Source organism: Rattus norvegicus, chromosome 2 (genome assembly GCF_021556685.1).
Source record: "Rattus norvegicus strain SHRSP/BbbUtx chromosome 2, alternate assembly SHRSP_T2T, whole genome shotgun sequence".
Lineage (NCBI taxonomy): Eukaryota > Metazoa > Chordata > Mammalia > Rodentia > Muridae > Rattus > Rattus norvegicus.
The window spans coordinates 225,002,921-225,075,009 of NC_141535.1; the positions used below are offsets into that span (position 1 = coordinate 225,002,921).

General features: G+C 38.8%; 1 long non-coding RNA gene across 1 annotated transcript; it reads left to right on the forward strand.

Moving 5' to 3' along the window:
• The first annotated feature begins 4,701 nt into the window (after positions 1 to 4,701).
• LOC147996563 (uncharacterized) lies at positions 4,702 to 57,926 on the forward strand. Its single transcript, XR_015676975.1, has 5 exons — positions 4,702 to 4,794; positions 6,986 to 7,079; positions 18,973 to 19,017; positions 37,601 to 37,725; positions 57,621 to 57,926. It is a non-coding gene; the product is annotated as an uncharacterized LOC147996563 (long non-coding RNA).
• The last annotated feature ends 14,163 nt before the right edge of the window (positions 57,927 to 72,089 follow it).

Here is a 72,089-nt window from a genome sequence, read left to right on the forward strand (position 1 = left end):
CAGAACACCTGGAATGGGGGCTGTCCCCCAAACTATTGCCTGTACATGGGATGTTCTTTGGGCTGCCTTGTCTGCTTCAGTGGGAGGGGAAGCACTACAGTCGCAGACTTGAAGTGCTAGGGTGGGGCGGGGATACACAGGGGAACCCTCACCAGTTCAAAGGAGAAGCGAAGGAGTAAGGGAAAAGAGTTGTGGGAGGGGATGAGGAGGAGGGGGGGACAGTAAGTGGAATGTAAATTGAATAAATAAAAAATTAAAGTTAAAAAGAAAGAAAAACAAGCAAAGGAAGAAGACTGAATAGTAATAAAACTGCAAGTCCCGGGCTCCTGAATACTCAGTGTCCTGTGTTTTGGGATCTTTAAATTAGCGTTCAAAGTGGATCCGGCCCAGCTGGCATGGTTCCACAGTCACGTGATCTGCCTTTGTGTGATGCCGGTCCATCCTTCCTCCCAGGCTGCACCTGAGCAGTGATTTATCGACTCCTCTGTACAGATCCCAGGTCTCCAGGGTTTCGGTTTCACTCGGTATCATCATTCTATAATTGTAAATTCTTCCTTCAAGTGCTGCAGCTTCTGTCCTTTGGAGAGTACCACATTCCCCATCCGCCAATTCTGTCTCTGGTAAATACATAAAAATCAAGCAAAAATGTTTCTAAGTTTGTTTAGTCAATGACTAAATAACTAAATAACTTTCACTTTATTTTTTATAAAATGTTTTACTGTCTACTAAAAGTGCCTTGAGTCTCTTTGCTCTCAATATTGTCAAAATCCCGTTGTCTGTCAAAACAGGGCTCTTTCATAGACTGACCTTGTTGCTTATGCAATGGTCTCTCCTCATTCATTCGTGAGTAGCCCTTTCTCCAGTTCTAAGCATTTGTAACCTGCACATGGGTTTCAGTCAACTTTACTCATCTTGGTAATCATCTAGCAATCTGCTAAATAAAATACAGTACTTGATTTTATTGGTGAGTATTGACTTTACCTCATCCCACTTATAAAAACAAAAAGCCACCACCGCAAGTGCGCGTTCACACACACACACACACACACACACACACACACACACACACACAAGTTGAAGGTAAAGAAGTTTCTCCAAGTATTTCTTGTTGTTTTTAATTGCAATTTTAATTTTTTTCCATTTATCCTAAATTGCATACCTTTAAAGCAGGAATTGTAGAATTGTGTGTGTGTGTGTACGTGTGTGTGTGTGTACGTGTGTGTGTGTGTGTGTGTGTGTGCCACAGCATGCGCATGGAAATTAAAGTATAACTTTATGGAGTAGTAATTATTCTTCCACCTTGACTTGTGTGGTGGTTTGAATAAAAATGGCCTCCATGGGTCCATAGGGAGTGGCACTAATAGGAAGTGTCACTTTGGGGTGAGTGTGGCTTTATTGGAGAACTGGTAGATGGGCGTTGAGGTCTCAGAAGCTCAATCCAGTTCACTTCCTGCTACCTGGCAATCCAAATATGGAACTCTCAGCTCCTTCTCTAGAACTATGTCTGCCTGCACACTGCTGTGCTTCCTGACATGATGAAAATGGACTAAACCTCTGAAAATGTAAGCCAGCCTCTTATAAATGTTTCCCTTATAAGAGTTGCCTTGGTCATGGTGTCTCTTCACAGCAAGAGAAATCCTAAGATAACTTGAGTCCAAGGACTTGGTTTCCGGTCCTTAGGCTTTACTCACTGACAGATCTCAATCCTGAAGGCAGGCACCTCTAGTTGCTGAAGCATTGCATGGCCCCCTCTTACCCCATCTGGAAACCTCAGCTTCTTTCCTTATCTAGTACCTCCCTTTCCAGTTTCATGTCCTTGTTTCTGTGTTGTCCATATGAAGGAGAACATGTAACACTTCTCATTGTTTGACTGCTCTCTTTTTCCATGTTGTTTCCTCCTAACAATGAAATTTGTTTTTCTTTCATAACAGAGTCAATAAATCCACATTATGCATTTATACTACATTTTCTCGATATGTTCATCTACTGATGAACCTACCAAGCCTGATGGATTAATTTGCTATAGTGAATATAGTGTCATGATAATCAAGCATATGCAAGTATCCCTATGGTGAATTGACTTTGATTCCTTGTGGTATGTACTAAGAAGGAAGGCTGGACCACATGAAGGTGATAGTTTCGATTTTTCTAAAGGCTTCCACAGATACACTTTTACCAGAGTACATAAGCCCAAGCCTCCATGCAGAGAGCATCATTGTCTGTCTCCTTTCTTGTTATCTTATCCTGTGCTCCTTTCTTATTCATCTTCGTTCAGTAATTACTGGTGATTTCTACAACACTTGATGTTGTGGGTCTAAAGTTGCCAGGCTCTCCTCACTTTTTAATTCTGTGCACCTAGACAAATAAGTGAGCTTATACCCATGACAATAAAATAGTATACAAAATGCACAGTCTTCAACAACATTTAGATTAGAGATACTGCATATATTGAGAAGTTGAAAGTGTATTAGGGAATCTCCTATGTAGAATAGATGCTTAAGTTTAAATGCTAAGATCATAGAAGATATTACAAAGAATTCGTCACTCAGGATGGGTTGTGCTCTATTGAAGTGATGAATTTTAGGGATGAATACGATAAAGTTATGTTATTTCATGGTGAGTCTCCCCTTCAGAATGTGGTTCTTTCAGTCACATGGCTTACTGAAGCAAGGAGTTAATTTCTCCCAGTATACACTTCAAAAATAGAATCCTGGGGAGACGGAATGAAGCTATGGGTAACCAGGGAGTAGCCAGAGTTAAACAATGTCATGTGACCAATATACTCGTTTGCTGGCTGCTCATAACTGGGCTAGTGTATGAAAATAAAGAATATAGAAAAGCATGTCACTTTAGTTATGGGAACCAAATTTTAATAGTTGTGAGTGTTGTCATGGTTTAGCTAAAATGGAAGGTTTTCTAGAATATAGAGTTGTCATTGCTAACAAAGAGGAGTTGAGTTGAATTCCTAGATTCCTCATGGTGATGAGAGAGAAAAGACTCCTGAGACTTGCCCTCTTACCCTCACGTGTGAACCTTGTGTTCCTTGCTTGCCTACTTTGCACACATACACACACATATCCAGGAACACACTTAATAAAATAGAAATTTAAATGTCAAGCATGTGGTGGAATAAATGCTTGCCTCAGAGCAGCCACGTTACGTGAGGCTGATTTGCATTCTGTGACGCGATGCTGAACCAATTCATTCTGTCTCCTCACGTTTCTTCTCCTTTGAAATGATTTCTTTCATGTGGACTTTACCACGTAGGAGACTCTTAAGTTATAATAGACTAAACAATATTTATGATCCCTTAATACTCTAAGTTATTCTGAACCTCACCACAGCACTGGCACATTGCTTCTGTGGTCTTCTGTAGGGCGTTCTTCTCCGTGCACTGCTTAGCCATCCTTTACCAAGAGGGCAGCCAATGCTGCTGTGGTCACACCCAGGTTCAAGCATGGAAAATGAAACAAGTATTGGATGTGGAGATGTAGCCAGCATCCCCGGGAGATTTCTTGGGAGTTTCACATCACACACCCACTCCTACTTCAGTCGACAGACTCACGCTGTGATCATACTTTGTTAGAAACAGGTCATTCCTTGGAGTTTCGAGCAATACATTTCGAGTACTATTGAAATTATTGTTAGAAAATTAAGAAAGCCGTATTTGACAGGCAGCTTAAAATCTCTGTCACCAGCTTTAAAAGTGACTGTCAACACAATTTTAAGTTTATTTCACTGGTGGTCCAAATCACAGCATTCCTTTCAGAAGATTGCAGTCATTAGTTTGCTAGGACACACTTGATTTTAATAAAGAGATAGTTCTTCTGGCCTCTTGCTTCTCTGTCCCCAGCTCACAATGTTTTACATGACTTGTCATTCCAAATTCCTATTCTTTGGTAAGGGATGAATTGTTGATTAATTATTGACAAGCGTATGCTATCCTTTGCCCATGTTTGTGCTTTTGGATAGAATTAATATAGATCTATGTTAAAATTGACATTCTAGAGATGAACTCTTTCCATCTCTCTTCTCTAGATGAGATCTGTGTAAGGTAAAGATTCGTTGGCCATCTATTCTTTAAACCTTAACATTTTTCAAATTGTGTAAATGACACCGGGAATGCCTATAAACACATCTGGGAAGATTTAAATCCATGTTCTTTAATTGTCTTTATTCAAATCAAGCTGAAGAAAGGGAATAGGCAATTTATTAGCTATTCAATTCCCCCATCCACGTGGAGGTTCTGTCTGAGGATTCTACAAGCAGAGGAAATGACTGGGTAAAGATGCTAGGAACCGAGCATCCACACCTCATTGGTCAGTCCCTGGCTAGGAACCGAGCATCCACACCTCATTGGTCAGTCCCTGGCTAGGAACCGAGCATCCACACCTCACTGGTCAGTCCCTGGCTAGGAACCGAGCATCCACACCTCACTGGTCAGTCCCTGGCTAGGAACCGAGCATCCACACCTCACTGGTCAGTTCCTGGCTAGGAACCGAGCATCCACACCTCACTGGTCAGTTCCTGGCTAGGAACCGAGCATCCACACCTCATTGGTCAGTCCCTGGCTAGGAACCGAGCATCCACACCTCACTGGTCAGTCCCTGGCTAGGAACCGAGCATCCACACCTCATTGGTCAGTCCCTGGCTAGGAACCAAGCATCCACACCTCACTGGTCAGTTCCTGGCCGGACTTCCTCAGGACCCACCAACTAGGTTCCTGTCAGCAAGAACCTCTTGACCACCGCAACAGTGTTGGGTTTGGTGTCTGCAAACACGTTGAATCCCCAGGTAGGACAGTCCCTGGTTGGCACTTCCTTCAGTCTCTGCTCCATTTTTGTCCCTGTTCTTCCTTTCGATGGGAGCATATCTGAGTTTAAAACTTTGAGATGGGTGAGTGACCCATTCCTCGACTGGGGGCCATGCCTATCTGCTGGACGAGGTCTCTACAGGTTCTCTCTCCCCTTTCTCTGTGCATTTCAGCTAAACTCTTCCCCCCATTGGGTCCTGGGATCCTCACTTTTCCCTGGTGTCTGGGACACTTCAGTGGCTATCCCCAGTTTCTCATCCCACTGCTACATATTTTTTGATCGATTTCCTGACCCTCTGTACCTCTCTCATAATCACTTCCAGATCCTGATGTTGCCACCCTTATTTCCTCCCCCTCCTTTCTTCCTCCCCGGTCCCCCTTTCCCTCCATCTCCCACAATTGGCCTGTTCTCCCCTAAATGCTGGACTGAAGCATCCACACCCTGGTCTTCCTTCTTTCTATGCTTCATATGGTCTGTGGGTTGTATCATGGGCATTGTGAGCTTTTGGGCTAATATCCACTTATTAGTGAGTACATAGCATGTGTGTTCTTTTGTATGGGTTACCTCGCTCGGGATGATATTTTCTAATTCCATCCATTTGCCTGTGAATTTCATGAAGTCATTGTTTACAATAGCTGAGTAATACTCCATTGTGTAAATGTACTACATTTTCTGTATTCATTCCTCTGTTGAAGAGCATCTGGGTTCTTTCCAGCTTCTGGCTATTGTAAATAAGGCTGCTATGAACATAGTAGAGCATGTGTCTTTGTTATATGTTGGAGCACCTTTTGGGTGTATGGCCAGGCGTGGTATAGCTGGGTTTTCAAGTAGAACTATTTCCAGTTTTCTCAGGAACCACCAGACTGATTTCCAAAGTGGATTTACCAACTTGCAGTCCCACCAGCAATGGAGGAGTGTTCCTCTTTCTCCACATCCTTGCCAATGTCTGCGTTTTAGATCTTAGCCATTCTGACTGGTATGAGTTGGAATCTCGGGGTCATTTGGTTTGCATTTTTTTCTGATGACTAAGGATGTTGATCACTTCTTTAAGTGCTTTTCAGACATTTGAGATTCTTCGGTTGAGAATTCTTTGTTTAGCTCTGTACCCCACTTTTTAATGGGGTTATTTGGTTTTCTGGAGTTTACCTTCTTGAGTTATTCGTGTATTTTGGATATCAGCTCTCTATCAGATGTAGGGTTGGTAAATATCTTTTCCCAATCTGTGGGTTACCATTTTGTCCTATTGACAATGTCCTTTGCTTTACAGAGACTTTTCAATTTTATGAGGTCCCATTTGTCGACTGTTGATCTTTAAGCATAAGCCATTGGTTTTCTGCTCAGGAAGTTTTTCCCAGTGCCCAAGTATTTGAGTCTCTTCCCCACTTTCTCTTCTATTAGATTCAGCATATCTGGAATTACAACATAGTTTCATTCTCCCTATGTTTAGTTGTGCCTGCAGTCTACAGGATTCACTTAAAATCACAGACAAAATTGTTATCGATCCAAGAAATCTCAGTATATTTTCCATACACTTAAATTTTGTTTTAATTAGTGTTAAAAATGTACTCACTGATAAGTGGATATTTACCCAAAAGTTCACAATGCCCGTGATACAACCCACAGACCATATGGAGCTTAGGAGAAAGGGAGACCTGGGTGTGGATGCTTTAGTCTTGCATTGAGGGAGGGAACAGGATAGTTGTGGGAGGTGGAGGGAGGGGGGGACCTGGGAAAGAAAGAGGAGGGGGAAGGAATAAGGGGTGAAGTTTCAGGTACTGGAGGGGACAGGAGAGATGTACAGAGGGTTAGGAAATCAAATGAAAATATCGAGCAGGGAAGGATGAGGAACTGGGATAGCCACTGGACGGTCCCAGAGACCAGGGAAACGAGAGGCTTATAGAACCCAAAGGGGATGATTTTAGCAAAGAAGGGGAGATAGAACCTGTAGATAGACATGGCCCCCAGTGGTGGGATGGGGCTACCTACCCACCTCAAAGTTTTTAACCCAGGAATGTTCTTATGCAAAGGAAGAACAGGGACAAAAATGGGGCAAAAACTGAAGGAAGGGCCATCCGAGGACTGCCCTACCTGGGGATCTATAGACACCAAACCTGACATTTGCCTTTGCCAACAAGCACTTGCTGATTGGAACCTGGTGTTGCTGCTCCTAGGGAGATTCAGCAAGCCAATCCAGTTGGCCAATACGGATGTGGATGCTTGGAGCCAACCATCAGACTGAGCTCAGGGACCCTGGTGCAGGAACAGGCAAATAGACTGGAGGAACTGAGGGGGGATTGTAACCCCATAGGAAGAACAAGATCAGCTAGCAGGACCACCCAGTGCTCCCAGGGACTAGACCACCAATCAAGGAGTGTACAGGGAGGGATCCATGGGTCCAGATACATAGGTAGGAGAGAATGGACTTGTCTGACATCAATGGGAGGGGAGGCTCTGTATCCTGTGGAGGTTAGATGACCCAGGGTAGGCAGAGGTGTGGGATGGGAAAGTGTCAGTGGTTGGGATAGCATACTCACAGAGACAAAGGGGAAGGAGAAGAGAGACAGGTTGTGGGATGGGGGACTTGTAGAGAAGTAATGGGGAAGTGGGATATCATTTGAGATGTAAATGAATGGAATGATTAATAATAATAAATTTTATGCTAAAAAAAAGATGCTGGGAATCAAGCTGCCGATGAAAGCAGATCTTCAGAAAACCCCTGCTTAGAAAGGAATAGAGACAATGTTCAGTTTCAATTGATGACTTTCGGGAAGAAATTGGTTTATTGGTCTGAGATTTTAAGTTTGTGTAAGAAACTAGAAATGTACATTTTCACATTAAGTCATGTTCTAAAAAGTTCCTTGCTTATATTTAGCACATAGTATGTAAATGAATAAGATCTATGTAGTCCTGAGGTATCAGTTCATTCTAAAACCTGTCATTGTATTTTTAAAAATCCTAGAGCATTTGAGAAAATTATGATTTTTTTCTTCTATCAATGGGCTAAATTCAAATAGATATTAAAACATGATTTTAAAAATTGCCCAACAAGGCTCAGATATTCACAGCTACCTGTTAGGGCTACTCAGTTTAAACTGACACCATAAAGTGACTGAAAAATTATTTGCCTTGGAAGATTTTCTTTTCCTTTCAATGGTTACCTCCTTCTCCACCATATTTGGAAGGACTAATTGATTTTATTCCATGATCATTGAAAAATGTTATTTTTTATAAACATCATTAAAACTTTTGCTTCCCACAGTGATTGAGGGAGTAGAGAAAAAGCAGTAAGAATATTCGTACAGCGAAAAGCATCTAGCCAAGTTTCAGAGGCATGGTAGAGCTTTAAAAATAGAAAGCAGCTAAGGTAATGTCATAGAGAACACTGCTGAGACTCAGCTATGGCACTGACATCTCATAGAAGAAAAAGAATAAAAGAGGAAGGGATGGCTGTCTCTCCCTCTTCTTTGCCTCTCATTTCTTCTTCCTAACAGAAAGAGTATATTTCCCAAGAGCCATTGCATATTATTTAAATATCTCCACATTCATGCATCACTGTCTTATGTTTCTCGACTTCGGGATACGCGGCTAAGTTCATCTTTTTCAATAATAGGGGTCATGGCTAAGCTGTAGAGGTTGCAGTCTAACTCTGGGAGGGAAGCTCCTATTTCGCTCCCAGGTGATTCCTGTTAGAAAAGCAACTACTCCAAGATTTAACAGCAAATCCGCAATGGCAATTTTATCGATCTCCCCATTTCTATCTATTTGTGTTACAAACACAATTTTGCAACACAGAACTTTTTAATAGTATTTCAGTGTCAGTGTATGGAGTGCCCATTTAAAAAGAAGCTTAATTATTTTAGTTTGGAGCTTGTTAAAATGCTTGGTATTTTTCATATTGAAATACATGCTATTGTTCATTAAATTAAATGCATTATATCATTACTGACATTTATTAACCTTTCAGTTTTCTAACTCTACAGTTGATTTCTCACCAAACAGAGATGGGACCATCAACAAATACATACCATTGCCTTTTGTCCCTGTCTAACTAATGAGCGCTCTTCTTTGTATTGCTACCTTTCTTACATCTCATGAAAGGGCTAGGAACAATGATGTTTTCTGTCATTTGAAGACCATTCTGTAGTCTCGCTCTGTGTGACACATGACAGCTGAAGAATTATAAGACTTTCAGTACTGAAAAAAATATGTTTATGTTGGAGAAAAGTTAAAGATTTCATTCTTGTCTTGGGCAGACGTTTCTGTACGCACCCCCTGAAGTGTGTCATATTGAGATCCAGATTCTCTCTTCTTTATTCAGCACAGACCGGAGGGCCAATTTCCCTGTGATGCCTAGCTCATAGCTATTGCAGTCTGTGGCCCATTTACTAAGCAGGGAGTTATTCCCACACCTGGCCTCTGTCAATGCCTATCAAGCAAGACTGCTTCGTTGAGAACTCCAGGAGTGCTATAGTAGGTGACCTTTATAAACGTATGGTATTACCTTTATAGTATAAGCTATCTATGCTTCACCGGAAGAAAGCTTCAGGTTCTGTACTGTGCAGTTCCTGAGAACTTGCACACTCTGCCAGCAGTGTGGACCGTTGGCTAGACAATTCACTAGGTTCTCTCTCCACTTCTTCAGAGTAAGCATCTGTCCGGTGGTTGTTTTTGTTACCCCACGTTTGTTACCCCACTTCTCAGTCTACCCCTCTTTTCTCAGGCCCTCACTCAGTTTCCTCATCTTTCTCAGGTCACCATTTCTCTGCTTCCCAACAATTATGGGGAGTCTGGGTGGTGGTTTGAAGATGCTTACCCCAGGGAATGGCACTAGTAGGAGGCGTGGCCTTTTTAGAGTAGATGTGACCTGGTTGGAGGAAGTATGTCATTGTCAAGGTAGGCTTTGAGATTCTTCTCCTAGTTGCCCGTGAGACAGCCTCGCTCCTGACTACAGTCAGATCAAGGTGCAGAACATACAACTCCTTCTACAGCACTCTATCTGCCTGGCCACTGCCAGGCTTGCTGTCACGATGTCAATGGACTGAATCTCTGAAACTAGAAGCCAGGCCCAATTAAATGTTGTTCCTTATACAAGTTGCCTCGGTCATGGTATCTCTTCGTAGGCATGGAAACCATAACTAATGCAGCCATGTTTAGGTATTGACATACAAGGTATAGACATAGAAGGCACATACACTGAGCAGAAAGTTATGGAAATAGGTTGAGCATGGCCTTCTTTAGTGGTATCCTTATAACCTCACACTGCAATGTTCCGTGTGTCTTTCCTACTTTCTTCTTTCCTCTGGAAACCATGAGAAAGCCTATATAGAGCACAGTTTTATCCCCAGGATTTATGAGAGTCCTGTTTGGCAGAATTGGAATGTAGGTCACATATATAATTCGAATTTTTTATTAGCTGCACTCAAAAAGCAAAAAGAAAACAGGTAACCTTATCCTCCCATCCTCAACCTCGATGCTCAGGCTGGGATATACATCCTTTAGTACGACAGTTAGCACCCACTGTCTTCCTGACTTAATCCTGAACCATATGTAACATTAGGCCCATTCAACCTGTGCTCAATCCCAGGCTGCTCTAACCACACCAGTCCCAGAACCAGTGAGAGAGGTCAAGGTGCCAGATCTCTTCACAAAACTACAAACTACTGTGAAAGATCAAGATAACAGTCTCTCTGCCCCCCGCCCCCATGAGAAACAAACTACTAGTCCTATATAAATGTTCTCCAATGTAACTCACCCGAATGAAATTCAGGACACAGAACTTAAAACAACAACAACAACAACAGCAACAACAACAGCAACAACAACAGCAACAACAACAGCAACAACAACAGCAACAACAACAACAGCATACATTTCATCAAAGCATTAAAGGTGTTCAAAAAGGCACAAACAAACAAGAGAAAAAAGAGACTAAAAATGTAAGTGATTCTTAAACATCCCCCCTCCCCCGCACACTGAGAAGAGACCCGTGATGAAAGCCCACGTTTGTAAAAGAAAGCAGTTAATTGAGAACTGGCTTACACCTCTTACAGTTTTAGAGGCTTAGTCCATTGTTATTATCATGGAGAACATGGTGAAGAAGTAGGTGAGAGCCCTATTATGCTCTACAAGCAAGAGAGAGAGAGAGAGAGAGAGAGAGAGAGAGAGAGAGAGGAAAGAGGGGGAGGGAGGGAAGGGGGAAGGTGGTAGGGGAGGGAGGGAAACAGAAAGAGACAGAGAGAGAGAGACAGAGAGAGAGAGAGACAGAGAGAGAGAGAGAGAGATCTAAGGAGATAATCAATTGAGTAAAGAGAAAACCCCTAGTAGAAAGAATCTTTTCTAGCTATAAATCTGGCAGAGGATTAATATCTAAAAAGCTCAAATAACAAAGTGTCAAGAAAACAAATGACCCATTTAAAAATGTCTGTAGACCTCAATAGTGAGTTCTCCAAGGAGGAAATAAAAATGGCTAGGTAATACCTCAAAAGATTCTCATCATCCTTAGCAATTAGAAACATGGAAATCAAAACAACTCTGAGGTCTCATGATATCCCGTTCAGAATGTACAAGAAGATCAAGACAGTGGACAATAAATGTTCAAGAAGACATTTGAAAGCGAACTCATGCTGACTGTTTGTGAAACTGCAAACTAGTCCAGCTCCTCTTGAATCAATGTGGAGGAGTCTCAAAAAGCAAATACTTTATTACCCAGCCATATCGCTCCTTAGCGTATGCCTAAAGGACTTGACATCCTACTTCTCAGGAACTAGGTTAGCAATGTTCGTTGCTGCTCTATTCACAATAATTAGGGAATAGAAACATCATAAATGTCCTTCCACTGATGAACAGATAATGAATTGTGTTAAATATAAACAATGAAACAAAATTCATCTGGAAAGATAAGAAAATCATAAAATTTACAAGTAAATGGTTTCAACTAGAAAATATTATATTGAGGGATGTATCCCAGACCTGGAAACACAAATGCTTTATCTTCTGTCATCTGTCATTTCCAGCTCCAGATCTTCAGATATGAATGTATAATCTGAAGTAACTATGAAATAGGGAAATTAAAAATGAATCACGGGGGTGAAGCACTAGAGAGGAGAATAGCATATAATAGGATATAGGTTATTTGAGGGGGGAATGGAAAAACATGGAGAATTTAATTTGGGAGCAGAGAGAAATCAAAGAGAAGGGGGCATGGCATAGGGATAAATAGCACTAAGGCTGCTTGAAAAAGCCATAGAAGTCATGGTTACATATAGTATACACATACACATATCTTATATATGCATATGGTTTTAATGAAATTATGCCATTTGGACTGATAATGGTCCCTCCCTTTTGTGACCCATTGAGTATCTCACAAAAGCTTCAGTACCAGGCTTGAGAAATCACCTTTTGAGTTTTGGTCCCAGAAATCCCCAATGTAGACTATTACACTTGTCCTGCCTGTCTCCGATGAGGAGCTTCTGCTGCGGAAGACAACATGTACTTTGGACACAGGTCCTAGACAAATTGGACTGGATCTCACCCTCCCTGACTTTCTTATTACTAGAAGGTGCTTTACAAGTTACCAAGGAAAGAAAACAATAGCCCCACCCAGTTGTGACACCTGAAAGCCACAGCAAAAGACAGCACAAAAGAGTATCCACAAATGTGCAGTACTGGGTCTCATCCCATAACCAACGCTGTGGTGACTCAGTAGATGTAAGGCTAACTCAACAGGAGGGAAATCAGTGTTGGTCAGGAAACCTAGGGAGACCACAACTGTTAGATGAGAGTCTACTACTGACACTTTCCTAAACTAGTACAATTTCTTATTGCATTCAAAATACTTTTCTTCATGCCCGAAGGCATGGTCTCTCTGTAGCAGAGACCTTTTCAGGAAGCTACAACAATACAAAATGGGGAGAAGAGCTGATGGCGGGGTACTGAGAACTGATTGACACATCGATAAACAGCCTCACACTCAAGTCTCAGGGAAAGTAGAACATGAGATGAGAAGATTTTAAGAGCCAGAGGAAGAAATGGACTCAGCAGGCTGTCTTTACAGATCGTGTGTGTGTGTGTGTGTGCCTGTTTGTGTGTTTATATATAAAATGATGCATATTGTTAAATATAACATAAACAATTATATATAACAATGTATACACAATAATTAAATATATATGTTTTATATAAAGCAATAATAAAGAAAAAGGACGCATTTTAGGAGGGAAAGAGCATGGGAAGAGGTGGAGGAAAAGGGATGGGGAAATAATGATATATTTTCATTAAACAAATTACAAAAGCATAATGAAATTAAAATTTTAAACTAGTCTGAATACTTACCATGCCGTTTTATAGGCATAGTTTTTAGTGATTAAGAACAGATTGCATAAGAGACTGCTGCTTAATTAAAAAAAAAAACTGTAAAAATTATTCTTAATACAGCCGAATCATGCTACATTTTTACCAAAATGTTTGAAAATTGAATCTTGTGTCATTTTTGGAAAATACTTCTTATGCTAAGTATTCATTTACATTTTTAATTTTAATCACTCTAATAGGTTGAAATTACTCTTTTTTTTTTAGCACCCAGGCCTTCATGCTTACCATGCAGGCACTTGCACCGCAGACACAGAAGTATCGTTCATTTATTGAAAATCACTAATGATTTTGACTTTCTTTTGCTTATTTGCTTATGCCAGCATTTTCCCCTTTATGTATGAATTATCTGTCTATAGCCAATATATTTTCTCATGTTGCTATTTAGCTATCAAATCTATTTTTAAGTCAAAACTTTGTTTGAATATTTTATAAAATTTCAGCAATTTGCTATATATCTATATAAAATCTTAAAGATTTATTATAAGATGATATAATTACAATTTAATTTATTTCTGTGCTATCTTACAAAGAGAAGTGTTTAATTTGACGAGATTAACTTATTAACATCTTTTATAGATGTTTCTTTTGTATCATGTCTAAGTTATATTTCTCTACTTTAAGATTATTTAGATTTTCTTCCATGGGTTTCATAGTTTTAGATTTCACTTAAGCTTTTGAGTAATCTTATTTATTTTCAGTAGATGGTCACATATAGGTTTTACATTGAAATAGATTTTTTTAATTGAAAATCACTTGGCCATATATATGTGACCATAGTTCCAGATTCATCTCTAGGTCTGTTGGCCTGTTTCTCTGTCAATGCCATAATGACTTGATTGTGGTAGCTATGTAATAAAGACCTCTGATGTCTAACATTCAGAGCTCTTTACATGTTTACATTAACTTTAAATGTTCCTTATCTGTACATGAAAAAACGTTCATTCACTAAGATTGTGATGGTTATGACTGACTTTGTAATACAGAGCAGTTTTCACAAAAATTGAATCCTCCAATATTATATCTTCTTTATTTCAGGTGCCTCTTAACTTACCTCACTACTTTGTGTGTTAAAATTCGAATTTGCACACGTTTTACAGCAATTTTATTCCTAATAAAATTGTTCGTCATATGCTTGTCCTCCCCCACCCCCACAAACCCTGTCATGTTCTTAAAGAATCAAGATCTTTGTACAAAAAAAAAAAATGTCACAGTGGCAAGGATTTCTGTCTGTGGCCAGAAGACACTGAGTGTGTGAGTGGACTAAGAATTGTGTATTGTCCCCAGCCAGGAATACAGATGAGGACAACCGTCGTGAACACCTCAGTGGCAGACTTCTGAATGTTTCAGAGTCACAGACACTCAGCTAAGTCACATAGATCATACCCATGTAAACCGTGAGATAAGGAATAGCTTTGTGAATTCTCTGAGCTTGGTGGGCTTATAATAGAGCAGACTTTGCACTAGCTGCTTAACCTATTTGACTTTATGAGAATGTGTACAAATATTGAGCCAATGAGTATGGTCTCATTTTAATTGAATCTACAAGCTATTGTCAATTATCTGGGTACTGATGCATTTGTGATTAAACAAAATATCTGGTCATATGAAAGAGTAGAAGTAACATGGATTCAACATGCACAAAAATACAGTAGTAATATTTTATGATATATAGTGGCATATGTATAATTTAATCCCAAATTAAAGTCATGATTAATAATAAAATATTTCACCTTGATTCTATTTTAAAATTTAAGAATAAAGTGATTAAGACTAAAGGAAGGTAATTATTCAGTTGAAAAACTAATAATTTGGTCTCAAATTATATTTGAATTGGCCAGTCACTACATGGTTAGATGTAAGCACGGCATTAAACAAAGTAAACCATCAGACTCTCAGGAGGATCGTTATGTGGATCTGATTTTTCTAAACATCACATAGCAGGACAAAGATTCAGAAACACTTAACGTCACATCCATTCCTTGATCTGTATCACTGTACATTAATTCAGGAGACTGGAAACTGTTACTCTGATTGCTCTGCTGTATATATTTTTGTGATAATATACCCAAATATCTGCTTCAAATAAAGAAGAATTTGAAATTTTTGTCACCTACAACAAGGCAAAGTGGCCAAGTCTAAGAATTATCAAAGGCAATGATGGACAGATGCATTTTTCAAGAATGCTCGTCTTTCGAAAGAACACAGTCCGATGTTCAGGGCTCACAAAGGCTAATGTGGCAAGAGGACGATTTGTCTTATTTCTCATGTTCTTCTTGGCTCTTCCCCAGCAAATATTTCTTGCACAGGTTACACATCTCATTGTTCAGGTCAGACTGCAGAGTCCTTGCAGCATTAATTTAAGAGTGAGGGAACACGCTGAAATTCCCAAATACTGTCCACCTGGAAGGCAGAGACAGTGCATCGCAACTTTGTGCCTTCATGGAACTTGCTTATTTGGTGAGTAGGCATTGCTTAAATAATACACTGACACTTTCTGGTGTGAATCTGTAGAGGCAGTTTATTGGATCATATACACACAGAAAGCATAAGGTTAAAAGTGATAAAACTTTGCCAATTTTAATAGATTTTTTTCATTCTTCCATTATCAAAATTATAGTCAAAAAACCATTTTCAATTCTTTTTTCAATTTCAGACACGTAGACACAGGTAAGATTTTTGTGTTGGGGAGCAAGTCATCAAGGAATTGAATACATGGTGTTATATGGAGGTCCAGAAATATGAAGTTATTTTATTAAGTTGAAATTATCTCTCATTTGAAAACCCAAGATGGGGGGGGTAGGTGGAAATATTATCTGACGGAGGTGTCATTGTCAGCCATCATCAAAAGCCACTGTGCTCTTTACAAAGAGAAGGGGAACTATGGTGAGGTGAAGGTCCCTTTAGTAGAGACAGTTTTGTATAAGTATATATGGAAACCTTTCTCAGAAGGGAAGTGAGTGGTATAGCCAGAGTTCACAGTGAATCCCAGAACTGCCAAGGTATGACCCTTGAACCAACACAAGGCAGAAGATTGGCATATTTGATCTCAGTACCAGATTTTCCTTTTTCAGAAAGTTGAGCCATTTTCTTCCTTCTGGGATCAGAATCCTTCTATTCACCATGACAATGTGAAAAGAAACTGACTGCTATTTCTGAATTTAATTAAAGTGGAAAAATAAAGACATGGAATAAAAAAAACAAAAAAAAGGAAAGAAAGTGATTGCTAGCTCTGGTCCAATGGAGAAAGCAAGGTAGCCATGGAGGGAAGGGAGAGTGGCATAACTCCTGAACCCCTCCCAGATGTGCAGTGAGCAGGGAGGTGCAGCCGACACTTGAACACAGTGAGGCAGACCAGGAGTTCTGGACCTAGATAACTAAGAAAAATAGCATCAAGTCTGAATGAGTCTTACAGGGAATTCCTATAGCAAATTATCAATTGAATATGCTTAAATCTACCACTTGTTTGCAAAATTTAGCGTTAATTTCCTTGCATACCTTTCTAATAGAGAAATATAGAAATTATATAAGCTAGAAATTTGGCCACTTGTTTTACTCCTCTTTTCTTAATGTCTGACTATAAGAGAAATATATACAATTAACCTTTAATTCTAATTTGTTCTATTAAGATTAAGTAATTATTACTAAGTGTTATTAAGAGAGAAGTGAGAAGAGACAAGATGAGGCCCATTCACAAAATGAACTATTTTCCTTCTGCTCTGTTCTTTTATGGCTATTCAGCTTTAAACTAGTCCTTCATACATAAGCACACACACACACACACACAAACACACACACACACACACAAACACACATACACATATATACACACACATACACACACATACAGACTCACACACACATACACACACATACAGACTCACACACACATGCACACACACATACACACACAGACACACACATATACACACATATGCACACATACAGACACATACATGCACACATGCATACACACACAAACACACATATACACACATATGCACACATACAGACACATACGCACATGCACACACACAGACACACACATATACACACATATGCACACATACAGACACATAGGCACATACACACATGTATACACACACAGACACACATATACACACATACCAACACACGTATACACATACATACATACATACACACACGCATACACACACAGACACACACATACCTACACACATACACACACATACATACACAAGCACATACACACTCATATACACACACACACAAATATTCCAAGTTCAACGATGTATTCGATTTAATCTTTTGGCAGAAATTTGGAGAAAAAAATGAGGAGATTGTTATGGACTTCACCCTTAATTTCTGAAAAATTGCTTTCTTCCTTGTGAGCCACAGTGGGGATGGGAAATGCTCTCTCTAGGAAAACCTGGTTTTGTGTGACTGACACATACTGCATTTTTAATAACAGAATGAAATGCATTATTCAGAACTCAGTGCTGTCCAGCCGATTCAGCTCAGCCCTGGATCTGCCTCCTCCATGTGCGTCTGTTGTCTGAAAACGTTCAAGTTCTTCTTGTGATCAATACTAGTGGCCACGCTATTACTTGTTTGCCTGGGTATTTGTATGCTAGCAGACTGGCTTGTGATATTATAGTATTTTATAGTATATTTTAATGAAGTGGACTAGTATGACTAGTATGCATTTTTTGAGCCATCTCAAAGAATAGTTAAACACATCCACTGGTTTTTTTCTTTCATTTTCCCCCTTCAATTGGTGAGAATAACATCACACTTATACAAGTAAAGCACTCGATATGGAATAGTGTAAGGTAAAGATTGACCCCTTAACAGCATGTCAGGTCCCTTATTATCTCAGAAATCCTTGATGCCCAGGGACGATATATCCAAAGATAATATTCTGCTGGTATACTTCTAAAACAACTGTTCTCGGCTTTCAGGAACAGACACATAATATAGAGTAAGCTGTGAGAGTCTACTGTTAAGAGCTTAAAGGCTAGACCCAGTTACATAGCCCTAATCCTCCCCAGAGACATTTTTAAACATAGACACAATTTAAAAAAAAAAAGACAAGCATGAATATGGTGTCAGAAAATTCTTCTCCAGGGACCAACAATGAGGCTCAGTAGGTAAAGGCCCTTGATGACAATTCTGGCAACCTGAATTTGATGCCCAGGACTCCTGGCGTACAGAGTGAACTGGCTCCCTTTAAGTCTCCCTCTGATTTCTGCAGTCACGCCCCATAATGAGTGTACCCCCAATACAATGAGTAAATAAAATGTAATTTTTCACATTGGAACTTTCTACCCCAGATCTAAATTAGCTACTAGATTCTATCTGAATCATTTTGTCAGTATCTTATCTGACCGTTATTTTCTTCCTTTGTGAAAGAGGACTTACGTTAATCCCCACTGCAAAGATTCATGGGAGACTCAGATGAATTAACGGGTCTTAGCTTTCTGAGTGTATTACGAGGCCCCGTGTGAGGACAAATTTTATAATTATTGTTATAGCCTGTGTGGTTTTTATCTCGCAACTTTGAGGATGTTTTCAAGATCTAGGTTGAAAGTAACGAGCCGCTCCTGGTGTAGACTTACACCATATTTATACTTAATAACGTTCTAAATCTAAATCATCTAGCAACACTGTGTTATAAGCCATTACACAATCGAGTTAACTTCAAAACATTTATTTTATATAGACACAATGCTTCTACTAAAGTAATATGATCTATCTGCAACCTCTCTCAGTGTTCACATCTAATATGTCTGTTTATTCCTCTCAGGGTGAAGATCCCCGTGTGTTCATGATCTGCACCATTGGCAACCAGGTCAGTAATACCTAACCCATAAGGTTTCAAGGGAAAAAGAAATAAGCAAAAAATGCTTGAGGAATCTTTGAATGACGTTTAAAAATGTGTATGTAGTCTGTGGGCAATGATACTAGGAAGTAAATAATCACAGGCTAGCACCATGCAACTGCTCTCAAAAACTGCTAGAAAAAAATTAAAAAAAAAAAAGAAAGAAAGAAGTTCATAGGGAATGTATTTAAATTGATTAACAGACTGTATGTGGTTTTTTTTTTAATTTCACACCCTACAGCAAATTTTTTTTCACAAAAATAACTCTGTGCAATGAGTAGAACTCTCTTCTAACTGCCTGCTTTACCCCTATTGAGAAACTACTACAAATGCGTGTTTCTCCTGCTTCTCCTTTGGCATTTTTCTTGTATCTGTTTTGTCCTATTCCAATTTCTTTGTTTTGTTTTATTTTATATTTTACTATTATTCTTAAGATACGCATTTTTCTTTTTTCATATTTAGTGTTTATTCATAAACTTAAATCTGCTATCTAGCTAGACTTGGACGGGATGAGGGAAATATGGAACCCAAAAAACTTCGATTAGAGCAGAGATCAAAGAGCACATGGGGAGGGGTCATGGGTGCTCTCCCACTTTACTGCAGAGAGAGCAGCTGAGGGAATGGTCTGGTGGGTAAGATGCCCGCCCACAAGTCAAAAGAATCAGAGATGTCCACCCACACTCGGAAATGGTGATCCTCTTGCTGGTTTTGCCATCCTGCATCCCAAATGCTCCATGGCTTTCACGATGCTCATGCCTGCTTTCACCATCCTTCCCACACACCACATGGGGCCATCCGGTCGCTCAGTCTTGGCAGCGCAGATAAAAACAAAAGCAAAAACAAACAAATAACAAAACTGGAAACCGTTTGCGTTTGGTTCCCCATTTACCATGGACAAGATGCCACAAACTGTATGCTTCAAAATGAAGTTCTCATCCTCCAGTTCCTCTCTGTACATGGACCGCTACCAGTGGCATCATGGCGTGTGACGTTGCCAGCCTGTCACATGCATAACTCTGTGAAAGGAGGAACCGTTTTATCCGAGTCCTCCCCCCCAGTGCTCATAGCATGGAAGTTTTCTTCTGTCTGGAATTTTGTCTGCAAACAGCTCGAAGGATATGCTGCCCAAGGGCTCACCACTGGCCAACTTGTCAAGTGACACGGTGGGGTTGACCGTGGCTGCAGGGGACAGCGGCATCTGCAAAGCCCCTGCTTGTTTTTTTTTTACTTTAAAAAAAATTGGATATTTTTATTTATATTTCAAATGTTATTCCCTTTCTCGGTTTCTGGTCCATAACCCCCTATGCCACCCGCCTCTCCCTTTTTCTATACGGATGTTCCCCCACCCGTCCACCCACCCCTTCCCGCCTCCCCGCCCTGACATTTCCCTACACTGGGGCGTCAAGGCTTGGCAGGGCCAAGGGCTTCTCCTCCCATTGGTGCCCATCAAGGCCATCCTCTGCCACATATGCAGCTGGAGCTATGAGTCTGACCATGTGTAGTCTTTGGGTGGTGGTTTAGTCCCTGGGAGCTCTGGTTGGTTTGTATTATTGTTCTTATGGAGTTGCAAGTCCCTTCAGCCCTTGTTTTCTAATGATAGAAAAGTTGCAGATTTAGGTAAGAGGGAGGTGGGGAGGATGTTGGAGGATTTGGGAAGGGGAAGCTGTAATGAGAATATGTTGTATGAAAAAGATCTATTTTCGATAAAAGAAAAATAGAAAAAAATTTAAAAAATGAAAGTGAAGTAAGTAGCTGTCAACACAGCCAAGAGCAGAGAAAAAATAGAACAAGGAAGCCAAGATAGGAAGCACATAGTGAGGTGAGAAGAGAGATCAGCATTGTTTAACTTTGGAGGCTGAATATGACCCTTTCTCCAGCACCTTCTATCCACACATTTGATTCTTAAGAATGCAAATGCCACCAAATTATAATCTAGTTTTTCCTCATCCTCTGTTATTATTTTTTCATTCTATTTTCCAGCCAATACTGCATACATGCACATGCACACACATAGATACATAGGCACACAGACACACTACAGACACACAGACATACAGTCACACAGACACATATGTACAAACACATAGACACACACACAGACACACAAACACTCATACAGACACACACACACAGACATAGACACACACACAGAGATATAGACACACACACAGACACATACACACACAGACCCACACAGACACATAGACACACACAGAGACTCACACACACAGACACATACACACACAGACACACAGATATGCACACATGTACAGACACATATACACACACACAGACACACATACAGACACACACACACAGAGACACACAGACACACATATATCCCCCCACAGACACACACAGAGACACAGACACACACACATATACACACACACACACATACACATACACACACACATACATCCCCCACCACACTACATTCTCATCTGTTACTCCAAATCTACTCATATTAAAACATTTATAGATAAATCGGAGTTTTCTGTCATTGATGTGTTTCTATGTTTAGGATATATTAACTAGATATATGAATAAACTATAGATATGAATTTAGATACACATGAATATAGCCATGTGTTCTGAAATGACTGTATTCATAAAGTGACAGTTTTATTTTTCCAGGTGACTTGATGTAAATAACGCACCTGAACATACTGAAGAAATGCCGCCATTACACACACTCATGGGAACAGACACTCTTCCGGAACAAGGGAGGGCGTTTGGTTACTCCTTAGGGAAGAACAGGAGCTTTCCAGTCTATAAGGGGTAAATGGCTTCCTGACCACTCAGCAGAGGTGAATCCCCAGACTTGCATCACTGCATCTAGTTGAGTTTTTCACAATATCTGGATGAGTAATATTAAAAATTATTAGTTATTTATGTGAAGAAATGGACTAGCATATAAAATACTGTTTAAAAGCCCATCAAAAAGTAAAACGTACAGAAATGACTCCAGCAAAATATATTTAAGAACTCTTTCCCAAAGACTCCAGATTCTTACTAATGGCATTATTAGAAATGATTGTAAAATAGTTCTCCAAACAGATTCTTCCATGAAAGTAACAAAATTGTCTATCGTTAGGACTGTGAAAATTAATCAAAGGCTTTCAGCTGCCTGGCATCAAGCTCCATAACCCCCGATGCCATTGTAAAGAAAGAGCTGAGACCTGGAGTCTATCCTGGAGGCCTCTGTGGCACCCAGAGTCCAGCCTGGAGCCTGCTGCCAAGAGTGGTGCTAGTTTTCCTTAAAAGGCTAAAGCTTCCTTCTCCATGATGTCCTAGTTACTGATCTAACAGAAAACAGTAAGACCTCAATTACAAAATTAGCATTTGACTAAGTTGTCATATTTAAGGCGAAAAAAGTTCCTGCCCCAGGAGCGTTTATTTAAAATGAGTACATTTTCTCAAACGTGTGTTTTAACTTGTCAGGTAGTTGATTGAGCAGATAGAAGTTGAGGCAAACCTGCTCTTGGGACCCTTTCCCTCCTACTGCATAGTCCAGCCCTCATGTCCAGCCCTGTGTGTGCCTTGTCTTATTGCTATGCCACTTTTGATTGATATGCCCAGAAGGCCTGTTCTTTACATAAGGGAAAGGGAAAAGCAATGGACACAGGGAGGGAGGCACAGGGCGGAACTGGGAAGAGTGAAGGACCTGGCATTCCAATCAAATTGGGAGCTGAAAAGCCTAATTAACTAAGCACCACTCAGCAGAAATGACAGAGTGACTTGGCTGATAGAATCAATCCCTCTCTCCCCACTCTCCCTCTCTCCCTCTCCCCCTCCTTCCTTTGTCTATTCCTTTTGCTTTTCTGCAGCGCTATGGTAGGTGAACCCACAGTGAGTGCATGCTAGGGAAGCACTCCACCACTGAACCACACTTCCAGCTTCAGCACAGATAACCATTAGTGTAGTGTTCAGTAGCTCACCATACCAAGATGTCCCCTTTGTCCCACGGCTATTTAATACAAAACGTGCCCTTAGCAAAATTTTAGTATGTACACTATATACTAAATACATTATATACTAAATATATCACATACTTTATGTAGTATATAATATGTACTATGTATATTTAGAATATAGTATATATATTATTAGTTTTATATATATGTGTGTGTGTATGTGTGTGTGTGTGTGTTGCTATTAATTATAGCACATTTGATAGATTCCCCAGGGTTTATTAGATCTGTATAATTTAAATTGTGTAGTCTAACAGGTCTGTTTCTTTAGGTTTTTCACATTACTTCCTTTAGTTACACTTCTGTTACTGGGGTTTATGTTCTCTAGGGTACAGAAAACAATCTATGACTGCTTCCCTGTCTGTTTTGAATGAGTTAATTAAGTACATATCAAGCAAAAATAAAAATATAATCAGTGAGCATCAGAAAGAAGCATCAAGTAGATAATAAGACACCATCAGAGTGGGCATTCGCAGCACCCAGTAGAAATAGCTGTGGAAATTCTATTGAGGAAGCCAGCCAGAGTCCCAGCTCTACAGTCCAGGATGGAGCAAGGTCCCCTTCCGTGAGACTCCCAAGGAAAAGAACGCAAAGCAGTACAAGATAGGTAACAGCATCAAGCAGGCGTTGCACTCATCCCCTAAATGACCTGGAAAAGTCCAAGCACGGTACAGCACCCTCCATGCAAGATCCTCTGGCTCACCCCTGCCCCACGCCCACCTCACCCCTGAACGCATCTTTTATATCATGGGATGAACTAATAGCGACTTCTCTTGGAAATGATTTATTTCCTAGCTGTTCTCTTGGACACAATGTTTAAAACTCTCTGCTGCTTGCTGCTTTTCATGCTACAGATTTAAGAGGGAAGCCTGCCCAAGACAGGGGATTTTTGAGGGTCCTTCGAAGCAAGCATTTGTGTCTGAAATGGGGGAAGGCAACCCCACTTTCAGAATCAGTTTCTCCATTAGCTGAAACAGCAAAGGACAATTTAGCAATATAAAGCACATTGCATCTTGCTATATTCCTCTCTGCTTGTGTGCACAATAGATGCTTTGGTGTTCTATATTGCTGATACATTTCAAGGCCGAGATATTCACTCTCCCAGCTTTATTGTTGGCAACTTGGCAACTTGCGGCCGTGTGTCCCTCCCTGTCTGAGAATTGCTCTCAGCTGCAGGAAACTGCCTTACCTCTTCCCCAGGGCATCACACATCCAGTAACTGTTTGATGTAGGAGTACAAAGGCCTGGCCCATTGACTTCAATTGGGAGTAATTCTGCAGGGGCATCCACACTTGAAAACTCCCCGGGGATTTCCTTCACTGGTTGTTGGAATTCACTTTCACCTTCTGCCCATTGGCACGTCACAGTCTAGACATAGCACCCTCTAAAATATCAGATGCATACAAATGTCAGGTAGGTTAAGAAAAACGACCTGACCCATATGACTGTCTTTATGATTAGTCCATGTGTTATCAGACAGAAAAGACAATTCCCGTGTATTAGCTCATTTCTAACTAACATTCAGTGGGTGTTTCCTTCGGCTTAGTTTTCATGATAGATTATCTTTCAGGATGACTTTTGAGATAGGTAGCACCATTTTTCAGTGATGTTAGGATCTGTTAATTATAGAATGCTTCGTCAATTTGTACCAGCTATTAGGGATGAAAAGAAAAATAATCATATAAGCATTACTTACAACATTCTTATTGCGACATTTTTAACCTGTAATTTTTTATTTAGATCCAACCCTTCTCAATTGACTTTTTTTAAAAAAAAAATATCTTCTAAATGTTTACCCCCTGGCATTCATAACTATCCACTTCCATTCAAAATTCAGTCTCAGGGCTTCGACGAGTTTAGCATCTTTCTGATTATTACTCAAATTCAGTTTTTAATCCGTTTTAATGTTGTTATCTGTAAAATTGAAGCAATGATTTCTTTGTTTCTAGATTTGACAAACACTATGTGTAAATTATTTGTTACATTTTTATGTACAAATCTGAACGATGTATTTAAACTCTAATGGGGTTTTTGTATCTTGCTACATTGATACAATGTGTTCATTAATTGAAGCCATATTTTTCTGAAATTTGGTCGCTTTGGAAAAGTCAGTAGGCAGTTGAACAAACTGATACTAATGACGGTGATGGTTCTTCACAATGTTTAATTCAGTCACAAAACCCACCTCATCCATGTCCTAACAATCACACGGGGTTCCTTAAGATTTCCTCCCGTTTGTATTTACCATAGTTACCTTGCCTGGCACGCCTTAGTCACACTATCCCACCCCCACTGGCAAGCTTTGTTTTAGGGTGTGATTATTGGGTTACTATTCGGAAGATGTTAAAATTAAGAATTAGTAATTCAAACTTCGGTTAGATCATTTTTCAGACTTGTGATATAACGTAAATGACTCAGGGGAAGTAACCCTTGAGTGACTGGGTTCAATGTGTGTATATTTGTTTCCACATGTCTGAGCGATATAAGATATGTCAAAACGTCAACACCACCGACATGTCGGTGTCAAGATTCAACGTCATCACCGTTTGCTGCATCTTGATTTCCAAAAGTTATAATGCGAAAGCCTTATGTTGGATGAAATGAAATGGGGTATTGTTAGTGGGAGACGAAGATTAGAATGACGAAGACTTACTGGCCCTGTCATTGATAGGGCTGGTGTCAGAACCAAGCTGGTTGGGCTCCTACTTCATAGCTAAAATACCTGCTGTCAATAAATAGAATCAGATGAATGGCTCCATCAGTCAGTAACTATGGACTTGCGATTGTTATGCTTGATTTCGAATCCCTATTCTGCCGAAGGACAAATGGACGCCTGAGAAGTAGAAACTGGACTTAATGCTGATAAGGAGGAGAGCAGAGGGAGATGAGTTAAATACAGCATTTGAAACATTAAGAAAGGTAGGTTAGATCAGGAACAACTGGGCAAGCTAAATCTGGTTTTGTAGAAAAAGGAACACTGAGAGTTATTTGCAACCCTGTGTATTTTATTTGAAGCCATGGAGATCATCATAGTCACCCAGACATTTTGTAGGGCAGCGGACTTCTGTAGGTATTTTTAAGGAAACATTGGTCATTTCTGGCAGAAGGGGAAATTATCAGAAGGGACTCATGTGAATTCACCCTCGAGAATTTAAAAGTGAGCTATGGCAGCAAGAGACGCATGGACAGGAGTCCTCAGGCAATGGCTGGTTTCAAGCTGTGGCAGATTATATTACTGGCATTAATCAGGCGTGTGCACCATGATGCCTTGCGCACTGCTTAAGGCCATGAAGCCTATTTAGAAAACGTAGATTTGCATTTAGTTGATAGATTTATTTATTTATTATTCATTTCAAATACTTAGCACTACAAGGATGTGATCTCTTAGCATAGAACTGATATTACTATTTTAGTGTGTACATTTTAGTAATGATGATATGTATATATGCATATACATCTTAATGGTGAATATACATCTACAAACATGGACAGTGGGGGCTGACATTTGATCCCAGAGCAGCCCAAATATGAAATCAATTTTATAATATCCTATTAATACTGACTTCAATAAATACATAAATTGTTAATCAATTACTGCACACATACATATATGAAATTTTATGATTCTCAAAGTTTTAATAAAAATAGCTTTTTAATATTTCCAAACTTTATTCATAGTTTTGACTTAAAAATAAATTTAGACAATTACCTGATAAAATGTTTTAATAATATTTATCAGGAGGGGACCTATGCAACCTCCCAAGTACTGTGCAAAACAATGTATACGGAGGGTCTGTGTGACCATATAGTAAGAAGTGATGCTGAAGGTTTTATAGTGTGAAAATCTGTGTTTGAAGAGTACGTCAGTCACTATCATCTACACATTCAGAAAGACTAGAATATAGATTAATAGAAAACAGAATGATCCTTACATGCCTGCGTAAAAATCAATTTAAATATAAATTAGTTATCCGATAAATTAAAATTATTTCCTTCAACTTGTGGCAGGGTACACTCAGTCTGGATTCTGGATTCTGGACACTGTTTAGATCTGTTAGAGTTCAGCAGGCAGCTTAGTGAACGGACTGCATAGGCTACTGATTAACTTGAAGCAAAATGGTGTTCAGTTTCATCTGTACTTAAATAAAGAGGATAACACAGCAGCAGTAATTGCCTTAGGGTTCGGTATCTGTCCGTGGGATGAATCCCAAGTTGGGCTCATCACCTGATGGCCTTTCTTTGCTCTATTTTTGTCCCTGAGAGCCCTCAAGTCCCAGACCCCTCAGAGCTTCTAGAGACTAAGCCACCAACCAAAGAGCATGCATAGCTGGTCTGTGGCCTGTCTGGAACATACGTAACAGAGGATTGCCTTGTCTGGCCTTAGTGGGAGAGGATGCACCTAATCCTATAGAGACGTGATACCCCAGGGAAGGGGGATGCTGGGCGGAGGGTGATGGGTGATGTAGGGTTAGGTAGTTTGGAAAGGGGGAATGGATGGGTGGGTGAGGGAACACATTTTCAGAGGCAAATGGGAGGGGGACTGGGAAGAGGGCAACATTTATAATATAAATAAATAAATAACAATTAATAAAAAGAAAAACTTTGATGTAATTTTATAATTCTGAAAGACTTAAAATTCATTGTTTTGCCTCAAATTTTCAAGAATATAAGCTCAGTGCTTGCTTAGCTTCCTTGGGTGTGTGGAGTGTAACACGGTACCTGTATGTTTTGGTTAATATCCATTTATAAGTGAGCACATACCACACATATCCTTTTGGGACAGAGTTACCTCATTCAGTATGATATTCTCAAGTCCCACCCATTTGCCTGCAAACATCCATGCTGTATTTATTTTTAGTAGTGGAATAGGGTTCCATTTTATAGATGTACCACAGTTTCTTTATCCATTTTCCATTTGAGGCATATCTAGATTGTTTCTAGTTTCTGGCTATAAACAAACTCAAATACAAACTTGAATAAAGTCAATCTCTAAAATGTAATGTGATTATGGTTCCCTGAAAATTACATACTGATTCTGCCCTCTCTGTACAGTAACCTGCCGAGGAAAATTCCACTTCCACCCATTGGTAGTTATGTCCTACAAGTGAGAAAAATGTTATCACTAACGAATTAGCAATCAATAATTCCTCCAAAATACTTTAGCAATGCACTTCACTCATGCTTAGTATCAAAGAAACATTTTCAGAAGTTCCACAAACATCTCTGTTTTTCAATTTTATCCTCGCATTAAGCTCAATTATAAATATGGGGAGGGAGAGGCTTCTTCAACAGTTCAGCCTATTATTGTGAAGAAGATCAAGGTATAGTAGGACATACATGCAAGACAGTGTGTAAGAAAGTCCCACCTTCCTGGCAGCTAGAAACAAGATGGCAACTGAATCCCTTCTATAGAATCTGTTGCCAAGGAAAACTCAGAGCCCACGAGCCTATTTACTTAGCTTGTTGGGGGTGGCATTGATAAAACATTGTATAGATTTAAGGTGTTTTAACATCCATTTTTGACTAAAACATCTACATTAGAGGAATCACTTGGTATTCCATAAATACAGTGAGTGTTGGTCACAACCATCCAGGCGTCTCTCATTTCTTGTCCTAACCTCTTGTGAGCATCCTTTACATTCCTGCATAATTATTATTCTGTGCTGGGTTTACTTTCTTTTTTTCCCATTCATTTTGGGTTTATGTCTACATACGAAAGCATGTGATACTTGTTTTTCTTTTATTTATTGTGCATAGCATGATTCCTCTACTATTTATTTTGTAGAAAATGGCATGATTTCATTAAATGAAACTCTGTTATATCTGTATATATTTACATGTGTATACATGCGCTTTCTTCTTTTCCTGTGTATCTCTTGAGAGCAGCAAGTCTGGTCCCATATCTTAGCTATTGGGAATAGTGCTGTAACAAACATGGGTGCATGGCATATCCTTCGATGACATCTTTAACTCTTCTGCATGTATGCTCCCTACACATGCCTATCTCTGAGAATCCACAGACATCTGCTGAACTGATTCAGTAGAAAGTTAGTGCAAGAGTCAAATCTGGTTCATTGGCACGTCAGACACAAGCGCACAGAGTACCACAAGTACTGTAGAGTGGATGGTGTGACGTAGAGGGGATTTGGGGTACGCCGACCTCAAAAGCTAAGCTCTCAGAGGGATTGCTTCCTGAGCCACAAGGTAGGGTTGATCTCAGATGGATTCCTAGCATTGAAAGCTGTCACCCATCAGGTTCCCACCATCCTCAGCTCAACACCAGACACAAGCACCTGTGAGGACCAGAGCAAAGAACTCTATGGTTCCTTGTCCCCAGTGCACGCTGAGACAGGCTTGAGAAACAGCATGGGTCCAGCTACAGCCTCTTTCCCGGGGCCTAGAAAAGGACTAGACCCCATTGCATTCACATGCTCTGTCATCTGAAAGGATTTTCCCAGCCTCCAATACTGACTCACTTGTGTTCAGTCTCTGATCGACAGACTTGGTGCTGAATTTGTGGAGAGAAACTGTAGAACCCCATCCATCATTGAGTCTAGACGTCTAGGGTACAATTCATGTTCTCCTCATGGGCAAGCATAACTACAGTAGACAAGGGAGGGCCTGGGAAGTATTAATAATATCACCACCTATTTACACAGCCCCCATGATTCAGCACCTTTGCATGTCTGGTTTAAAGAAAATAAATACACTAACTCAAGAATCTATTAAAGATCTAAGCACTATTTAAGATGAGAGTGAGCTTTAAATCCTTCATGATATCTGCTCAGGTGACCATTGATGGCTCTTTTGGTAGCTGCTTGCTTAGCAGTTTAAAGAACCTGCAAAAAATTTTTATATACTTGCATACAGTACTATATATATATATATATATATATATGTATATATATATATAATTTTTACCAAAAATGTATTTGGTAGCATCACTTTATTTTATTCATTTAATGGTGAGTGGCAATTGGCATTGCACTTGGAACTTGCACTACTTATGGCAAAAATGCTCAGAACTCCTCGTGTACCTACTGGATATTCCTCTTATTGAGCTGTCTCTTGATGGCTTCTACTTGTCACTAATTTTCTCATTTATTCTTTTTCTTTCCAGATTTGTGTGTTATTTACCCATTCTCCTGTTGGGTCATGGTTTGTAAATATGCCCTCCCTCACACTTTTATTTTATTATCCTTTAGGAGTTCTCAGTATTTCACAGTGAAAGGTTTTAATCTAATGAGGTTGCCAATCATTTCCCCCCATGTATTCTATATACTGGGTGCTATTGACTTTATGGTGAACAAAATTAGACACTTGCCAGGGTCAGCATCAGTACTGGTGAATTGCATTGGCAGTATAAACCCCTTAATATCATGTGAAAAGTTAATCAATTTTTATTGTTTTCTCTGTGACAATATGCATACTGCCCCTCTTGTCATGAGAAAAATGCCAGATGGAATCTCATCTGAAGGACAGTGTATTAGATAGGTCATCTAAACATAAAGTTTAAGAAACTCTAACATAAGAGAATCCCCAAAGACGTGCAGCTTGGTATTTTTTGTGGAACAGAAAAAACACAAAGGTAAAGCAAGAGAAAACTCTAAACTTTAGTCAAAAATATTAACTAAATATAATAAAACAAAATAGCAATTTATTCATATTGACTCACTGGCTATGGTGGGTGTATACACCAATGTAGCATTCATAACTGAAAATACCAAGGGTAAAGTTATGAAGACCCTTTGTAATGTCTTCACAATGTATCTGTATCTAAGTCCCTTCTAATAGGAAGTTTATTTTAAAATCGTACCGGCTTTAAACTCAGAAAATACTCCAGAACAGTAAATAGTAACCCAGCACCAAGGATTGCCTTATCACCAGTGGGCAATGACTTAGAGATTGAAAATAGTACTTCTGTGTTGTAATTGTTTCTTGTTTGCACATTTAAACATTCAGAATTAAATAAGATGAGAAGCAATGATGTCATTTACTGTGTGCTGCCGTCTATGACCTGAGCTTGACTATGAGTGTGCCAGGATTTTCCTCCCCTTAGCAGTATATCCACTAACCCATAAGGAATAATCCACTTCTCAAAGAAGAAGGAGACACTAACCAATATCTCTCAAGATCAGTGACTTAAAAATCAGTTTTGCTATGATCTATTGTCACAATAACATGCAAGAATCTTTATAGGTAGAGAAGCATTGAGGCCTCTCTATTCTGTTGGACGTTTATGTTGATTAACCATTTTTAGAAAAGTGATTTCAAAAGTAAAATTTTCCTTTTATTCTTCAGGCATAATTCTGAAAGCATTATTAGTTTATTTCTGTAGGTAAAATAGCAAAACAGAATAAACTGATTTGTCAAAGTAAATGGAAATAGCACCAAACAAAATGTAGAGGTACTGTATTTTGCTTTTCTGCTGTTTAATACACACACACACACACACACACACACACACACACACACACATATACACATATACACATATATACATATGCATATCCAAACACACACACACACACACACACACACACACACACACACATATTGATGTGCATCATGGCCTGGGCCATGTTTGCTGAGAGCCAAACTCAGTAGTTGCTCATCATCCTTGGTAAATTTTTATCACCACTCCTGACCAACTTCTTCACCTAGGTAGTAGCATCCTTTCTGCTCATTACTGCTTGGTATTTCTTTTAAGGACTTTTAAACATATGTAAAAGCAGACATGTTATGTTGATTCCTCAAATTCACCTATTGTCAACGGCAATTAACGATTGCTACTTCTAATGGCTCCTACAATGGACATAACATACTCCTACTAGCAGATCTATCTCTCAGTTCTTTTGAGTCTTTAAAGTGGGGAATTTTCTTCAGTTTTAAGGAGTCAGCGGAATACTTCAACTCATCAGGGCAGAGAAATCACTTGAGATACCTGCCAGTGGGTTGAGTATGGAGAAGGTTGAATGGAAAAAGAAGCTCACGTTCCACATTATTAACTAGAACAAGGAAGCATCTCGTGTTTGTTCATTTCCACTTAAGGCCCCATCCTGCTTCTTTAGCTTTCTACAGAGTATTTTTTCGCCTCACATTTGTAGTCAAATTACAATCCATCTTTAAACAAGAATGGCAACAAATCTGCCTGCTGCACCCAGCATGTGCTTTCAATTTCAGACATGCCTCTTGCATGCAGTTTCATGTGTAGATGACCTCTGAGGTCAGACCTGTCAGGTTTCCCATTTCTTACATCACTGAAGTAACAGTAGTTTTACAGCCGCTCGCTTAGCCTGCTGGTACTTCCTGCTCTGCTTTTTTAATAAGCACATGGTGTTGTCCTTTCGTTTCTGTACCAAACCATTACCCTGTATCAAACACACACACACACACACACACACACACACACACACACACACACACACACAAATATACACACACATACATCCTGGTACAGTGTGATTATTTTCTATTACAATGTAGCCTTACAGCTGATGACTGTGTGAACTAAACTAAACAAGAATAAGTTTGTATAACAAGAGTGGTTTGATAAGTATATAAATGTTGACATAATTTATGGTTTACACGTAGAATGATTTAACATTCTAAATTCCTCGACTAAGCAGTTTTATACTTTTAAAATGTTAACCTATCAGTTGAAATCTCACTCTGAGATTGGAGACCTTCAGTTATGCCTAGCCCTTTATTTTCCTGCATGTTTAATGATGTACACTCTAGACAAACAAACAAACAAAAGTTCATCAACAACAAAATGACCCCCAGAGACTTTACAACTAATTGTCCTGTTGAATTGAAAGTTGGAATTAATGTCTGGGCATTGGGAGTCCCATCAAACCATGGTCAGATGACAAGCACACTGGCTATGAGCAGTGGGAGGTCTAATTGCTGTCTCCTGAAGGTGTAAAACAATCAGTCCAGAGTCCAGGAGCTTCTTCAGAGAGGTTTTCAGATTTTTTAGGATATAATAAAAAATAATTAATAATTGGTGACCAATGGAGTACATTTTGGAATTTCCTAATAGTGGAAATTGTCAACCAGTCTGGACTTGGTTAAAGGTGAATGGAATATGGAATTAATTGTGGGTAAAGGATTTTTAGATTTGTTTTTATGTGATGAATGCTTTGTCTACATATATGTATGTGCAGTGTGTATGTGTGTGTGTGTGCGTGTGCGTGTGTGTGTGTGTGTGTGTGTGTGTGTGTGTGTGTGTCCTCTTTGGAGGTCAGAGGAACGCTTCAGATCTTCTGAGGCAGGAATTGTTGATGTGTGTGAGCCAACCATGTCAGTGCTGGGAACTGAACCTGTGTCTTCCATAAGAGCAACAAATGCTAAGAACTAAGCTAACTGTCTGCTCTCTGGCCCAGATCAGAGGTTTTAAAACACCAAGATGGTCTCAAAACTAGCTCTAAGAATGATTAGCAATAATGAATATTTTCTTCTGTTTTATCATGTATACCTACATTATTAACCATTATTAAGTAGCCTTTCGCCCTCTATTTTCATAATAAATTTTAAAGTCAATATTTTACATTATATTATGTGAATGGTAAGATTGATTAAACTAAAAGCAGATAAATATCTTCGTACATGTGAAGATCAATTCCAATCTATCAGACAAATTAAAAGAATTATTTTTTTGTGCGTTTAAAAATGGTAGTAATTTTATTAGTGTTAAGCTGAGATGTGAATGAACATTTTGGCCATGAGACAGAGCTACCCGTGTCTAGCCAACAGCTTTGTGGTACTCTGCTTCAAAGGCTTACATGCAGGAACATTATTGTTCACCCCATTGCTAAATATTCTGTCTGAAATGGATTTGGAAAATTCTCTGCCCTCAACTATGAAGGGATATTGATAAAATCATAAATGATATTTCCCCAGAATTCCTCAAGCAAATGTGTTTAAACAAATACTTGCCTTTGTGTACCTAGTTCTGCTGGAGTTACACAGTAGTTTAGAATCAACCTTAAGATGACTTACTGAATTATAAAAGATTACTTCTTTTGTGACAGTTGTATTTTAAGCAGAATTTAGGTTTCCGTTGTCCAGGGGTACAGCTCAGTAGAACACTTGCCAAACATTCTCGTTTCTGTACCCTACCTCCCCAAAATAATAATGGTAATAAAATTTATGTTACTCGTTCAGTGACCCGCCTTATTTCCTATCCTGATTCCAAATGTTTGCTATGGTCTTCTTTTCCAAAACGGGATGTCTAAAGTGTAAAAAAAGATAACATTTTATAATGTATCTTTACTGAATTGCCATTTCAAACAAAACAACACATATGTGTATTCTTTCTAGAGATGATTTTTGGCTCAACTTGAGTAAGGGAGAGCATTGGAACATTATTTTTTAAAGTCCAGGAAAGTAGCACTGGACGTTTAATTAATGATCCTTAATTTCATAACTTGTGATGTTTTCAGTCAGTAGAGCTGGATGACCCATGAGGTGCAAAGTGTCGTTTGGTCTTTTATTTTATGCCACATTACAACAATTTCAATGAGAGTTTGGCTCTAAACATGAAAGGATCAAAGAGCAGAGAGGTAGAGTGTATTGCAGATGAACTCTTCTTGGATTTGTTATAGGTACTTTGTCTTGAAACATCAGCTATAAAGTGATGAATGCATGCTATTTTATTGAAAGTGGGGACTTTTACCTAATGAAACTAAAGGCTCAAGTCACAGTGTTTGAGAAAGTATTAGAAATGCCTAGGTCATAAGATCAAAGTATTTGGAACAGGTAAATAATTTTACAACAAGTGTTAAATAAACAAAATCAATATAAATCATTAATTTGTCAGTATAGAGCAGTGGTTCTCACCCTTCCTAATGCTGTGACCCTTTAATACTGTTCCTCATGTTGTGGTGACCCCTGAACTGACAATAATAACATTATTATTGTTGCTATTTCATAACTTTAATGTTGCTACTGTTATGAATCATAAAGTAAATATCTGACATGCAAGATATATTTTATGTGACCACTGTGAAAACTTCATTAGACCCTCCTAGCAGGCGTAAACCACAGGTTGAGAATTGCTGCTATAGAATCTTTCTAAAGAGTGGAAGGGTAATTTGCGACCATCCTAAAGGCTCTATTTTTTTTCTCTCTTTCTGAATTCTGAGTTAGACAGAAAAGAAGAAAGCACTTTGTCGGTGAGGCAGGTTAGAACACACAAAAGCAGCTTCTGGATAATAAGGTCTGCCTCCCTGCTTCTAGTGTTTAATGCCAGGGCCTTGTCTTGGGAGCAGTGGCTACACAATTCAGGATAGCAAGCACCAGAGAGGTGGAGGACCAGGACAAAGGGTACTGCCACAGATCTGTTCTGATGAGTGTAGATAAGTTGTCTTTTAAAAAATTATGACTCACTTGCAACAAATTTAGATGTTTACCAGAATCTGAAAATGTTGATTCTTAAAGGTTCTATTTGAGTTTTCTATTTTTAGACTGTGGACTCTGCTGCTTTTGCAACATCTCATTTATGTGTTTTATAGATGTATGATAAAGAGCTAGGGGCAGCCAAGGAAACCTGAGACTTAGAGAAATAATCTTTCTCAGAAAAGAAAAAAACTGACTGATCATCCAATGTCAAATTGTCAGCACATACATGCACATACAAGTAACATTGTATGAACTTTATATGAGGAATATTCTCTTCCCCGCTGCATCTCAGTCTCTGTCTCTTCTCTCCCTCTCTCTCTTTCTCTTTGTCTCTGTCTGTCCCCCCTCTTTTACACACACACACACATACACACACACACGCTTACACACACACATTTCCATATCACATATAACAATAATTAAAAAACTAGAATTCATAAATTTGAAAAAAAAGGGGGGAAGACATTATCTGGAGTGGTTTGGAGGGAGGAATGAGAAATGACATAACTATGTTATAATCTTAACAAATCAACAGGTTATTTTTAAAAAGATATATATAAATAAACTTTTAAAAATTATGTGGCATTGTGGTGTTTGTGTGTGTGTGTGTGTGTGTGTGTGTGTGTGTGCAAGAGAGAGAGAGAGAGAGAGAGAGAGAGAGAGAGAGAGAGAGAGAGAGAAAGGTTCTTATATAAATGTTCCAACTTGACTTGTATTTTCCATTATCAAAAGTGCCGACTGTAGATGGGTCATAGATAAAGCCCTTCTCTGAAAATTCATTTGGTTGAAAGGACAAGTTTCTTCCAGAATTAGACCTCATTAGACATTTGTTCAGCCATTGGTTTGTAAGGAAAACTAGAGGCCAGAAGGTCCTGCCAAGATACTAGCTTTCTAATACGAACCCAAAAGCATCACACCTTTAAATTCTCATGAAACTGCTAAATATTTCCCAGATCTACATGGTTACTGTTGAATTCTCAAAATAGATTGCCCCAGACATAATATTTTGCCAATGTTTTCAGCATCCCGATAGTAAAACAGCAATGAGCTTTCATTAGAAATCACACTTCAAAATTTAAAGTATCCACTCCTCTTGGGAAGTCCTACAAAGTAGGAGCTCCCTCGGGTTGTTGGTCAGTGTTGTATCTCCCAGGCAGTCACACTGTCACAAGGGTGACCAGGGAGGTTGCTGCAGGATACTGTGCAGCTATGGCATGGTGTCTGGCTAGCTGCGAAGTCTGCCAAGAAGATTGCTGCCTCTTTCAACTTTTGGTAATTTCAATTTGTAATGAGTTTATCATGACTGTAACCTTGTGCATCACACAAATGATGACATTTTCACCTTTTTCTGCTGAGAATCGGAGTCTTGGATTCTCTTCCACTGGGGAATGCAATACTGGCTGTTCCTCGATGAAATGTGTTCCGTTCGTGTTATTTTGCACTTCTTATATTCCTCCTGGTTCTGCTCACTATTAGTTATTTTCCTAGCTTTGAACTGATAATATTTAAAGTTCTAGTTAAATTTTCTTTGTGGTATTATTAAATTCTATAGTTGCTGTTATTTAAAACCTTTCCATTTTGAAAACCAGGATGCCCTTCTACATGCATCCCGGGTTCCTTCAATAAGTATTGACACAAGCTATTTTATAGATTCTACGCCCTCATCCCTCTGCAGTGTGTTCTCTGCATGAGATATAGCCCTCCTGGAGTTCCAGATGTCAAAAGTAACAACGAAACCTTCCTCTTTGTCCATAAGATACTTTGTCAAATTTCATTATATGAAATAACAGGACTTTCATTGGCATACTTTGGTTTTTGAAGTTCCTGTTTATATAATGATCACGTCCTTTAAAAAAAAGTTGCTTTAAAAGCTGTTTTGATTGATGTAAGCATCTAAAACAAAAACCAAGCAGATGACAGTAGTGAGCGGGCTTCTTGGTCAGCATCAAGTTCACATCTGTACTTTATTTCTTTTATGCCTTATTGAAGGAGCGGCTATGAATGAGGTGTTTACCTGGGCTTTCAAAACATCTTTTCTATGTAATGCTTTGTTGAAGCTGTGGACTATGAGACTCTCGATTAAAGACAGTATAATATATTCATGCAGTAGGCTAAATAAGTCGGTCAATGTAGGGAGTCTTGATGACCACATTCTACCTTTAAATACAATGCAGAATGGAATGCAGCGTAGCTGAGCTTCTGAAATGCTAGAAGGAAACTGAAGATGCACTTAAGGTTTCTGAACCGAACAATAGACGCCCTTAGCATGGCTATGTAAGACGGAGAAGCTTCAATACAGGTAGGTGAGAGATTGAATGCCAGCTCCTCATTTATTGAGGGAAATTAAAATTCTGTGCTACATTCAGTGAATCTGAATCTTTCACCTATTCTCACAAACATTTTCTCTTTAGTGACTGTAAAATGATTTTCAGAATTCAGTACTAAAAAGTTAATATTTTCAATGCTTGAAATAGAATTATATCATTCCCTAAACCTTGCTCCCTGCGCAAACACACACATACAATATATATGCGTACCAGCTACCCTGGTCAGTTTTATGTCAACTTGACACAAGTTGGAACCACCTGAAAGGAGGGAACCTCAACTGAGAAAATGCCTCCATAAATCCAGCTGTAGGTTCCAGCCCAGTTGAGTTCTTGTTCTGACTTCCTTCAATGATGGATAGTGATGGAAAAGTATATGTCAAATAACCCTTTTTGTTTTCAAGTTGGTTTTGGTCGTTGTGTTTCATTATAGAAATAGTAATCCTAATTAGGACACTAGCTATGAGCCTACGAACCACAACAATGACCAGCATTATATGAGAATTCTAATTGTGCAGTAGTCGCATGCATACCTTGGTGGTAAATAACAGCCTTCTAATTGTTCTTAAGACCCACTCAACAAGAGGGAAAGCATGCTGACTTATAGTGCTCCAGTTTTTCAGTCAAGAAACCACATTATATTTTAGTCTGACAGTTTCTCAGTTTCCCTTAATTCTGATGACCTTAACAGGCCTCTTTAAACGATTTCTTTTATTTTTGAGATTATAATAAAATCACATCATTTCCCCTTTCCTTTTCTCTCTCCAAACCCTCTCACATAGACCTCCTTGCTCTTGTTGGAACCCACCTTTTTATGAATTATTGCCACATAAATATTGGATCATTGCAGAAGTAAGCATGGAAAATTGTCAGAGCCAGAGTATCAGGGAATTGTGGCGCGATTGTGTCTTCTCATAACACCAGAACTTTGGCAGGTTTGAGATTTATTAGACAGGAATGTTATAGACTGTCACTTCCTTGAATTTATTTAAAGGTTTTGAGGAGGGAAAGAAAAACCACAAAGTTAAAATGTTTTTTTTTCATTTTATTAAGAGTAATTAGTATGAATGTGACTTATCACTCTTCAGGGTACCTTGAATTGCCTTGTATCTTAGGGTTATTATTGCTATGATGAAACCCCATGACCAAAAGAAACGAGTTTATTTGGCTTATACGTCCACATCGTAGTCCATTATTGAAGGAAGACAAGACAGTAACTAAAACAGGGTAGAAGCATGTAGGCAGGAGCTGATGCAGAAGTCAAGGAGGTGTACTGTTTAGTGGTGGTCTCTGTTGGTATTCTGTCTAAGCTCTGCCCCCTTAGCTACTGGCAACAGCCAGGTATGCTCCACCCCACAGTTGCCTGGCAACAGCCAGCTGTGCCTGACACCATATAAGGGGCTGCTTGCCCCCTCCCCATTCTCTATGCTCTTCTCTTCTCTTGTGACCTCTTCCCCTTTGTCCCTTCTCTCCCCATTCCCCGCCCTCATTCCCTCCATGTGCTCATGGCCAGCTTCCTTTGTTCCTCTCCTCTTCTACTCTTCTCTCATTAAACCTCTCCAAGTAGAACCATGTTGGCTTGGTGTGTTCTGTTCAGAATCGAGACTAGATTTAAACACCAAATTGGTGACCCACACTCAGTGATTGATTTCCCTGACTACATGGCTTGGCGCCTTATGCAGAGAATAGGCCCTTCCCACCACAGCAGTCGAGGTCACTTGGCATGGGATGTGAGCACGCATGGGGCTGTGGCAAGGAGCAATGCAAATGAGTGCCACTCCCGCCCCATGCTACCTGATCACTGCTGCACATCCCACCATTGCATCCACCATGTTCGCTGCACCATTGGATACTGCCACATGCTCTCTGCTTTGGGACTCAGGACTTCCACCACGTGAGTTGCTGCTGCAGCTGGCAAACATGCAGACTTCTGTGTGAGCTGCTGCCCTTCATGGTTCACCACATGGTGCCAGCTCTTGCCACATGGGTCACTTAGGCAGGCCCCCATCAACCACACAGTGCCTCTTCTCCTGCTACCAGACTGCAACTACAATTTCTGCGCAAACACTGGTAAATTAGTAGGTCTATTCCAGTTGGCAAGGAGAACCCTGGATTTCCCAGATAGGGCTTGGCCAGCCTTCGTGGGAAAAAGGGAACGCCCCTAGCTAACATACAAGATAGGACTTCAATCACTGGGCAGAGATTCCCTTGAAAGCAGTTCCTCGCTCCCCTTCCCCTCCAGGCTCTTGCAACCGATCACGAATCCCAGGCCTAGGTAGGAACACTTTCTGGCAGGTCTGGGATCTGTCATTTATATCTTCCAGGAGTCTAAGTGATGACTCAGACACCTGAACTGGCAGAGTGCTACTGTTACCATTAATTCCTCCTGGGACTCTGGTGAGAATTACTTGGTGACTTCCCCCAATGAGTTATTGATTGTCTTTGAAAGTATCTCCAGATTATGTTTTCTGGAGTATTTCAAAACTCTAAAACTAATGCTTCACCTGAGGACATCAAACTGATACACCCTTACAATAATGTTTGGACCCAGTATTCATTAGAAAATAATTCAAAATGGCCACATAACGGCACATTAAATTCCTCAATTTTATGGGATCTTCACAATTATTGCCAGCAGTCTGGTAAATGGAAGGAGGTTCTTTACGCCCAAATATCCATATACCTTTCTGTGTTTCTGCTTCCTGTGGCATCCTGCTGAGGTAACCTGTGTCCTGGGTACTGACTGGTCAGTCCAGCAGGCCTCTCCATTGCCTTGATACACTGCTTGAGCTGCCTGCCAAGGAGAGTGCCCTCTTTAATCACGTGAGCGGTACCTACTCGACCTCTGTGTGCTTCTTTACCTCAGAATTTGACTTTCCATGATGTACATATGGTCTCAGGGGAACATTCTTGAGGTTGGAGCTACCCTTGCGCTGCCCCTGGGAACGGATCCTTTCACTGACCCTCGTTCTAGGACCTTTTCCCTTGGGTGAGATTTTTTTCTCCCTCTTTTTGAGACAGTTTAAAATGCCAGGCCGGGCCTGGATAAACTGCCCTCTGGCTCAGGAGCATTGGTTCTGAGTGTAGCCCCAGCACTGATAGGGGCAACTAATAATCCCTATTCTCACCCATGGGTCTATCAGTCTTCGCCGCTCGCAAAAAGCAGATATAGCCCCATTCCTTGCATCTGTCAGGGACTCTGTGAGACCTGCTTTCCCACATGCATGCAACCCCTACACTTGGCACACTCCCTTCTGTGCTCTGACTGTCGCTGCGGCTCATGGTTTGCAGCAGCAGGAAAAGCGAGTCTGGCCAAGTCCCTTGAGTCCTGCCAGGTATTCTGCTTGCTAAGACCTGTGTGCAAGCGAGCTCTCTCTTTCTGTCTGGGACTTTGCTTCTGTGCTCAGCCTGCCACAGCCTCGAGAAAAACAGCTTTCACACTGTCTTTTCCAATGTATTCACATCAACACCTGTGTGCCAGTGTCCCAGCTGTGCATCTGCACGCACACACTTCCTTGTCTCCCTTGCTCTGTAGATTTTTCATTCCTACCCTGTCCTGACATATGATCCTTACTAATAATTTACTTCCTGAGGAATGCTGGTGAGTTTGGGAGCAGGCGAGAATACATGCAGACGAACATACCCAATTGGATCTGAGGCAGTACCTGACCAAGATCCCCAGTAGAATTATAATTCCATGGGTGATTTTTAGCCAGAGATAGATTCATGACCTGTCTCCTAGCCAGTCTTTACAGGACAGTCTTAAAACCAGTGAATTTTGAAAATACAAGAAGTCATCCAGGAAAAAAAAACAAACAAGAAAATCCATCCCAATTTTTAGAATGCCTTTCCAAGGCTTTATTACAATTCACTAATCTAGATCCTGAAAACTCAGAAGGTAAGCAACTTCTGATGACCTATTTCTTTTCTCAGAGCTACCCCAACCTAAAAGACAACTTAAAAAAAAAACTAGAAAGGGGGCCCCTAACTCCACAGGCAGAAATTTTGGTGCTAGCCTTTAAAGTGTACCATGGGAGAGATGAGAAGGCTAACAGACTAAAACCAGCCTCAGCCCCTGCCAGGAACTCCTGGTCTTCTAAGGCTAAGAGTCCACTAGGCTCCTGTTACAAATCAACAAGGTCAACAACATCATTGAGCAAATGCTTGCCCTAACTTCTGCAAGCCAAGGGAACTAAGTTCTAGGTGCCATCAAGAGGGACACTGGGCTGTCTATTGCGCTTGAGTAGCACAGGACAGGTCAACAGCACATCCAGATAACCCTCTAGCCAATCTCCTAGGCTTGGCTATGGACAACTGAAGGGGCCTGAGTTCCCTTGACCTGATCATTGCCATCACCAGCAGGGAGCCCTAGGTAACTGTCATGGTTTGTGGGCAGTCCAAGTCTCCTTCCTCTTGGACAGTGGGGCCACTTACTCAGTCCTAATGGAGTTTTGGGGATGCACTTCTCTCTTCTGTTTCCCCATTGTTGGGTAGGGGGCAACATTATCTTCAAACCCCACCACTTAGTTGCATTTTTAGGGGTGTACCTCTCACCACTTCCTTTTTGGTGGTACCAACATGCCCTATCCCCTTATTGGGAAGGGATCTTCTAGCTAAGTTGGGAGCCTCTGTTTTGCTCCACCCATTTGCCTAAATTCAAGCTCGCCTGCAGCCCTTCTCCTTTTCCTAGCCAGTCAACCTACTAACACGGACATGTTGCTTCCTTTACCAGCTTCTCAGGCAGACGCCCCCCCCCCCAAATCTGGGAGGCCCAGAACCCATCTGTTGCTAAACAGTCTTTCAAAATAGGATCTGGAAACTGCTTTCTCTATCTGTCTTTTTGTCATGGCAAACTGTTTTAAGACATCTAGGACACGTTCTGTAGAACAAATTGTTCTTTCTGCTCCACAAAAAAGCTTATCTTAAAGAATGTTCATGCAGTTAATCTTATTCTCTCTCTCTCTCTCTCTCTCTCTCTCTCTCTATATATATATATATATATATATATATATATATATATATATATATATATATATATATATTCCAGGTGCTTACTACACGTGGAATAGTTCCAGTGACCTCCAGATGTCCAATCTCCTCTCACAAACACAGACACTTCTATTGGACCTGTTCTTTCTGATCTATCCTCAGATGGTTCCACAGACCCTGGACAACAAGGAATCAGCCAAGTCTTATGACTGGACAAACATCCCATACCCATTTTTCTAGGTTCCCTAGAGACACATCACTCCAGAGCAAGCAGGAAGTAGTCAGAGAACATGATGACCCTATTCTTGCTGCTCCATCACCTCTAATTTTTCTTTTGCATTAAACCAAAATGGGGGAATGTTGGTATTCTGTCTAAGCTCTACAACCCACAGATACCTGGCAACAGCCCCCTGTGCCTGATACTATATAAGGGGCTGCTTGCCCCCTCCTCACTCTCTTTGTTCTTCTCTTCTCTGCTCTCTTGCCCTCTTCCCCTTCTTTCCTTCTCTCCCATTTCCCAAACCCTTCCCTCCATGTGCTCATGGCTGGTTTCCTTTGTTCCTCCCCTCTTCTACTCTTCTCTCATTAAACCTCTCCATGTGGAATCATGTTGGCTTGGTGTGTTCTGTCCAGACATGAGCTGAGATTTAAACCTCAACAGTCTCACTCTGTCTTGTCCAAACTTCCCTATAGCACCCAGGACCACCAGTCCAGGGATGGCATCCTCTGCAATGGGCCAGGCCCTTCCACACCAGTCACTAATTAAGAAGATGTCTTATAGGCATGTCAGATCTTATGGAGACATTTTCTTAATTGAGATTCTCTCCTTCCCCATGACTTTTGTTTCTGTCAAGATGACATGAAACTATCCAGGACTCCAACTTAGAATATTTTATCGGGTATTTCACTATGAAGTTCTTTTTTATTTCCCCTCTGTGTAGGGGAATCACTCTGTACAGAAGTGGCCTAAGAAGAGGGAGGATAACTATGTTCCAAGGATGGAATATAGCTATGATTTTTTTGAGTTTTATATTAAACATTCATAAAGCCCCAACTCCCTTATTAATGCCTTCACTTCCATATTACTACAGACCCAATAAAATCTATCAACTGAGTATGACTTAAAACAAATTTCTTTTATGGTTAAAATTCTTCTGGGGGTGTTTTTTCTTATTCACTTGATTCTTTTCCTTGCAAGGTGAAGGACAAATCCCAGATCCACATGAGTCTGCAGCACTGAGGTACATCCCCATGTCAATATGTTGTTTCATTTTCTCTTTCCTCTTTCCATTTCCATCCGAGAGTTACTATGCACTCAAACCCTTATGCACATTAAATTCTTGATTCAAACTCAGTGATTACTCAACTAAAGGACTTATTTTCTATTATGGTGTGTGTTCTTCCCACCATATTTCCCTTTGTCTCTCTTAGACTTTTTATGTCTGCTTAAACTTTACATCTATTCTTGTATATTTCCCATTTAGCATACATACCATACATATTAGGTGATTTAAAATTGTCTTTAGTAATTCCAACATTTGTGTCATGGCTGAGCTCTGTGCTGTGACTGACTCCAATGTCCCTCTGTGCTTGCTACATTGGGGTCCCAGGCACTACTCCATTGCCCTCTGCTTCAGGAAGGCAAATTTCTTCAATGATTTTATGCATGTATTTGTTTGTACATGTTTTGAGGTGGCAGTTTTGCTACAACTTTAGTTCTTTGATGGATCCCAGAGAAGTCATTTTCATTTTCCTGCTTCCTTTTCTCTGGTAAGATGAAATTGATATCCTTTACTTTATTCACATGTTGACTTAGAGGATGACAACCATTTATTCCTACCAGTTTTTCTCACTTTGACTTCTACTCGTGCTTGCTTTTCCTCTTGTACACTTTCAGTTCCTCGGGCAAACAGCCATTTTGATCATATTCAAGTATATTTTGTGAATATCTGATATTTATATATTTTGAGCAATATCAATTCTACTTATTTCCAACTTATTACCTACTCTCTACAACACTTACCATAGATGGAGAAACCAAGATATTCCATGACAAAACCAAATTTACACAATATCTTTCTACAAATCCAGCACTACAAAGGATAATAAATGGTAAAGCCCAACATAAGCAGGCAAGGTATACCCTAGAAGAAGCAAGAAACTAATTGTCTTGGCAACAAAACAAAGAGAAGAAAAGCACACAAACATAACCTCACATCCAAATATGAATATAAAAGGAAGCAATAATCACTATTCCTTAATATCTCTCAACATCAATGGCCTCAACTCCCCAATAAAAAGACATAGATTAACAAACTGGATACGCAACGAGGACCCTGCATTCTGCTGCCTACAGGAAACACACCTCAGAGACAAAGACAGATACTACCTCAGAGTGAAAGGCTGGAAAACAACTTTCCAAGCAAATGGTCTGAAGAAGCAAGCTGGAGTAGCCATTCTAATATCAAATAAAATCAATTTTCAACTAAAAGTCATCAAAAAAGATAAGGAAGGACACTTCATATTCATCAAAGGAAAAATCCACCAAGATGAACTCTCAATCCTAAATATCTATGCCCCAAATACAAGGGCACCTACATACGTAAAAGAAACCTTACTAAAGCTCAAAACACACATTGCACCTCACACAATAATAGTAGGAGATTTCAACACTTCACTCTCATCAATGGACAGATCATGGAAACAGAAATTAAACAGAGACGTAGACAGACTAAGAGAAGTCATGAGCCAAATGGACTTAACAGATATTTATAGAACATTCTATCCTAAAGCAAAAGGATATACCTTCTTCTCAGCTCCTCATGGTACTTTCTCCAAAATTGACCATATAATTGGTCAAAAAACTGGCCTCAACAGGTACAGAAAGATAGAAATAATCCCATGCGTGCTATCAGACCACCACGCCCTAAAGCTGGTCTTCAATAACAATAAGGGAAGAATGCCCACATATACGTGGAAATTGAACAATGCTCTACTCAATGATAACCTGGTCAAGGAAGAAATAAAGAAAGAAATTAAAGACTTTTTAGAATTTAATGAAAATGAAGGTACAACATACCCAAACTTATGGGACACAATGAAAACTGTGCTAAGAGGAAAACTCATAGCGCTGAGTGCCTGCAGAAAGAAACAGGAAAGAGCATATGTCAGCAGCTTGACAGCACACCTAAAACCTCTAGAACAAAAAGAAGCAAATACACCCAGGAGGAGTAGAAGGCAGGAAATAATCAAACTCAGAGCTGAAATCAACCTAGTAGAAACAAAAAGGACCATAGAAAGAATCAACAGAACCAAAAGTTGGTTCTTTGAGAAAATCAACAAGATAGATAAACCCTTAGCCAGACTAACGAGAGGACACAGAGAGTGTGCCCAAATTAACAAAATCAGAAATGAAAAGGGAGACATAACTACAGATTCTGAGGAAATTCAAAAAATCATAAGATCTTAATATAAAAGCCTATATTCAACAAAACTTGAAAATCTGCAGGAAATGGACAATTTCCTAGACAGATACCAGGTACCGAAGTTAAATCAGGAACAGATAAACCAGTTAAACAACCCCATAACTCCTAAGGAAATAGAAGCAGTCATTAAAGGTCTCCCAACCAAAAAAAGCCCAGGTCCAGACGGGTTTAGTGCAGAATTCTATCAGACCTTCATAGAAGACCTCATACCAATATTATCCAAACTATTCCACAAAATTGAAACAGATGGAGCACTACCGAATTCCTTCTATGAAGCCACAATTACTCTTATACCTAAACCACACAAAGACCCAACAAAGAAAGAGAACTTCAGACCAATTTCCCTTATGAATATCGACGCAAAAATACTCAGTAAAATTCTGGCAAACCGAATCCAAGAGCACATCAAAACAATCCTCCACCATGATCAAGTAGGCTTCATCCCAGGCATGCAGGGATGGTTCAATATACGGAAAACCATCAACATGATCCATTATATAAACAAACTGAAAGAACAAAACCACGTGGACTCTGACCCCATATGTAGCAATGAATATCCTAGTAAGAGCACCAGTGGAAGGGGAAGCCCTGGGTCCTGCTAAGACTGAACCCCCAGTGAACTAGTCTATGGGGGGAGGGTGGCAATGGGGGGAGGGTTGGGAGGGGAACACCCATAAGGAAGGGGAGGGGGATGTTTGCCCGGAAACCGGGAAAGGGAATAACACTCAAAATGTATATAAGAAATACTCAAGTTAATAAAAAAAAAAAAACCACATGATCATTTCATTAGATGCTGAGAAAGCATTTGACAAAATTCAACACCCCTTCATGATATAAGTCCTGGAAAGAAAAGGAATTCAAGGCCCATACCTAAACATAGTCAAAGCCATATACAGCAAACCAGTTGCTAACATTAAACTAAATGGAGAGAAACTTGAAGCAATCCCACTAAAATCAGGGACTAGACAAGGCTGCCCACTCTCTCCCTACTTATTCAATATACTTCTTGAAGTTTTAGCCAGAGCAATCAGACAACAAAAGGAGGTCAAGTGAATACAGATCGGAAAAGAAGAAGTCAAAATATCACTATTTGCAGATGATATGATAGTATATTTAAGTGATCCCAAAAGTTCCACCAGAGAACTACTAAAGCTGATAACTTCAGCAAAGTGGCTGGGTATAAAATTAACTCAAATAAATCAGTAGCCTTCCTCTACACAAAAGAGAAACAAGCCGAGAAAGAAATTAGAGAAACGACACCCTTCATAATAGACCCAAATAATATAAAGTACCTCGGTGTGACTTTAACCAAGCAAGTAAAAGATTTGTACAATAAGAACTTCAAGACACTGAAGAAAGAAATTGAAGAAGACCTCAGAAGATGGAAAGATCTCCCATGCTCATGGATTGGCAGGATTAATATAGTAAAAATGGCCATTTTACCAAAAGCAATCTACAAATTCAATGCAATCCCCATCAAAATATCAATCCAATTCTTCAAAGAGTTAGACAGAACAATTTGCAAATTCATCTGAAATAACAAAAACCCAGGATAGCTAAAACTCTCCTCAACAATAAAAGGACTTCAGGGGGAATCACTATCCCTGAACTCAAGCAGTATTACAGAGCAATAGTGATAAAAACTGCATGGTATTGGTACAGAGACAGACAGATAGACCAATGGAATAGAATTGAAGACCCAGAAATGAACCCACACACCTATGGTCACTTGATTTTTGACAAAGGAGCCAAAACCATCCAATGGAAAAAAGATAGCATTTTCAGCAAATGGTGCTGGTTCAACTGGAGGGCAACATGTAGAAGAATGCAGATCGATCCATGCTTATCACCCTGTACAAAGCTTAAGTCCAAGTGGATCAAGGACCTCCACATCAAACTAGATACACTCAAACTAATAGAAGAAAAACTAGGGAAGCATCTGGAACACATGGGCACTGGAAAAAATTTCCTAAACAAAACATCAATGGCTTACGCTCTAAGATCAAGAATCGACAAATGGGATCTCATAAAACTGCAAAGCTTCTGTAAGGCAAAGGACACTGTAGTTAGGACAAAACGGCAACCAACAGATTGGGAAAAGATCTTTACCAATCCTACAACAGATAGAGGCCTTATATCCAAAATATACAAAGAACTCAAGAAGTTAGACCGCAGGGAAACAAATAACCCTATTAAAAAATGGGGTTCAGAGCTAAACAAAGAATTCACAGCTGAGGAATGCTGAATGGCTGAGAAACACCTAAAGAAATGTTCAACATCTTTAGTCATAAGGGAAATGCAAATCAAAACAACCCTGAGATTTCACCTCACACCAGTGAGAATGGCTAAGATCAAAAACTCAGGTGACAGCAGATGCTGGCGAGGATGTGGAGAAAGAGGAACACTCCTCCATTGTTGGTGGGATTGCAAACTGGTACAACCATTCTGGAAATCAGTCTGGAGGATCCTCAGAAAATTGGACATTGAACTGCCTGAGGATCCAGCTATACCTCTCTTGGGCATATACCCAAAAGATGCCCCAACATATAAAAAAGACACGTGCTCAACTATGTTCATCACAGCCTTATTTATAATAGCCAGAAGCTGGAAAGAACCCAGATGCCCTTCAACAGAGGAATGGATACAGAAAATGTGGTACATCTACACAATGCAATATTACTCAGCTATCAAAAACAATGACTTTATGAAATTCGTGGGCAAATGGTTGGAACTGGAAAATATCATCCTGAGTGAGCTAACCCAATCACAGAAAGACATACATTGTATGCACTCATTGATAAGTGGCTATTAGCCCAAATGCTTGAATTACCCTAGATGCCTAGAACAAATGAAAATCAAGACAGATGATCAAAATGAATGCTTCACTCCTTCTTTAAAAGGGGAACAAGAATACCCTTGGCAGGAAAGAGAGAGGCAAAGATTAAAACAGAGACTGAAGGAACACCCATTCAGAGCCTGCCCCACATGTGGCCCATACATATACAGCCACCCAATTAGACAAGATGGATGAAGCAAAGAAGTGCAGACCGACAGGAGCCGGTTGTAGATTGCTCCTGAGAGACACAGTCAGAATACAGCAAATACAGAGGCGAATCCCAGCAGCAAACTACTGAACTGAGAATAGGACCCCCGTTGAAGGAATCAGAGAAAAAACTGGAAGAGCTTGAAGGGGCTCGAGACCCCATATGTACAACAATGCCAAGCAACCAGAGCTTCCAGGGACTAAGCCACTACCTAAAGACTATACATGGACTGACCCTGGACTCTGACCTCATTGGTAGCAATGAATATCCTAGTAAGAGCACCAGTGGAAGGGGAAGCCCTGGGTCCTGCTAAGACTGAATCCCCAGTGAACTAGACTGTTGGGGGGAGGGCGGCAATGGGGGGAGGGTTGGGAGGGGAACACTCGTAAGGAAGGGGAGGGGGGAGGGGGATGTTTGCCCGGAAACCGGGAAAGGGAATAACACTCAAAATGTATATAAGAAATACTCAAGTCAATAAAAAAAAAAAGAACACACACCACAATAATTTTTGACCCAATTGATAAGATATAATTGCCCACCTGAATATACAAAGCCCAGTCCTATCAATCCATTAAGAACACTAATAACAACCTGTAAAACACAGAACAGAATCTTATCATCACCTGCCATGGCTTCTCTCTCTCTCCTTCCTGTCTCTTCCTCCTTCCAGTTTCAGTGTCCTTCTCTTCCTTCAAACTGCTTTCCCACCCATCCTTCCTTCTCCTCCAATGACAGGCCTCCTTTCATCAAGTACCTGCCCCTCACCTGTATTTTACAAATTCAATGGGGCAGAAGGTTCTGGTGCAGTCACCTGAGTTCTGAGTACAGGACATGACTAGGCAGCTGTCCTTGGAGCAGTGGAATTAGCATCAAAATACAGATAACCCCAGGGCAAACCACAACATTACCCCTACAATCTAGAGTCTTTGGTGCAGTAGGGTACTCTTAATGCCAACAAAAAAGTAGCATACACTAATCCAGCCTCAACCACTGCCTGTAAGACATGCTAGGGTAATGGTGTCAGAAGTTTGTGGGAGTAACCAACCAACAAATAATTGTGATAAAATCCATACCTGACACTGCTTGATTGAATAAGAACCATAGACCAGATAACCCAGAAATCTAGGATAATATTAAATACGACTTGTTTTAAAACCAACAAACAAACAAAACCTTAGTGATAAAATGATTCCTAGTGATGTTCTGTAATATTCATAGATCAGTGCTTTGCTCAGTCATCATCAGAAAGCTTCCTTGTACAACAGAGGGGAACAAATACATAGACCCACAATCAGACATCACATGGACATACAAAGACATATACATGCATAGAAACACACACACATGCACACACACACACACACACACACTCAGAGAGAAAGAGAGAGAGAGAGAGAAAGAGAGAGAGAGAGAGAGAGAGAGAGATTGAAAAACTCATATGTCCTAAATAAGATACCTTCATCAAATCCTGTACTTAGAGCTCAGGGAACCCAAGGAAGAGGAATCAGAAACTATAAGAGCAGAGGGGATGAAGGAAACCAAGAAAAATAACATATGAAAAGCTCAAATGAATTCACAAAGACTGAAACAGCATGTACAGGGCCTAAATGTGGAGGCATTTTAATTCAGCATCATGGCTACTTTGGCAAGTGACAACATCAAAGACCTGTGTCAGGGTGATTGTTTTGGAATACAGGAATACAGGAATACCAGAATGCAGGAATATAGAAATATAGGAATATAGGCTGGGATAATGGAATACCCTTATTACCTATTTTTAATCCCCCCAGAATGACTCCTATTTGAGGTGCAGGTAAAGTGATGAGTCAGAAAAAGATTTGACAGAATGAGTCAAATATGGGATATGCCCAACGCTCACTAGAACAGACAGAAAAGAGAGGCCACTTATGATCAGTGTAGGGAGTGAAGTGGAGGGGAGTTCAGCTGAGTTCAGTATAATTCAATTGAGTGCATTTGAGTTCAGTTCAGTTTTTATAGTTCTAGTTAATCATTGCAATGAGTTTAATTCAGTTCATGGAGTTCAGAGGCAGTTTTTCCAAGCTGATCAATTCAGTCAGAAGTCAAGAGAAGCCAATTTGAATCAGTCAGCTTCAAGAAGAATTTGACCTAGAATATCAGGGTTGAACCAGGCATACAGAGTTTATAAAGAGCTAGAAAGGGTGAGTTTATTCAGCAGTAAGTCTTGGAGGCTGAAACATTCTTGACTTAAGGTAGCAAACAAAGGCTGGTAAGTGAAACCTTCAGGGTCTGGGCTTGCAGAATATTAGATTGTACAGAGTCTAGAAGCTTTTAGGCCTAGGCCTATGGATAGTTAGATAGAAACATTCTGGGCTCAGCCCAAGCCATATATTTGCAGAGCTTGAGAAAATAGGAGACATTTATACCTGTATGGGTATGCAACTATGTCCTCTGCATATGTACTTTGGCCACCAGTTTATTGTTTTTATGGAGTTTCTGAAATGTGTGAATGAGTGAGTCTCTGATTCTTTTGCCTTTTCTTAAGCTTTTTCCCTCCTGTTGGTTTGTTATGTCCAACTTCAATGTAATAGGTTTTTTTTTACCTTGTTACAATTTTTAAATTACTGTTTCTAAGAAGCCTGTTCTTATTTAATGAGAGAAAGAAAAGACATAGATCTGGAGGGATGAGGAACTTTGAGGAGTAGAGAAAGGGCAAACCTTAACAGGATGTATTATGTGAGGAAAGAATCTATTTTCAATGAAAGGAAAAATAAAATATAAGATCTGAGGTCTTAAAAATTTTCCTTGTCTACTACTCCAGCCACGATAATAAACATACTGTGGACATTAACAAATATACTTGTTCAAATGTTTACTTAGAGATGAAAAAATAGGCCTAGTGTATTTGCATACTCAACAAAATATGTACAAAAGAGTTATTACTGTCAACAGGTATTATGTTTCAGCTGAACTTTGTGAAAACTACTTTGCATATCACTATTAATACAAATTAATTATAGCAGCTTATAATTTTAAAAATGCATTCATATGGTATTTCATATGAGAATCTTTTCTAGTAGTTACATTACAGTTCCTCTTTCCATATGACAATATAAAATGTAACTTTTGGTAGAAAACTAGATATGAGTCAAGGCAAAAAAAAGAAAAAAAAGAAACCAACCAAACAAACAAACAAAACAAAAAACTAACAACAACCAAGAAGAATCAAAGAAAATCAAAACAATAGTTTACAAAAGATAGCATCGGGCTCATCTTGTGTAAGCCAGCTATCCCTGAGCATGGAGCCTGCCTCGCAGTTTGGAATTTGGTGGTCAGAGTCTCAATCAACCCACATCACTTAAGCTTCAGTTTGCAATAGATGGGAATTAACAGAGAGACTCACAACTGAATGACTGCCAAGGAAGGCTGTAGGAACAGGGGGAGGCTGCCCCATGAGAGAGGCCACACACACACTTGGTAGGGCTTCAGAGTTAAGGCTCCCAGTCCAAATAGAGTCAAGTGATGTCTTGAGTACCCAAGATGCTGGACTTGGAGAAACAGATTTAACATTTTCCTTGCTGGCTTTTGGACTTGCTTTAGTTACGTCTTTGATGGCCTGTTTCCCTGTCATTGGAATGAGAACAATTATTTTGGAACAATTTATCTTTTTCTTTTGATCTCACAGGTTTCCCAACTAAGGTGGTTTTGTTTCTTGTTGCTTTTGTTGTTGTTATTGCTTTTTTTAACCTCAGAAAATACTTTGGATTTGGAATTAGATTTTGATTTGGAAGGTTGGAAACATCCAAGAGATGGGAATTCTGTAAGTTGGAGTGAGTAAACTTTTTATTACACAGCCATGAGCCTATGAGGGAGGAAAGTGGTATGGTTTGGGTATAGAAGTCCTTCACCAGCTCACATTTGGACTCTTGGACTCTAGGGATATTACTATTTTGGGAAGTTGCAAAACTTTAGGATAATGGTGTTTCTGGTAGATAGACAGCTATAATGGCAGGTCACAAGGCTCATAGACTGACCTCTTACAGGCTAGCTGTCGGTTTCCCCACCTATTCAGTTAACAAGGTGAATTGCAAGCTCTCCCAACCATGAGTATGAATAACTTCTCAGTTAAAATAGAAAACTTCTCTGTTGGAAGAGGAAGAAGAGGAAGACGAGGAGGAAGAGGAAGAAAGAAAGGAAGGAAGAGAGAATGAATGAAGTTAAGCAGTGAGATGAAATAATAAGGGTTTGTTACTAAGTAAAAACTCAAATAAAAGCACATATAGTGCTAGAGTCATGGGCATGAAACCAAAGCCACAAGAGATGGCAGGACACCAGGCATTGCCATTATAGTAGAGCTGGAGTAGATTTTATGGATATAAATGAGTAATCCAGAATGATAAGTAATTATATTACAAAGTGAGACACTAACTTTTTATTCCAAAGCAGTAATCTATTGTTAATGTCAGGGACTAAATCATGGCCAGGATTACAGAGGACAGAGCAAAGATGAAGGTAAATAGGAACAGGTGACATCAAGAAAAAGTTTAGGCCAAAATGGCATGATCGTTACCCTCTGCCATCAACACTGCAGTGCCCTCCTCTGCCCTATGTCTTACCAGTTACCAGTCTTTTAACCGCCATCATTTTGTACTTGGTTGTGTTGGGGTTGGGAGGGGGGCTTGTGATGAAGATTATTCATATCTTCTGCGTCTCCTTTGTTATCTGTGGTGTAAGATAACTGCAGTCAATTAGTGATTGCCTATTTTTCCTAAGTTCCTAACAGTGTGAGACCAGGCCCCAGCCCAGTGAATGAGACTCTGCTAGGGGTGGACGGCAAAATTGCTCCATCGGAATTTGTAGGCTTCAGTGTATCTAGCTTGAAAACACAACCTCTATTGTTTTCTCTGTCTTCCTTGATGAGCTTATTTCTCTTGTAAAATCCTTTCCCTGGTATTCTGATTTAATCAGAAAGTGATTTCCTTGGTGGAATCTGAATTGATATATATTTATACATGTGAGTTGAAAAAGAACAACTTGAAAAGCAAATAAGAAACTAGAAAGAGCTGTCTCTCAGTAGGACATGTATCCACTGGAGAATAACAAGCAAGTCTCACAGAACCAGTCCATTGTCATTCAACAGACATTTATTGAAATCTACAATGTGCCCGGAATAGCAAGGTGGAAGAGACACGAAAATAAAGTCCCATTCACAACCTTGACCTATTTATAGACTATTATGTAGGTTAAACTTATAACCGGAAAACTTCTAATGAATTATAAAGGTAACAGTCGAAACCACATAGTGTGTTCTTGTAAGGAAGGAAGAAATGCCAGAAGAGTTATAGGAAATGCCACAAAATGCTGTTAAAGGAAACCCAAGCCAGACAGAAAGAAGTTAAGGAGATAATTTGTATAAAAACAAAACAAAAACATTACAATTGAGGATAGTGAATTTTAGGGTTTTTTTCTCATATGACTGGAGGATGGACAAATAGGAACTACTCTCAGTAACAGGTTGGGTAAGTGGACAGAGGTATTTATCTACTTTACCGGCTCAAGTGAGCAGATAGTGGCTATGGGAGATGGTCTATAAGCGGATTAGAGCAATGCTCATTCCAAAGCTGTATGTTACAGCCTCACCAAAAACAAATGCCAGTACCTTGAGGTTTGGAGGATGTGGTTCAAGAAAATCCTTCAAAGTTGACCTCTGCAACTGTGTTTACAACTAAGTAAAATGAGTTGAAGAATGGGCACCAATTTAGAGGCTACATTCATAGAAATAAAAGGACTGTTTTACTTCTATGTTGAGTGTTATATAATCTAAACCAGAATGGACTTTGTGCTTTTAGTTTTCCCACCATTTCTTGCCTAATCTATGCTTCGTGAATTTATCCCAATACATTATTCTAAATGTCGGCATACACTTTTTTACTGTAGTCTTCAGGGAATCTTTTCAGGATGCTTGAAACATAGGAACCATTTACAAAGGTGCATTTACTATGTATTCTGCAAAGTTTCATGAAGTGAGCAAGTGAAAGCAACCCAAAATGGAATTTTCAACATGCTGGAATTATTGATTTGGCCCATATTCTAGCTTCTCTGTTTACTAGTAACTATAGACAAACAAATTCTACAAATCTGACTTAATGAAATATGATCCTCAAATTTCTCCATGACATCTGAAATTGAATGAATTCAGATAAACCCGTTCAAACCATCCTTTACCAACTTCATAATAATATAACATTACAGGCACTGAATGCTGAACTTAAAACTTTAGAACACCTATGAAGTGAATGAGTGCCCCTTCAGTACGTTTCTATCAGCTGCTGATTTTTTTAGGCACAAAAATTACTGAATGTTATGGGGAGGCATAGCTTCTGAAAATAGATGACTTACATAGAAATAATTCTGAGTTTCATTTTGGAGAAAATTGTAAAATATCAGATTTGTCCCAGAGGAGGTGTAGTACTTCCAGGTTTGAGTTTAAGATATAAATATCCCAGGAACTGTGTTACTCAATGGTGTTTCAATTTATTCCCGGTCATATCTCTCACTAAAACAAAGAAATGCATGCCTATATCCCTACATAACTGTGGGTAAAGCTTTGAAAAGGTTGCATGTAGTTCAAATCTAGATTTGCCCTTGCGTGAGCTAAGCCACTTTTTCAAAAATTATGAAAGTAAATGATAAAATCACTCTTGCTTGTATAAGAGTTTTATTTTAACTGAAACTATCCATGTAGCTTACAGACCCAAGAGGAGAAAAATAAGGATGACATCCACCCAAATGTGTGAAAGTGTCATTAAGACAAATGACAAACATTTCTTCATTTTAGCGTCTATCAAAATCATAAATCACTATTCCTGGCCTGTTATCAATAAAATGTTCTTTGTATACCACAACATAATGTGAACTAGAAAAAAATTGTAATTCAGGAAATGTGAACCTTTGAGTGGTATAATGTGTGTTAGAACATGAACATTATATACTAAAGTAACAAAAAAAAATCAGGGAGTGTAAGAGACTGCCAAAAGCAAGCAAAATAATGACAGCTAGAGAAGAAAGTGAGAGAAATTAAATTGAAATCCATATATAATTTCTAGACATTCTTTGAAAGAAGAGTTAATTCCCTACAAAGAAACATTTCATGGCAACCAGGCAATATATTTTTAGTATGCATCTCACAGGCCTTTTTTTTTCATCTTACTCATAAATAAAATAGTTGGTTAAGGAAAAGTCATTGCTTTTGTGAATAACTTAATACATAGTATTGACCAGATGTCATGAAAAAAATGAAACATTTTGGGGTTTCAGACATTCCAAATCCTAACTTTAAATACACATTGTCGACTGTATCTTTGTATAACTATGCATTATTTTATTTCTTATTTCTTTTGTGAAAAGTATTTGTCTACCCTTCAAATCTAAAATTATAAAATTTCCTGATCAATAATTGTATAGCCTCAGGTGAGGAATAGATATTAAAAATTTCTTAAAGGCCATCTTCGGAGATGTCAGAGTACATTTATTTCACTCTATTTGTGATTACACAACAATTAGTGTTGGCCTTCTTTCAACTCTGTACAAAGAATCATCTCAGGACCTGTGATTCTATGGAGAAAATTTAGTAAGTAGGGTGATTTTGGAGACAGAGAAGAAGATACATAGACTAAAAAGAAATATTATGTGGCTCATTCAGAGGCTGGCCTGTGGGAGCTTCTGGTACCTCCTATGAATAGATAACAGCTACCTATAGGCAGCAAAGACAGATCTTGAGGACATTCCAAGAAGTAGAGACAGTGAGGCATATGTCATGGGACTCCTTTTATGTGAACTGTCAGAGCATGTGGGTCTATAAAGAAAGAATAACAAGGGTGGGGGATAATTATCAATGGCTTGGAGATTTCTGTTTGATGAACGGAGTTGTCCTAAAATTAGATATTAATTATGGTTCGACAACTCAAGGTAATACTAAGAACAAAGGAACAGAATTAAGTGATTTATAAAGATGAATATTTTATGGTATGTAACTTGTATCTCAAGGAAACTATTACAAAAAGCAGGACACCAACATTTTTGCACACAGGTAATGATTTTAGATTAGGTTTAATTACCCAATGAAACTCTAATGCCATTAATGTTTTAAATAGTATTTCATAATCATTAGGTTTTTTTTATCCCACACTAACCTTAAAACTGATAACATCATTCTCAACCTAGAGAAGATGATTTTAGGAATTAAAGGAGTTGAATGGTTTGTCTAGTGCTGAGCAAATCGACGGAACTACATGTATATTTGGAATCTCTCACAGTTCAAGCCTTGTGCTTATGCCTCATGTAACCTTAAATATTTTCTCTATCACCATACAGGTGAGGAGGAATGAGACAAAAAAAAGGATTTCAGAAAGTATGCTGAATTATCTCAAAACACTGTGGATACTGTTTTGTAGATAGGATAAGTTGGAAGCTGGTTGAAATCCATTGTCTAATTTGATGCTCTGAGTTTCCCAAATAAAAAGAAACTACCAGACTGAATATGGAGACAGAAGGTGCTGCATCATAGACTGTTGGATTAGAATCAATCAGACCTCAAAAGCAAGTATGAGAATTGCTGAAGATTTTTAATCAAAAAATTACCATTGGATAAATGAAATAAATTACTGTATTTATCAAGTATCTTTGTGTTTCATTTAGCAAGGCTGTGTGACTTAGTCCAACAAAGGAAATGGAAAAGTTGATAAAAGACAACTGTCTTTTAGTAACCTAATGTAAATTATTTCATTTTTTATTAATCATTTTATTCCTTTACATTTCAAATGACATACCCATTCCTGGTTACCCCTTCACAAACCCCTGCTTCTTTCCCCCTTTTATCCCTTCCTTTTGCCTCTATGAATGTGCTCCTCTACCCACTCACCCATTCCTGCCTCGCTGCTCTAGCATCCCCCTATGCTGGGGCATCAAGCCTCTACAGGACCAAGGGCCTCCCCTCCCACTGATGTCAGATAAGGCCATACTCTGCTACATATGTATCTGGAGCCATGGGTCCTTCCATGTGTACTCTTTGGTTGGTGGCTTAGTCTCAGGGAGCTATGGGTTGTCTGATTAGTTGATATTATGCTTCCTAAGGGGTTACAATCCCCTTCAGCTACTTCAGTCTTTCCCATAGCTCTTCCATTGGGGTCCCTGGCCTCAGTTCCATGATTGGCTGTGAGTATTAGGCAAATGCTGGTAGAACTTCTTGGGAACAGCCATACCAGACTCCTGCCAGCAAGCACTTCTTGGCATCAGCAATAGTGTAGGGGTTTGGTGTCTGCAGATGGGATGGTTCCTAGGTAGGACAGTCTCTGTATGGCCTCTCCTTCAGTCTCTGTTCCATTTTTTGTCTCTGTCTTCCCTTTGGACAGGAACATTTCTGCGTTAACAATTTTGAGATGGGTGGGTGGCCCCATCCCTCAACTGCAGGCCTATTTACTGGAGGTGGTCTTTGCAGGTTCTATCTCCCCTTTGTTCTGTCTTTCTGCTGAAGTCATCCCACTGGATCCTGGGAGCCTCTCATTTCCCTGATGTCTGAGACTTTTTAGTGGCTACCACCAGTTTCCCCATCCCTCACTGATACATATTTCTATTCAATTGCACTGATACCTAAGCCGCACAAAGACCCAACAAAGAGAGAGAACTTCAGACCAATTTCCCTTATGAATATTAATGCGTAAATATTCAATACAATTCTCACAAACTGAATCCAAGAACGCATCAAAACCATCATTCAATGTGATCAAGTAGGCTTCATCCCAGGGATGCAGGATGGTTTAATATACAGAAATCCATCAAGGCAATCCATTCTATAAACAAACTCAAAGAAATAAAAACACATGATCATCTCATTTGATGCTGAAAAAGCCTTCGACAAAATACAAGAGTCTTGGTGTGACTCTAACCAAGCAAGTGAAAAATCTGTATAAAAACAACTTCATTGTTATCTTAATACATTTATTAATGTGCTTAAAATAGAACTAAAGTCCAAGGAGAAAGAAAGAATGGGTATGGAGAATTATTGGGTAATGAATACCAACTAAAGTAGGGTGTGGAATTCTCTCTAAGATTGCTTTCTCATTTTCAAGTAGAACAAGAAATCAAGGTATTGTCTAAGGATCAAGAAAAGAAGAACTGGTGGGGATTTGAGAAGGGAGGAGGTGGTATCTGTAGTTCTTGGGACCATGAGAAACAGTTGTGTAAAAATTATCCGAATAAACTAAGGAATCTGTGATGTTTGGAGGAAATGCCTACAGAATACGACCAGCAAGTGTGGGCTTGACTCTGCTTCCATCACGGTCCATCGAAAAGGATGGATAGAGATTCAGACATACTTAGATTTGATTGTCTTTCCCAGCTATGTGTGTTAAGCAGTTGGAAATAAAAGCAAAGGGGCAGTTCCAAAAACAGATCATGAATTCTCAATGATGGATTGAATGATGCATCGTGATGGGTCAGCTCAGAAATTTCTGGAAGAAGCATGTGTCATGGGAAGGGATGAAAAGGTATTTCTAGGGGTTGGGGATTTGGCTCAGTGGTAGAGCGCTTGCCTAGCAAGCACAAGGCCCTGGGCTTGGTCCCCAGCTCCGAAAAAAAAAAAAAAGAAATGGTATTTCTAGATAACGGAAGGAAGAGCACAATAATGTGAAGAAACTTGTGGACATGGAGATTTCAAGAACTAATCTGAGAATCTGTAGTTGGGAAACACAAAACAGTAACTACATTAAGTGTCAAGTAATGGAAAGAATAGGCCTGAACTCAATGGGAAAAAAAAAGAAAACACGAAAATCGTTACAGAAATGGAAGCCCATGGAGAGTGAAGTAATTAAGAATGTCATAGAAAATGTCCTGGAAAAAAGAGAAAGTGTGAGAGAGAAAGGGAGGAAGGGTAGAGAATGTTTTGTGTTGAGACATATAAAGAATATATGGGGCTACCCAACCTAATTAGCTTATCCCCAATAAACTGAATAACTTGTGCAGTTACATAATAACCATTTAGTCTCAGAACCCCTCCTCTTCCTTTTGTTGGAAGTTATATAAAACACATTTGGTGAAGGAAGACTTTATAATCTTCTATGTAATGGAAAATAAGCGAAACAATTGCTAAAGCGTGTTTTTAATTCTCAAATTGATTGCTGGAGTTTGGAATATTGCTTCAGATCCCCTGGAACTGGAGTTACACCTGGCTGTGTTCTATCATGTGGGTGCTGGGAATCAAACCCAGGTGCTTTGGAAGAGTAGCTAGTATTCTTAGCTGTTAATCTATTTTCCAGCCCCTGACCCACATTTTGCTTTTTTGTCAAGATCTTTTATCACAGAAGGAGAAACAAAACTAGAACACTACCACAAGTAAACAGTAAATTATACCTTTAAATTTGTGGACTCATTTGGAAATAGCTATAATTAATGCCTACCATGGGGAAATGACATCCTTAAGATAAATGGCAAACTCCCAAAGTTTTTTGGTGAAAGGGCAGTCCGCACTCAAGTACAACTAGTGGATGAAAACTCCCTAAACACTGAAAACAGACTATTAACACAATCACATGTATACATATTAATAGTGCAGAAACGTCACTAATACTATGTTGTCACATGTTTAACTGGTACCAAGTTTAAATAAATCATAAATCATTTGAGAATATTTACATATTAAGATTTCAGTTTCTTTTGTACTTAGGAGTTTGAATTTACGTAAACTTGCCCCTCACTTTCATTGGATCCTTGAAGAAAAGGACATTCAAAGATCTTCTGTCTTTCAATCTGTTTTGGAAACACTAGCTGGTTTACTTTATTTTATTATTTTATTTTTTTCAGTAGCTGCTGTTCTAAGATAATAATCTGTCCTCCTACACTTTCTCCTTTCTCATTTCCCCACTTTCATGGGTATTTCTTCCTGAAAATATGTTAACAATGTACTATTTCTAAAGCCTTTCTAAATGCTGTCATTTTAATATTTTCCAGTGACAACGTCAGAGTGGTTTGCTTCAATCCTTTCAATAGAAGGAAGGATAAATACTGCTCACTCTATTGTGTCAGGAATTTCAATAACTTAAATCCAAGTGGCTTAGTTTCTGTTTTATACTCTAAAAAACACCCCTACATTTTCTCTCCTTCTGCACCCCTTCAGGACTACTTCCTGAAGAGCCCTTTGGATTAGAAGAGGTTTTGGACAGTGAAAGCAAGATATTCATTCTCATAGCCGCATGGCAGTAGCCTGGGCAGAAGATCTTAGATTTTCTGGGCTGACCTGATTGTTGCTGGCCATCAGAATGCGTTCCAATGCTCTAGTGAAGCTGTGTACCCTAGGAGATGCAGAGTCCCCTCTGAGTAAGATCTCCAGCACTTGCTGCATATTTGGCCTGATTAAACCTTCTGTGATTGCCCTTGGCTTTGTTTGTGCTGTGTGGCTTCTGTAAGTTCCCCACACTCAACTGTTTCTAGGAACTTGTAAAACCAAGTCTTGCACCGAGAATAGAAAAAGATCAGGACAAAAGGATGCGGAGACGCAGAGCCAACAGCAAATACAGGAAAGAAAAGGGCCCTGAAGAAGTACCATGGAAGCAAAACATTTTTATTCCTAAATCATGCATTTTTTTCAAATGAATGATTGTCTTAAATGGTTAAGAATTTAAAGATTGTTACTACAAGGGATTCTCTACTGGGAATTAAATACCCAGGCAAGATACCCACTTTTCAAAAGACAAAAGCATTGAAATAAGGGACAAATGTAAAATGCGAAATAAACAGTACAGTTGAACGAAAAATGAATAATACACAGAACTCTTACAATTTAATTGTTGGTTTGTTGGAAAATAATGCTCATGTATTTTCAATTTGCCAACCATTATGTGTATAGTGACAAGATTCACATAATGCTGTGGCTTGGAGTATAGCAACCTTAACTGTGTTATTCACATGGCACTCAATATAACAAATGATACAAATAAATGGCTTGTAGAGATAGTTTCTTTTTTTCTTTAAGTTGACAATGATATTAATAATGTTATAGATTTTACCTGCTTATTATAATATAAACTTATGCCGAATATCTCTGACTAGTAACTCACTTCAGTACTACTTAGGAACAATTTTGCTTCATAGGCAAATTTAAAATATTAAGAATACCTGCTAAATTTACCTTGCTCCTTTGATCTATGTGGAAACAAAATCTTCAGAAGTCTGGATGTTGGCGGGGAGGTGTTTAATTGAGCCTGTGTTGATACTAGTGTTTACTTCTTTCTGGAAGCAAATATAATTTCTTTTGAGAAATGAACACATCGTTTAGCTTCCAAGACATATCAGTTATGAGTAAGCAGTATTCGCATGCCATTAAAGATCACCACAAAAGACAGAGAAAATAAAACAGTAATATGTAATGATACAGAGATTAGAATTATCAGATAGCCTATAGTATTGAGCAGTAAAGTATGAAATAGAAGAAAATACCTTAAAGTTGTAAAATCAAGAATAAAATACAGCAAATGAAATAATTTTCTTTAAAAAAATTCATATATAGTACATAGAATTAAAATATTGGCAAAGAATTATAAATTATTTGAAGGGCTTACTTTGCGGGCTAGAGAATACTGAAGAGAGAATTTTGAATTGAAAATTATGTAGAAAGAAGTTGCCAGTATGAAAACCAGCAGAATGATTATGACACATGAAGAAAATCAAACCATATTTAAGACAGCAGTGTGTGTTGTGTATCTATTTGGAGCTCAGAAAAGGAACAAAAATATGGAAGTGACATTTTGTTAGTTTCAACATGGGCTAAAATATTATGGAAATCATCAGTCCATAGGAATGGCCAGCACAGAATATTGCAAGACATCAAAATTTAATTAAGTAACTCTGTCCTTGGGCAAATGCGGTGAGCCTTCAGGATGAGATCAATCAGAATAGCATTTCAAGTAAAATAATGCCACGAAGAAAAAGCTAAATTTAAGTTGGAAATGTTCACAATGGAAATAAAAAATAAATTTTATGGTTGTTACGATACACAGGGAAAGCAAATTCAGTTTCAAATTCGTCAATAGACAATATTTAAATAAGTAGAAATAAATAAAAACATTAAAATGAGCTTAGAGAGTTTACTAATCTAGTATTGACATGACATTAAAAGAACATCAGGAGAAAGATGGCTGAAGAAATGCCAGAGAGGAGGAAGTGAGTGAACAGCACATACATTTATGAATGGGTTATAAAATATTTTATGCTTGCGAGCAAATAAATACATAATGAGTTTTTGAAAAGATATAATTACACTTGGTGAACTAATAACATATGAATGCAGATTGGAGTGATCATAGTGGCTGGCAAGGACTCTTGAATTACTCAGGAAAGGAATTCGGGTGAGGGATATATTAATTTCAAAGATAAATACAAAAATATTTTAAAGGTATTTGTAAAATTATTTCCTAAAAATATATGCTTACTCTTTTCTGAAGAGAAATGAAGGGTCAGTAGATCTGGGGAGAGGAGGTAGGGCGGGGAGCTGGGCAGAGTGGAAGGGGAACTGGAATGTATTGTATGAGAAAAAAATATAATAAAATAAGACAGTGGAGAAACAGACATAGAAGGAAATGTAGCCGGTATATCATGTCCTCCAACAACAAGTAAAATGTGTAATTAAAGGAAGAGCTGACATTGAGTATAATAAACTAAGCCGAACTATAAAAAAAAATAGAAATCATACAAAGCAAATTTCATGTCTATAAAAATCTTATTCAACTAAATTTCTGATTCTATTGTTACAATGTGACATACCTGAACATCCCCAATATCATGACACAATATTAAAAAGAAAAATCTGGGGACTAACTAGAAAGTATTATGTAGCCTAGTAAATAAATAAAATAACCAATAAAAAAGAAAGATATTTAAAAAGTACTAGGTAATATTTAGTAAAAAAAGCAAAGAAAATAGCCACTTTAATATCAGTTAACAGGATGAGGGGAAGATTTGTATTCTCCAATAAAACCGAGTTTTTTTTTGATGAAGTACAAACTAATAATATAGGGAGAATAAATAAAGCTACCATTATAATAGGAAATGTACATTTTTCTTTAATGTTAATGAAATAGTGAGAGTATGGTGAAATGGTTGTTACTAAAGTTCTTATGTGTAGGACCTAGGCCTTGAGTTTAATCCAAGGGATTCACATAAAATGACAGAACACCATTTTCATTCATAACCTCTTATTTCTGTTTAATGTGGCTCTTTGTGAAAGAGGACTCCAGGTCCTGTTTAATAGAACTCCAGAGTCAGTGGCCATTCTGTACCTACTAGCCAGCCTATCACCCACCCAATCCATTCCATCCGCCACCTGCTAACCAGCCTGTCGCCCACCTAATCCATTGCAACCGCCACCTGCTAGCCAGCCTGTCACCCACCTAATCCATTGCATCCTCCATCTAATAGCCAGCCTGTCACTTACACAATCTCTAACACCAATATTGTCCTGGGGTGGGGGTGGGGTCTGGACCCAGAGCTCCTCAGAGCTTTAGACCTAGGACGAGTTAGATTCTGACCCTAAAGCTTACAGTGACCTATAAAGATTGACAATCCAACAAACTCATTGAGATAGAAATCAAATGAACAGAACGGTTCACACAGTAGCCTCAAAAATAAAATAAAATGAAATAAAATAAAATGTATCATTTGGAATAACTCTAACCAAGTGAGTAAAAGGCTTCTATACTAAAAGCATTTTTAAAAATTTAAAAAGGAAATCAAAGAGGGCATCAAAATATGAAAAGTATCTCCCATGGTTATGGATAGGTAGGATTAATGCTGCAAAAGTTGTCATCCTGCTGTGTGTAATCTGCACATACAATGCAACCAAATTTTCAACACAACTCTTCACAGAAATTGGAAAAACACAATGTTAAACTTCATATGGCAAAACAATAAATAGTAGGAAAAAGGATCCTAAATGATACAATAACTGCCAGAGACTTCACCATCTCAGAATTCAAGTTGAATTAGAGTTAGAAAAACAGCATAGTTCTGACATAAACAGAAGCATTGATCATGATATATACATCCTAGCACAAGATGAGGATATGAATGCCCATAGCCATGCCAGTCTTGTAAATTACTTAATTACATTTTCATATTTTGAGACAAGGTCTATGTAGTTCTCATACTTGTGATCCTTCTACCTTCTTTCTTTCTTTCTTTCTTTCCTTCTTTCTTTCTTTTTTCTGGTATTGAAATTTTTATTTGGTAGCACATGATGTCTATCTAGTTGAGTTAACCCTACCCACACCCCACTTAAAATAATTCTATTTAACCTCTTTAATATACATAGATATTTTAGGAAGTTTATACAGATTTCCATAAACATGGTATGGTCTATATTTCTCCAAAATAGTATTGAAAATAATTTTAGTTTTTATTTTTGAAACCGTGTATGTGTATCTCTCTGTGTCTACAACAATTGTGTACAGGTACTCGTGGAGTACAGAAGAAAGTGTCAGGTCCCTTGAAGCTAAATGTACAGGCTGTGGTGACATGGGTGCTGGGAATAGAACTCATGTCACCCAGAAGGAGCCAAGAGTGCCTTTAACTGATGAGTTACGTCTCTAATACCCAGTATTAATATTTATGTAGAACTTTATCTCACTTCATTACATTTTTTATTGAAATGGAGAGATTGTTCTGTTCTTCTGTTAGCTTTCTGTACTACAATGATATATAGGCTGCAATTAACTTTCAAAAAGTAAAGGATGAGTTTGGGTCATGGTTCTCAATGTCCCAGTCCAAGAGCAGGTGGCACTATTGCTGTAGGGCACTGGCAAGGGTGCTACCTTATGATGGGAGCTTGTGACACAGCCAAATGTTTGTATCACAAGGCAGTGAGAACAGTGAACATCCACAGAGAACAGTGAGATAGCATTGTCCTCTTGAAGGCCAGAGCGCCCTTCAGTGGGCCTCACACTCTAAAGATAAGATAGACAAACAGAACTATACTTTCTTTCTTGTGCTGGGATCATGGGGGCAGTCTAACATTCCTAGTTTAGCTCTGTTATTTTAAGAACAATGAAGTAAAATGTTGCAAATGTATGCCATGAAAAGAGTTGGGGAAGTGCAGAATAAACACGTGGCAAAATATTATTTCACTGTGAAATGAAACAAATTGAAGTTTTATACAGCCGAATCGATTATTTCAAAATCTGTTGTTTACAAATTCAGAGTCACTGTCCAAGGAGAAGAAATAGTGACCGCAACCTTAGGTTGAGTGTTTCCTGGGTAGAGAGACAGGAGAGTGGTGGAGGACACCTCTAATGCCCACCATTGATGGTGCTCTGTGTCAGTATAAGTCTCCAGGGACTCCACACAGACATTTTACTGTGTTTTAAGATATTTTCCATGCAAAATATATAATTATGAAATATCATATAATTCCACCTTACAAAGAGCTTGATGTAGGGTGTGCACAGTAAAATCAAGGAGCTTATGGATATAGTAGCAGATGCTCTCTGGACAGTGTCCTAGTCCAAATAATAAGGAAGAATCGCTGATTTTTGACTCATTGTTTTACTTTGTGATAAACATGCATCGTATCCTTACTTATATTTAAAGTTTCTTGTACCTTCACTACATAAATAAAGAGATTTTCGTTGGCTGTGGTGACACATCGGGAATTACCAACATCTACTACTCTGGATGACTATAATCCTAGAAAAGAAAACTGTGCCTTAGTATACACTTGAAAGTTACTACTTTCGTTTAACGTATTTATTTATGACTAAAAATAATACCACAAAAATATAAATCGTACATGTAGAAATTGTATTTTGAGTATTGAGATCATTGCTGAATGTTATAGTGAGAAGCTGATGGCTAGTCTATAGATTAGAAGAAGACCACATGACAAGAACATCACTTGTGGTACACCCAAATTATCCCAGAAGAATTCAGCAGAAAGTAACTGCTCTCAAGGATAATATCTAAAATGCCCCCTTTGAACATTATAATGCCCTAGTCCAGTTAAATTTAAATGTTTTGAATATGTCTATTTTATAAGAACAAATAATTAAATTAAAAGAAAATCGTTGTATTGTAAGTTAATCATGTTATATAAAGTCAAAATGAGATTCCCACTGAAAGAAGGACATAGTCATGACTCTCATTCTTGGTTTGCTAATAGTGGGAGATAAAATGATTGGGTGTAATGATGTAGAATTGGAAACATAGTTAAATAATGTATACTGGAGAGAATAAAATCTAGACAGAAAGTAGATAAACTGAAGCTAATCTTAGCATCTCTCTTATGAATTTTTTAAAATTATGGTGTATTTTATAAAAATCCTTGACTGAGGCTCTCGGATTTATAAAGGACATTTTGGTCACTTTGTTCTATAATACACTGAGGACAAGCCGATACTTGATAAAAAACAAGGGGCAGTAAATTCAGTACAAACTGAGGTAAATAATGCTTTATGCACGTGTATAGTCAACCTGTGAAATTCATCGACCGAGGAGGTCACTGAGTCAAACACCATGGATGAATTTGAAAAACAGCTGGATAATTTTATGACCACTAATAGCTTGGGGAGTTCTGCTCAGCAAGCAGATATAATAAGGGTCATCAAATCTCTTGTTTCAGGATGGAAGTTACCAACAGGGGCTTGTCTGGATCGGTGTCTTACCTTTGTCCTCTGGCATTTCTCATAAATACCCACCTCAGGCAGGTATTGTGATGGACACCAGCCTTGGTATTCAGCACTTTCTTGTTGCTGTGCATAGATTCATGTGTGTTTTTTTCTCCTTCACCTGAAGGATGAGACCATGTGACAGAGGAGCCAAGGGGACCAGACTGGTGTTTCTTAACAATAAGATAAATGCCATGAGTGGTTTGTCTTTGAATATCGGTCTCATAATTTCAGATTTATGAAACCAAACAGCTTGAACGACTCTAGTCATTATGTTTTGAGATGTGTGGGGTTTGACAGACATATTCTTTATAGCGCTATGTAAAATGGCATTCGAAAAGTCGCCATACCCTTAATATTTCTTTGTAAATGCGTCATATTTTTAAGGAAATATCATTTACATTGAAACTGTATTTCACTTTACATATACTCTTGATTGCATTATGTGACATTTAGTCTCTAATCAGAGTCATATGCATTTGCACACTTGAAGTTAACATAATTTTACTTTTGTATTTTTCCCCACACAAATTTTGACTGAAAGAGAAACTTCAAATCACCTGTAATTTAAAAATCCAAGATAGCTACCATTTATGTTTTTAAGTATATGTGCCCATATACTATATGTAATCTTCCACAATTTGTTCGCTAATAACAGTAGATTATAGAAAATATTTTTAAACTAAGTAAGTTTAAGTCCCTTTAATGCAAATATGCCATATTTCGCAGCATTCTGCTTTTACATTTAGGTTGCTTGCAGTTTTCCACTCATTGCTTTGAAGGACATGTAATTGAATCATTCAACGTAAACACACACTTGACTCACTTTCAAATACTTTCCAGACAAATTGTGTTATTTTATGACTATCAATTTATGAAAATATAATTTTCTCCTACAATAAGCAAGTAATATGCATATATATAAAACTTCACTAGTATGATTAATAGCAAACAGGGGAAACCTTGGTAATTAGTCTGTGACATCTTTTATTATTTGCAATTTGAATATTTTTCCATAAATTTTTTAGCATTTAAAATTTTTTGGGCATTTTTGGTAGTTATTTTGCTGCCTGGAATGTAATGAAACTCTGATTTAACAAAAATGGTGGGGAGGCTCTTGCTTATCAATAATCAGAGTGTTAATAGACTAACTCCCCCAATTATAACAACAGACTGTGTGAACTACTACAAAAGCAGGACTCAATATCATGTTGCCTACAAACCCTTACACCTAAGGCTCAGAAAGCATTGTAGAATGGAGGGAGTTGGGTAGAGACTAGGAGCCATGGGTCTAGGATACCTCCTGGGAGACAGGGAACCACACCCATGAAATCTTAACAATATAGTCTCCCAATATTGTCTATACAATGACAACATTAATTAACATCCCAATTTGAATGGGTAAAGTCCCACCCCTCAATGAAGAAGAACAGGCAGTTAGTCAGTCTTCTCCAAGGACAAGCCCCTCGATAGATTATCCAATCTAAAATTGTCAACCCTGAACACAAATGCACACAAGCAAGACTAAAACAACTCACCAGATTATATTCATATCCACGTGTGTGTGTGTGTGTGTGTGTGTGTGTGTGTGCGTGCACGTGCACACTTGTGTAACAATAATTAAAGGAGATGTCATGAATTTTAGAAGCTGGGGAAGCTTGGAAATAGGAATTGGATGAGAAAAGAGCATGGAGATAATGGTTGTGGTACTCATGTCTGAAATAGTCAAAAATAAAATTAAATTGATGTTAAAACTAGAAATTCACTTCATCAACAAGGACACAGGCTGGGAGTTAAAATGTGGAATACTCTGTAGAAATGGAGAACAAAAGTGAACAGGGGTTCTTCAACCAACCCAAAGAGAATCAAAGGACAGAACTAAAAAGGTCTGTGACGCACAGAGAGAATATCCCCAAATGCGCACCTGTCCTGTTGGTCAGGACCAAACCTCTGACAACAGGCTCTTCGTTCATTCTTCTTTCCCTGTTTGGGATATTTCGATGACTTTTCACAAATGACCTTCTAATTTCTCAGGTCATAATTTCTCAGTGTAATTTATTTGCTAGTTAAATCACAAAACATATTATGGATTTTAAAAATAAATAAACATATAGAGACTTTTACTTTAATATTTCACTGGCCTTCATCCTGACAATTTAGGCTATGCAAATCAAGATAGCTTTTCATTTATTGCATTTTATAGAATTTTAGTACGTTTTGTAATTTTTATCTGTTGTACTATTTTGGATAAGTTTTACTTGACAATTTTCAACTTTGTACTATTATGATTGAACCTTTCCCATAGTAATTTCTAATTAATTCCCCATAATGTATAGAGAATCTCTTGCTTTCATCTATCTTTATCTAACCTTTGGAAGCCATTAAAATATGAATAATCTTATGATACATCTTACGAATTATCCTCGACGCCTATAACTATCATTCATGCAGATACAAAAGTGGGGATGGAAATTTTATTTAGGATACTTTTGGAAGCAGTTTAGATCCACAGCAAAGTAGATGAATGAAAGACATAAGCTTGCCTTATGCATTGTACCTTCAAAGAGCTTCTGTTAGTGTTAACGTCCTACCCCAGCATTTTGTTACATCTGATGAGTCACACACAGCACATAACCACACTCACACAAGCATATCACTGTTAACCAAACCCCACCATTAACATTACACTTAACTCCCGATATTGTTCATTCTATGAAAACTGTAATGATCTGACTCCAACACCACCGCACTGTGCAGGATCGCTTAACTCTTAGAAAAATGTCCTGCTTGACCTTTTCATCCATCCTTTTACCCAGTCACTTGGCAACCAGTTTTTAATTTTTAAATTGAAAGTAATATATGTACATGATTATGTACAGTTCAATAATTAAATAGGCAAATGCAATGAGAAATATTAAATTGGAAAGGCTAACATTATGCATCAAATGTGTTTCATTTCCATATGTTGGGAAACTACAGATTATCCTGATTATTTCGAAATATATAGTTGTAGGGACCAAGGTTCTTTATTGTATTATCAGACACTATCTTAGAGTTTCATTGCTGTAAAGAGACACCTTGACCACAAAAAACTCTTATAAAGGAAAATACTTAATTGGGCTAGTTTGCAGTTTCAGAGTTTTAGCCCATTGTCTTTATGGCAGGAAGAATGGCACTGTGCCTGCAGTCAGATAGGGTGCTGGAGAAGCCTAGAGTTCAACATTTTGATCCAAAGGCCGCAGGATACTGTGTATACATTGAGCTTAAGCATACAAGAGACCTCAAAGCCCACCCCCACAGTGACACACTTCCTCCACCAAGGGCACACCTACTTCAACACGGGCACACCTACTAATAGGGTTCCTCCCTTTGGGCCAAGTATTCAAGCTCACGAGTGTATGAGGGGGGCATACCTAACAAAACGACCACAGACATCAAAATTAATTTTTCTTATCTAACTGCATTTTGGTACCTGTTTTTAAATGTCTCTTTTGGAAATCCCTCTCTCCTCCCATCACCCTGCATTTCTTATCCCTAGGGACCACTATTCCACTTGCTTGTATTAAACTAATGTGTGGCTTCTACAAGTAAGAAAACACACAGTGTTTGTATTTCCGTCCCTGGCTTATCTTATTTAGCAAATGTTCTCTGATTCTATCCATTTATTTCAGGAGCACCCTAGCTTTACTAGAGGACCTTGAGAAGATTGAAATTCTGATCCTTTCCTCTCAAAATATTGACCTATTCTTCAAAAAGCAATGATGAACAGGTGCTGACATTAATGAATGTCTCTTCCGTTCTTTTATATCCAATCTCATTCTTGCTTATGAGCCAAACTAACTTTCTGCAATTAAAATAATCCAAAATTTTAAAGAAAATTCTAGAAACTTTTCAAATTAGATTTATTTTCATTGCTTCATTATGTTTAAGTAAATATGTCTTTGTATCGTTAAATGAGAGACTCAGTCTTTATAATGTAGATTTTTAGTTTCACTGAATTCCAGCAAAGAGCAAGCATGGCTATAATCTGATGCACACCTTTGCTGTAGGGACCTCCTTCCACAGGATAGCACTCACTGGTGAGCTCTAACTGTGAGTCTTTCCTAGGATGTATTTCTCCAGTAGAAATCTAATCAGG